At 41.9% G+C, this 71830-nt stretch overlaps 9 protein-coding genes across 9 annotated transcripts; 1 reads left to right on the top strand and 8 right to left on the bottom strand.

Moving 5' to 3' along the window:
- Positions 1 to 2932: 2932 nt before the first annotated feature.
- LOC310689331 (olfactory receptor 5AR1-like) lies at positions 2933 to 3883 on the bottom strand (the record flags this gene model as incomplete). The annotated part of the gene is made up of 1 exon (XM_083466901.1): positions 2933 to 3883. One exon carries the CDS (start codon positions 3881 to 3883, stop codon positions 2933 to 2935), a length of 951 nt encoding a protein of 316 aa, XP_083323027.1.
- A 4797-nt stretch (positions 3884 to 8680) lies between these two features.
- Positions 8681 to 9739, bottom strand: LOC310714722 (olfactory receptor 5AR1-like). Its single transcript, XM_083520306.1, has one exon. It carries the CDS (start codon positions 9709 to 9711, stop codon positions 8773 to 8775), a length of 939 nt encoding a protein of 312 aa, XP_083376432.1. The 5' UTR covers positions 9712 to 9739; the 3' UTR covers positions 8681 to 8772.
- A 3848-nt stretch (positions 9740 to 13587) lies between these two features.
- Positions 13588 to 14547, bottom strand: LOC310713472 (olfactory receptor 5T17-like; the record flags this gene model as incomplete). Its single annotated transcript, XM_083517615.1, has 1 exon — positions 13588 to 14547. The coding sequence occupies one exon, from the start codon at positions 14545 to 14547 to the stop codon at positions 13588 to 13590; it is 960 nt and encodes a 319-aa protein (XP_083373741.1).
- Positions 14548 to 20638: 6091 nt separating this feature from the next.
- Positions 20639 to 27887, bottom strand: LOC310689324 (uncharacterized protein; the record flags this gene model as incomplete). The annotated part of the gene is made up of 2 exons (XM_083466889.1): positions 20639 to 21625; positions 26949 to 27887. The coding sequence occupies 2 exons, from the start codon at positions 27885 to 27887 to the stop codon at positions 20639 to 20641; spliced, it is 1926 nt and encodes a 641-aa protein (XP_083323015.1).
- Positions 27888 to 30938: 3051 nt separating this feature from the next.
- On the bottom strand, positions 30939 to 31874 carry LOC310685972 (olfactory receptor 5AP2-like; the record flags this gene model as incomplete). Its single annotated transcript, XM_083459131.1, has 1 exon — positions 30939 to 31874. One exon carries the CDS (start codon positions 31872 to 31874, stop codon positions 30939 to 30941), a length of 936 nt encoding a protein of 311 aa, XP_083315257.1.
- Positions 31875 to 37662: 5788 nt separating this feature from the next.
- On the bottom strand, positions 37663 to 49610 carry LOC310689317 (olfactory receptor 5M5-like; the record flags this gene model as incomplete). The annotated part of the gene is made up of 2 exons (XM_083466876.1): positions 37663 to 38601; positions 48687 to 49610. 2 exons carry the CDS (start codon positions 49608 to 49610, stop codon positions 37663 to 37665), a joined length of 1863 nt encoding a protein of 620 aa, XP_083323002.1.
- Positions 49611 to 54434: 4824 nt separating this feature from the next.
- On the bottom strand, positions 54435 to 55373 carry LOC310714665 (olfactory receptor 5M5-like; the record flags this gene model as incomplete). Its single annotated transcript, XM_083520194.1, has 1 exon — positions 54435 to 55373. One exon carries the CDS (start codon positions 55371 to 55373, stop codon positions 54435 to 54437), a length of 939 nt encoding a protein of 312 aa, XP_083376320.1.
- Positions 55374 to 61712: 6339 nt separating this feature from the next.
- On the top strand, positions 61713 to 62663 carry LOC310689309 (olfactory receptor 5M5-like; the record flags this gene model as incomplete). Its single annotated transcript, XM_083466865.1, has 1 exon — positions 61713 to 62663. One exon carries the CDS (start codon positions 61713 to 61715, stop codon positions 62661 to 62663), a length of 951 nt encoding a protein of 316 aa, XP_083322991.1.
- A 4819-nt stretch (positions 62664 to 67482) lies between these two features.
- Positions 67483 to 68445, bottom strand: LOC310713413 (olfactory receptor 5AP2-like; the record flags this gene model as incomplete). Its single annotated transcript, XM_083517519.1, has 1 exon — positions 67483 to 68445. One exon carries the CDS (start codon positions 68443 to 68445, stop codon positions 67483 to 67485), a length of 963 nt encoding a protein of 320 aa, XP_083373645.1.
- Between the last annotated feature and the right edge of the window lie 3385 nt (positions 68446 to 71830).

The raw sequence follows: 71830 nt of genomic DNA, 5'->3' as shown, positions 1-71830 counted from the left end.
TTAATTGGATGGCTGTGTTGCTGGGGGAATTTACTTGTAGCAAATTTGGTGGGAGGGACCGAACTGTTTAAATTCCGAGCATGCAGCTTGGTGCTTTGCGTGGACAAGTGGAGTCCCCAGATCCCGAGCGGTCCCCCCCCCCGTCATGTGGAATAACGACTCAAGACAATGTGCTATGGGATTAAATTGGCCACAACTTTATTAAATTTCAAATGTGGGTAGACCTTGGCTCAGGCATTGGGCGTTCTCCCTCCCCAGTCCCCAGCCGGGGACCTAGGGAGCTTCAGGGTTATCCAGTGTGTGGGGGGGGGATGGGCCAGCTCTGGAGAACATATATTCAAGCAGAGATAGCCGCCCCCATAACGCCGCCGCAGGGGAGAGCAATGACGACCTTTTGGTGTATGGTCAAAGCCTCCCTTCAGAAACCCCTTTAACAGGGAACCCTGGTATCGCCGCCGCAAAGAGGAAGATGGACTAAAGGATTCCGCCCAAGGCCTGATACCGCCAAAGTTGTGACGTTTTGCTACAGGAAAAGCGAAACTTGCCAATGCAGGGAAATTCCTTTCCGGCCCTTTAACAGCGACCTTAATGTAGCAGCGCCCGCATACCTGTGAAGAAAAGTTAACCTGCAAAACCTATGAAGAAAAATTAACCTGCAAAAGAAGACATTAACTGAGGGTGGGTAGGGTGGGAGAAGCTCTGGAGCCAAGTGAGGATTCCCAGGTAAGATCCTCCCTCTATTGTGTGGGCAGGTAATCCCTCCCCTACCTGGCCTGGTCTCCTTGGCAACGCTTCCCCCAGGTGGGATTGGACAACTGACTGAGGTAGGCGGAGACCTCCAGGTATCCCACCTGAGGGAAGGCAAAGCCAAGCCTATGCTGATGGGGCCGCTCCAGATCCAGGGCTGCACGCGTCCACGCAAAGGGCGCCCCCCGTTTTAAGCGGGGAGTGGTCATTCTCTTTTGCTGTGTGAGCCGGATCACCCGCCCACCCGCCCTGAGTTTGGAGGGTTTGCTTGACCTTGCTATGCCTGTCATGGGGTCTTCTGCCATTGGGGCAGGGGCCTGGTAGGAATTTTGTCCATCTGGCTGATTGTCTGGGCCATTTGGTTTTTGCCTACTGCGTAGCAAATCATCACAACTTGTAAGGTTGGCGGTTAGGCATTGGTTATCAATTGGTTGGAGGAGGGGTAAGGATTGGCTGTGCCTGCCCCTCCAATGCTGCTGTGGAAGGGAATTCAATTAAAGGAATCCAGGGGCTTGCCACGATTTTGTCCAAATCCCTGGAGAGGGGCTGGGGCCGGCAAGCCCCGGGAAGCATGCGGGTGAGCGCTGAGGGCCTGTGACTCAGCTCCAGTGCTCCCCAATATTGTTTTCCTTTACTGGCATCGATGGAGTTCGGATGTCAGTTCTGTCCCCAGGTGGGGGGGCGGCGGCGCGGGGACCGATACTCTTAACCAATGCCTAAGCAACCACTCACAGATATGTATTTTAATAAAGTTGTGGCCAAAATTATGCCAAAAACCTTAAACAAAAATTTATGTGTGAGTTGTGAGTTATTTGAGGGGTGGCTTGGGGACCTCGACACGCAACTGAAGGCAGCCCTGTTTAGGGAAGCTTTTAATGTTTAATAGACTATTGTATTTTAATATTCTGTTGGAAGCCCCCAGATGGGCGGGGTATAAATAAGAAATAATAATAATAATAATAATAATAATAATAATAATAATAATAATAATAATTTGCATGCTAGCTCCACTCCTACAGTCAAATCCTCTGCTGGCCCCACCCTCTGCTATCCACATGTTGGGGGCATGTCTGCAGAGGGGAAGCCTGCTGAAAGCACATAGGCTATACCTTTGAGCTGGAACCCAGGAACATGGTTTCAGAAATATGTGGCCTTTGATACTGGAGGTGACTTCTAGCCACAATAACTAGTAGCCACTGAGCAACTTATCTTCCATGAATTTGCCTGATCCTCTTTTATGTAACTAATCCCCTTTGAAAACTGTCCTTGTTGGTGGCCACCAGTACATTTGTGTTAGTGAATTCTATGAAGTGTGTGAGAAAGTACATTTTTTTGTTTGCCAAGATGTAGCTATATTAGCTGACCACGAGTTCCACTGTTATGGACTTTGATCAGGTCCCCTCCTTAGTCACTTTTTTTTTTACTCAAAAGGGTTCTGTGTGTATGTTCCCCCTCACATCCTTCCATTGTGAAAAAACAACAGTGTTTCATAATATTTTTGAACAACAGCAACCATAATTTGTTGTATTTAATGACTATTTATTTATTTATTCAAAATTTATTCTTTAAAATGAGCATCACAGAAAAAACTACATTTGAAAAGGGAGTTTTGTATGTCAACAAAACACACATATTCTCCAGGGCTAAATGAAACATCGAGCTAAGTGAAAGACAAAAGATGACAAGTTCATAGAGTTGGTCTTTATTAATAAATTATTGGAATGACAGATTTGAAGCCAATGTGCAACCATTTTTTCTTTGTTTTGAATAACTGTATTCTCATGAGTGTATGTTTGTTCCTCATATCTGTGTCTTTGTCTGGGTTAGTCTGGTAACAATACAATCTCGATGTCCACTCTAATAACTAAGAACCTTCTAAATATGTACTGCTACTGTTGCTATGTTCTTATATTTCTCTCTACTGTATATATTGTATTTACAAATGTTCATTTTTTTGTTCATTTCTTCACATTCTGAAAGCTTGTATGATTCACTTTTTTTGAAATAATGAAATATGGATGATCTCTAGCTGTCATACTCAGAGAATAGAGCTATTGAAGTCACTGGATGTACATTATTTAAATCTCTTAAATTCATTGGGCTTGTTCAGAGTGTGATTATTTTTGACTCACAATTGTTCTTTCATTTTTAAAATATTCTCCCCTGCCTATTCTTTGGGTTCTACCTAGCAGATGATTGCTAAAGTAATCCTCAGCCTCCCCATTCCTTTCATAAAAGCTTCTTTCACATCCTTGTTCCTGAGACTATAGATCAGGGGATTCACCAGAGGGACCAACACTGTGTAGACCGCAGCAATTATTTTATCCTGTTCCATAGAATAGCTGGATCTGGGTCTCAAGTACATAAAGAGGAGGGTCCCATAGAACAGACTGACAGTGGTCAGATGGGAAGTACAGGTGGAGAAAGCTTTACGCTTGCTGTCATTGGAGCGTATTCTGAGGATGGTAGAGAAGATGCAGGCATAAGAGATGAGAACTACCACTGTGGTGGTAACCTCGTTAAATCCAGCAATAGCAAAAACAAGGATTTGGTTGAGACTGGTATCAGAGCAAGCCAACTGAATCAATGGTGGCCAATCACAGAAGAAATGGTTGATTACATTAGAGTCACCAAAGGACACTGTTAAGGTAAATCCTGTATTTACTAATGCATTTATAAACCCAGCTACATAAGAAGCAAAGACCAACAAAATACATAGCCTTCGAGACATAATGACGGTATAGAGCAGTGGGTTACAGATGGCCACATAGCGATCGTATGCCATGGCAGCCAAGAGGTAACATTCTGTTGTTGCACCAATAATATAAAAAAACAACTGGGTGAAACAGCTAGAGTAGGAGATTGTTTTCCTATGAGATAAAAGACTCACTAGCATCTTGGGTGTTACGACAGAGGAATAGCACAGGTCCAGGAAGGATAAGTTGCTAAGGAAGAAATACATTGGCGTCTGAAGCTGAGAGCAAGTCCTCACAATTACAATGATCCCAATATTTCCCATCACAGTGATAATGTAGATCAGCAAGAAGACAATGAAGAGGGTGATCTGCAGCTTGGATTGATTTGTGAATCCCGCAAGAATGAACTCATCCACCATAGTGCAATTGTCTCCATCCATGTGCAGTTGTAAGCACTTGATATATCTGTCTGTCTATATGTATATCTATGTGTACATATTCTGTTATTTGAGAGGGTGGAAATAATACTTCAGTGCCCGGTGCGCATCATTCACAATATTTTTTTTAAAAAATAATGTTATTATTTATACCCTGTCTACCTGGCTGGGTTTCCCCAGGGATTTGAATTTTAAAAGGTATGTGGTTATTGTTCATGAAAAAAATATGATTTAATTATAATTTTAAAGCAGAAATATTATCAGTTTTTGGGGGAAAGGTGGATCTTTCCCCAGCAATCTCCATTATTGTAGTTCAAATGAGAGCATGAAGGTCATGTTACGGTTGACTCATGTAATGCTTCCCCTCCTTTTCCTTCTTCTTCCTCCTCTCCTCTTCTCTTTCAGGACTTCTCTCCCAAGAATCTTAACTATTGTAAGAAAATTAAAATTACTGGGCATTGAAGGCACTAGAGACAGCAATTTCCAGATATTTTCTCAATGTTTGGTGCCAGTAACCAACAAAATCTGGGTTAATAAATGCATTTTCATGAGGCACCAAAAACTCAACAGAGCTGCTACCATGGGGCATGGGGTGAAATCCCAGAGACTAGATTCTGCAACTGAAAAAGGCCTGGCTTAGCCTAGGTTACCACTAGATGTAGTTTGGCAGGCCACAGCGCAACCAGAAGCTCTCCAATTATTACAGCTGTCAACTGAGTAAACAATTTGTGTTATCAGCAGTCTGAATTTCAAGTATTTGACTGACTTTTTAATAATAATAATAATAATAATAATAATAATAATAATAATAATAACAACCATCTTGACATCATTTTTTTGATTATATTGAAACAAATGTAACCTAACTGGGTTTTTTTTTCTTCAAATGAAATATGTGGCCAATTGTTAGGAGAAGTCGTCATTCATACTGATTCTTTCATACTGATTTTTTCACAGTAATGCACCACAAACAGGTTAAAACAAACAGGTTAAATTAATTGAGTGAGCTCTTTAGCTCCATGCCTCACTGAGAAAGCAATCCTGTACATGCATACTCAAAAGTAAATCTCACTGAATTTAATGGGGTCAGTGGGCACCAGATTACGGCTGAAAGCTTTAGGTGACAGCTAGACCAATTAAAGTTTGATTATTGCAACTGCAACTTTAGCAAATGCTGTAATGGCATTGGGAAACATCTTTGTTTCCTAGTCTTCTACTCAGTCACAACCCTTTTGTCAACCTTTCCAAGAGAGCGAAAATCAACTTTCTCATCCTGCTAGTTAATACTTACCTTAAATTTATGTCTCTAAATAATGCCATTTTCTCATTTCAGAAAGATACAAGGGTCTGAAAGTGTTGGTACATTTATACTAGGTTGCCTGATGTCAAGAGCTTTAGTCCCCTAAGCACAAAATCAGTTGGTTGTTAATGGCTTGAGTTGTTTTCCCTTGATGGTAGAGAAAACAATATTGGAGCTAGGGAATCATTTTCTGTTCAAAACAATTCCCTACTCCCAAAAGAAGAAAGTGTGCTTTTATGTTAGGAAACCAGAAATAATGAGGCAAAACACCAAGTATGGCGTAGAATGAGGACCACTTTATTAAATATAGAAGAACATACTCATCTTATAAATGACAATATGTACAGAAGCATCTTCAGACTCTGTCAGGCTCTTGTCTGTTAACTGGGTAAGCCTACACTGAAGGGAGTCAAGCTGGCCTTAATTTCCAACTCCTCTTGCCACAGTAGGGCATGCCATTTTAGGTGGTGAAACTTAATTTTTTGCAAATTTCAATGAAGGGTGGACACCACAGAAATAATCGTCAATTTCATTTCGCCCACAGGAGGAGAGATGTATAGTGAGGAGAGTCTGTACCATTGAATGTGAACTGCACTCAGCCATAATTCCCTCCTCATCCAACTGCATACACTTTTGCTCATGATAGCTGTGTAATGGGTTTGCAGATGGACATGTACCTGTCACACCACACCCTTAAAGGTGAGGAGGAACTCCTTCCTGATTCATGGCCCATCAAGACTGCAAAACCCAAAATGGGTGACACAGGTTAAGCTCAACAGTGAGCCATACCCTTCGGCATGACATCACAAAGCGTGAAATACTCTGGCATCACAGTTTACCTCAAACATGCCTCAAGGAACTCATCATCCGTTTCAATCTACTCCTTTCCCGTTCACACCTGCAACACGAAAAGGATAACTTAGTGCTTCTTCCCCCACTGCTCAACTATTACTGCTCTTAACCCCTTATGAAGGTCAGAAGGAATGTCTCCACCCCCATCGTTCAATCTGAACACTGAGGTCCAGCTCCGAGGGCCTTCTGGTGGTTTCTTCACTGCAAGAAATGAGGTTACAGAGAACCAGGCAGAGGGCCTTCTCGGTAGTGATGATGCCCACCCTGTGGAACACCCTCCCATCAGATGTCAAGGAAATAAACAACTATCTGACTTTTAGATGACATCTGAAGGCAACCCTGTTTAGGGAAGTTTTTAATTTTTGAAGTTTTATTGTGTTTTTAATATTCTGTTGGGAGCCGCCTAGAGTGGCTGGGGAAACCCAGCCAGATGGGCAGGGTATAAATAAGAAATAATAATAATAATAATAATAATAATAATAATAATTATTATTATTATTATTATTATCATCATCATCATGATCATCATCAGAGAGTATAATGTCATTCCCTAAGTCTGACAAGTGGACTCCATCAGCTCTGTAAAGTTCCTGTCTCATGTGTGTAATCCCATATAGTTTCAGATTTACAGTTATCTCTCTCTGCACCTTCTAGGAAAATATGGATGTCTTGATCTTAGATTGGGTGTTATTATTTAATTTGGTTTATCTGTCCTTGTGGTTCTATTTGAAAACTAATTAAAAAAAACTTAAACCCCTTTAACAAGTTGCCCCTTCAAAAAAGAAAAAGAAAAAAAGGAGCCACTTAAAAACTGCTTTTTTATACCATATATGATATAATTAAATTCCACCTTAACTATGAAAAGGCTATTGCAACCTTCCTAAAAATACTTATAAATAAACAGAGTAATACCAGAAAGGCTTATTCCCCTTAAGGAGAAAATGGAAGTGTCTTTTGTAACACATGTCACAGCTTTTAGTACTGACCATAGATATTACCGGTACTTCATGGATCACTGCCTTGTCGTGGCGAAGGGGCTTGAACAACTCAGAGAAGCTGTGAGCTATGCCGTGCAGGGCCACCCAAGATAGACAGGTCATAGTGGAGAGTTTTGACCAAACGTGATCCACCTGGAGCAGGAACTGGCAAGCCACTCCAGTATCCCTGCCAAGTAAACTCCATGGACAAAGATAACAGGCATATAAAAGTTATGAAGACAGGAGTGCCTGGCGTGCTCTGGTCCATGGGGTCACAAACAGTTGGACACGACTAAACGACTAAACAACAACATAGATATTAGAGGTGTGTACTGAACACAAGATTTGGGATGATGAAAACAAAAAAAGGATAGCAAAGAAAGTGATTCAGAAAGTGGTGTGTTTTGGCCTGCACCACTTCAGAGGCTACTTACTTTGCTCAGACCCAAAACAGAACCTTGTTCTGGAACAACGAAGCTTCAAGTTTCCCCATTCACTATAGTGGGGATATTTAAAATGTTTGTAATGCCTTAACTTTTTGAAAGAACTGCTTGAGTATAGGATTGTGCCTATAGAAACCACTCTCTCACTTACACAATCCAACATTTTTTCTTCACTCTAAGTAACAGAGCAATATACGCAGAAATATAGATATTTAACAGTCTTTATCATCAATCACCACCAGCTGAGTCTCTGTTAGCATATATATGAAATTAGGAATTTTTTTACCCCATATGAATCTCTTACATTGAATTACACTTGCCAGTTATATATCTTTGAAGATCTTTGCTATCCTTTTTTTGTTTTCATCATCCCAAATAACCTGGTTTGTTTAGCAAGCTTGGCCACCTCACAGTTCACCCCAACGCCAAATCATCTCTGAACCACCTAAGCACCAGCACCAAGTTGGATTGCGGGGGCAGGGGGGGCAGATTGTAAAGTTGCATAATAATTTTTGGATAATAACAAGCAGAATTTGTATTTTTATTTATTCATAAATAATTAATATGCAAATCATGAATCACCTTTCTCATTTTCAAGAAACCCTTTCTTATATTGACAAAGCTACTTTTGAAATGGTAGTTGCATATGTTAATAAGCTTTACATACTTCTAAGCCAAGCGAAACACAGGGCTAAGCAAAAGACAGAAGACAAGCTCACTGAGAGATGGTCCATATCAATAAATCACCGGAACAATCAATTTCAAGCCAATGTGCAACCAATGTGATTTGAAAATCTAAATTCCAACACGTCTATATTTGTGCCTTCTACTTGTTTATTTGTCTGGTTTTGCACGGTAATAGCAATCAACACAATCTCCATATCTATCCCTTCTAAGCATTAAGAACCTTCTAAAAATCTACCCGTAGTACTACAGCTACTACTACCACTATGTTCTCATTTTTATTTCTTGTAGATACTGTACGTACAAATATATTATTTTCCTTCCTTTTGGTTACTTTATGAAGGCTTGTGAAAATCTTTATTTGAAATAATAAGGTATGGATGATATCCAACATATTCAGAGCTCAGACCTATTAAAATCAATGAATGTACATTACTAAAGTTCAGCGGTCTCATTGTGCCAGCCTGGCACAATGGGTATAACTAACATTGAATATCATCCTGTATATATAGATAATGAGCATTAGTTTTTATTCCTATTTTTTTTTCATTTTAAAATTCTCTCCCCTCCCCAGCCTTCAAGTAAATCAAAGAGCTAACCCTTTGCCATATTCTTTCCAGTATACGACTGCTACATTTATCTTGAAATCCCGAGTCTCTCCATTCCTTTAATCAAGGCATCCTTCACATCTTTGTTCCTGAGGCTATAAATCAGGGGATTCACGAACGGGATCAACACTGTGTAGACCACTGCGATTATTTTATCCTGCTCCAAAGAGTAGCTGGAACTGGGTCTCAAGTACATAAAGAGGAGGGTCCCATAGAACAAACTGACGGCGGTTAGATGAGAAGTACAGGTGGAGAAAGCTTTGTGCTTGCTGTCATTGGAGCGTATTCTGAGGATGGTAGAGAAGATGCAGGTATAAGAAATGAGAACTATGGACGTGGTGGTAACTTCATTGAATCCAACAATAGTAAAAACTAGGATTTGGTTGAGAGTGGTATCAGAGCAGGCCAACTTCATCAATGGTGGCCCATCACAAAAGAAATGGTTAATGACCTTAGAATCACCAAAGGACACTGTTAAGGAAAAACCTATCTGTACTGTTGCATTTAGGAAGCCCACCACAAAAGAAGCAAACACCAACAAAACACATAGTCTTTCAGACATGATGACTGTGTACATCAGTGGGTTACAGATGGCCACATAGCGATCATATGCCATGGCTGCCAAGAGGTAACATTCTGCTGTTGCCAAAGCAATATAAAAATACAACTGAGTGAAACAGCTAGAGTAGGAGATGGTTTTTCTATGTGATATGAAGCTCACTAGCATCTTGGGTGTTACGACAGAGGAATAGCACAGGTCAAGGAAGGATAAGTTGCTAAGGAAGAAATACATTGGTGTCTGAAGCTGAGAGCAAGTCCTCACGATTACAATGATCCCAGCATTCCCCAATACTGTGATAATGTAGATCATCAAGAAGACTATGAAGAGGATGATTTGCAGTTCAGATCGATCTGTGAGTCCCACAAGAATGAACTCGTTCACTATAGTGCAGTTGTCCCCATCCATGTGCACTTGCAAACATACTGTTATTTGAAAGGAGGAAAAGAATAAATTTCAGTGTTATAGGTAGCAAATCAGATTTTGAAAAGCTGCTATGAAAAAAACCCAAGATTATTTGACATTCAAAATCTCTTCGAAAATATCATTTTTTTAGGGGGGAAAAGGAGGAACTTGTCTGAGCAATCTCCAGTTTGATCCTTTAACTGAAAATACACAGGTGTTGTTTCAGTTACTGTTCTTTCTCCTTTTTTAAAAAAAGACCCCCTCTAAATATATTTTTATATTGTGAGAAAATTAAGAATACTGAGCAGTGTAGAGGCACTAGAACAGCAGGATAGAATTTCCTATAAACAATATATAAAAACAAGAAGAAGAATAAAATGGGAGAAAGGGGAAAGGAAATTGTAGGCCACTTTTAACAACTCCAGCAATGATGAGTTATTTGGACTTAAGCTACACCCAGTTGACTTCATTTAAACTCAGTATCATTTCCTCAAGTGCTGGGAATAACAATTGATGGTAGCACTGTTTTGTTCATATCCTGTTTATGAGCTTCCCATAAGGATCTGGTTGCTTAGGTCAGGATGCTGAATAAGACAGGCCTTTGGTCAGAGCTCTTCTAATGTTGTCGTTAATGTAACATACTGATGTTACACGCCAAGCCAATAAAGGAGTTCCACATATGGAAGCAAAATTCCACAGATGGAATGTTCTCTATATATGGACATGGGCACCAGGTTAAGAAATATAAGATGACAAATCATATGGGAAAGAAGCAAATCATTTTCTTTACGTCAGCATGGATGTCTCTCACTGATAAATTTAGGTAGAATAGTTATCTCATTTTTAGCCATAAATGCTTTAAATTCATTTTGAATTCTCTGAGAATCTGAGGACAACATCAGCTTGTATACCACAGTGGAGAAAAGGAGAGATATGTACTCACCACAGTTTCAGGCAACAATTATAGCAGCAGGGAAGGGGGTATATTGAAGTTGGTTTCTTAATTATTATTCTAGGTTATTATTCTAGGTCTGAAGTGCATGCCTTCTTTTAGTCATCAGATTCCCAAATGAAGATGTAGTTATTTTATCTTGAAGATCTGGGTTTGAGTAAACCCATTGGGATCCTTCCACCTGATGGACCTCTGCAGTAATAAGTCAAGCTGCTCTGTTAATAATTCTTTGTTTACCTTGTGACTTTGCCAAGATGTTTTTGGTTTGATATGGAGGAATCCCTAAATAATACACAGTGGAAAGATATTATGGATGATACGATTTTGGGTGCTTCACACTGACAGACCTCATTGCAAGGGAATATAAACTTCCACAAACTGTTACAAAAAGTAGCTTTATTATACTGGCCTTTCTTTGTTGGTGAAGTGCCAGGATTTTACAAGACAAAAAAGTAATTTTCTCCATACTGTACTTTAACAACAAAACTCCTGTGGCGGTTCTAGCATACAGAGATTTGTTAGTACAATCTCCCATGGGGCACTGGCTAATGAAACAGTTGCTGGATTCTCTGTTAGTGCCATTTGTAACCATAAAGGAAACAGATTTTTGTGAATTCTAATATTTACTTATTTATTACATAGACCCTCTTCTTCACCCAATTGTCCCAGGATGAGTTACAAGAATACCAAAAATAAAACAGGTGCAAGTTATCTTGAATATATTAAAATAAATATGCAAAATATGATCAGATCCTAAAGGACTACAGTTGGTGGGAAGCAATCTGCCCCATGGGATATGGCTTGGCAGCAGCTGAAAGCGTCTAGCCACTTGAAAAACTAGCAAGGCATTTTTTAATATTAAAAGAAAAACTAGAGAAAAGAAATGAACATAAGAGCCCCACTGCATCAGACCAAAGGCCCCTCTAGTCCAGCTTCCTGTTCTCACTCTCTCCACTTTTGCTTCCTGGCAGCTGTCCAGTATGACAAGATCAATTGCCATTTCCCCATGATTTGGAGAATGATTTTGGACCTGCACCTTAGAGAGGTTTACCTATAACAACAATGAGACCTCACATAACTTAAACAGTTTGGCATTGAGGTCTATTGATGATGCCAAAATTCATTTTGAAAAGTGTCTTAATTGTATATTTCCCTATTTGTATTGAAAATAAAACTCACAAGGAAATCAACAAGCAGTACTTCCAGTACTAACAGTATTCATGGTCTTGAAATACTTATTTTGCCAGCTATATTCCAAGGAGGCCTCTCTTTTCTTCAAGTTCTTCCTCAGGATCAAAACGTAAATTGAAAGTATGTTGAGATTTTTAGGCTAGCATCGTTTGCATTAACCAGACTGTCTTCTTGCTCAAAGTCACCTTCCAGGGTAGGTATTTGACATATACCCAGAAGCTGATTAGTTTAACTCAGGAATGGCTAACCTACAGCCCTCCAGATGCTCCTGGACTAACATCACCCCTGATCATTGGCCATATTGGCTGGAACTGATGGGAGCTGGGAGCCCAGCAGCATCTGAAGGGACACAGGTTCTCCACCTCTAGTTTAACCCTTTATTCATGATGAAACTATGAATTATTGCTGAAATGGACCTGAACCTTTTATGAAATGGTATTACAGAGCAACACATTTCCTCCGAGCAATCAGCTTTATGGGAATATTCACATTTGAAAAAGTCAAGTGTACCCCAAGGGCATGTAGTTTGGTTTGTGTATGAAGGACTCATTGTCAAGTGCAGACTGGGATGGCAGACTCTAGACTCTAGAGCAGCGGTTCTCAACCTGTGGGCCCCCAGATGTTGTTGGACTACAACTCCCATCATCCCTGAGCTCTGGCCTTGCTAGCTAGGGGTGATGGGAGTTGTAGTTCAACAGCATCTGGGGACCCACAGGTTGAGAAAGGATGCTCTAGAGGGAAACAAGGCAGGTGAAAAGAAATGAAGAAGCTGAGAGAGCAGTGTGAATGCTGGACCAGAAGTCCAAGTAGATTCTTCCCTTCATGTGGGTGTACTGTTGACGGTATATTTCCTATTTTTCACACCTTGCGCTTATTATGAGGAATCTCTGAACATCTATCATGGAACTTTTGCACACTGCTTTATTATATGTTTAGTTGTTGTTGCTTTAAAAAAAAAACCCGGACCCTTTCTCCAAGCAGAAGGTAAATTATTAATTTATTTGCAGTGTTTATGTACTGCCCAATAATTAAGATTCTCTGGGTGTGTAGAGTAAACATGGCCTCCTTGTTACCTTTTTATCCTCACAGTGATTCTATGAGGTATATAGTAGTATATATTCTATATTCTAAGTAGTAGAATATAGTAGAATATTTTATATTCTACTATAGAATATTCTATATTCTACTATATTCTATATTCTATATTCTAAGTAGAATATTCTATATACTAAATAGTAGTGATCACCCCAAGATCTCCCCATGAGACCACTCTGGCTTTTGTGTTTCCTCACAATCTTAAGATCTCATGTTCAGCTCCACAGCCCTCTCTCATTGCAACCACACATGATTTGTGGTATCTTCTACATATTTACTGTATGAGGTAATCACAGATAAGCAATTTAAGAATAGGGCATTACTTTCCTAGAGTTGACTTAACTCTCTTTTATTTAAAAAAACAACAACTCAACAATTTTGGGGGTTTCCTAAAAAAATCTCAACAACTTTTGGGATGTCCTGGTTTTTGCTTTTTGAAATATGGCAACCCTAAGCTACAATGAGCACTTCCAGCTTATATTATTTGCTGAACTTATATTGATCCTTAAGATCATCATATAGGTAAATGACAAGAGAAGCTACATTTTTATAATTTTAATATTGGACATGCAACACCATACATAGATGCTAATAATGGACTAGCAATATATAGCTGTTGTGGAAATGTTTAGAAATTGTTGCTAGCTACTCATTTTGTTACATACCTTCCTCTGAATGCCTCCTAAGGCATCCTTAACCTCCTTGTTTCTCAGGCTGTATATCAAGGGATTCAGTAAGGGGATGACAATTGTGTAGAATACAGCAAGGGTTTTGTCCGTGACATCTTGAAGAAACGATCCACTGCCAGAGTTTGGTCGGAAATGCAAGATAAGAATTGCCCCATGGAAGATGGTAACTGCAGTGAGGTGTGAGGTGCAAGTGGAGAACGCCTTAAGTCTACCTGCCCTTGAGCTGATCCTCACAATGTTGATGAGAATGTACATATAAGAGATGATGACACTCAGGATGGTGGTTCCTTCTACAAGCCCAGCCTCAAAAAAAATCAGGTGTTCATTGATGTAAGTATCCGAACAGGAAAGTGATAAAAGTGCAGTGATGTCACAATATACATGATTGATTTCGTTCGAGTGACAGAATGACAGCCTGAAGGTGAAGACTGTATGGAGAAGAGAGTGCAGAAGCCCAAGAGCATAGGACCCCACCACCAGAAGTGTACAGATTTTAGGAGACATGAGGACTGGATACAGCAGTGGTTTACAGATAGCCACATAGCGATCATATGCCATTGCAGCTAGGAGAAAGCACTCTGTGCTCCCCAGGCCTATCACAAAGTACATTTGCAATGCACATCCAGTGAGTGAAATGGTCTTTTTATCTGCTAAGAGATTCACAAAAGTCTTAGGGGCAACCACAGAGGAAAAGCATGCATCGAGGAGAGAGAGGTTGCTGAGAAAGAAGTACATTGGAGTGTGGAGCTTGGGACAGGCTCTTATTAACACAAACAGTCCTAGATTTCCCACCAAAGTAGCAATATAAATAGCAAGGAAGACTAGAAAGAGGACAATCTGTAGTATGAGATTGTTTGTTAACCCTACAAATACAAACTCATTGATTATTACGGTGAAGTTTTTCTCTTTCATTGCATTCAGATTGTTTTATTCCAGAGCTGTAAAATAAAGAAACACGACAACTGAGAAGAAACGACCATTTATTCATCATGCACATGAGAAATCTATGCAACTCATTTGCCACCAGTGACTCCCTTGTTTTATTTAGACAAATATTGGAAGGATTTCTATCAAAGGTACCAGGCGCTTGGGGATAAAGGGAGCGTCTTACCTTCTACTTCAGCTCTACAAAGGTATCTGCTTATACAACATGGGGGCCTAGTTATAGGTGGGAAAGGATGTGATGAAGACACCCACACAAACTAAGAATGTACCCCGCACAGCTAGCACATCCTTTGTTAATGTAGGAAAGTGGCTATACCAGGAAGCAATGTAGAACCTCTTTCAAAAATTACGGCACTGTTTGGCATTGAAAGTGAATACCCTCCAGCCCAGCCCAGAGGAAAACCAGGACATGCATCTTTCGGGGCTGCAATCTCAAAGGAGCCAGGGGACTTGTGCACAAACACAGCACCCCAAAACGGGATGTCCCACTTAAATTGGGACAGTTGAGGGGTATGAAAGTGTGCCTTTGGTTCTGCTACTACAAGAATGCCACTGTTAAGAGTCTCTATTACTGGGGATGTTGAGAAAGAATATGTAGTCAAAGTTATGCAAGTAAATTCAAGAGTTCAACTGAAAACTTCCTCTCACTTCTGTTTTAAGTGTATAATCGAGACACTCAGAGTACATTTACGATAATCATTATGCATACTTGCAATTTTTCCAGAAGCTCTTTTGACTGTTAAGAGGGTCCCTTAGTAAAATTCTGCACATTTTCCTTCCCCTTCTAAACTAAAATGACACTGCAGGATCTGGTATCTGTTACAGCTAAGTAACAACTCTGATTCTTGGACTGCTGAGCATAATCTTCTCTTGACAACAATACTTGGAAGGTACATGCACTACAATATTGAAGAAAAATAATTATTTACTGATTATAATCAGCGCAGAATGCTGATCAGTTGGCTTGCAGTGGAATCATGAAGCACTCTCTCCTTTCTCTGGAGAGCATAAAAAAACCAGAATTCTTTAAATGTATACAAGCCTACATAACAGAGCTCATATAAATAATGCAAACAGCAAACAAAATAACAAACAAATAGGCAAAAAGCCTGCCACAAGGATCAATCAAAAATGCTTCAAAATCATCATTAGCAGAAGAAGTGCATATATGTGCCAAATTAAGAGCAAAGCTGGGGAAAAGTTATGCAGAAAAACAAGGTGTGTGGTTGCGGGAAAACAACATACTGACTCCTGCTTTCTTATATGTCTCTACTTACTCTTAAAGGAAACTGGGGTGGTAGAAGATCTGAAGAAATAAATGGAGAATGAAACTGCATGAATGGAACTTAATTCCAGAGAGATAACGATGTTGGTCGCTTGGAGTAAAACCCAAATAGAGAAATGTGATAATGAGCACAGTTATTGTACCCAGAAGCATTCTTAGACAGAGTCCACTTTGTCAGCTGCACGGAATGGCATGTATATATAACTGTAGAGCTTTTATTTTATCCCTACCACCCTCAGTGCTCCATGTCCTTGGAGAACTGCACAGAATTCATCATTTTAGGAATTCATCTATTGGGAAAATGTGCCATACTCTCCCCAAGACTCAAGTGCATTGAGGCACAGAAATTGTTCATTGTTTGTTTCTGATAAAAAATAATAATAATTCCAGATGAAGAGGCAGGGCCAACCCAATACATTTTGGCACCTCAAGTGAGCCACAGAAAGTGCCTCCTCCTTGCTAGGGAAGATGGAGTGAATAAAGATTAACAAAGGGGAAATAAAGATCTACACTGGGATATGCTAGCCCTGTGGATCTTGCCACCTGAGGCAGTTGCTTCATGGGTGGGCCGCCCTTGTGAAGAGGCAATAATAGAGAAGGGGAGGAGTATTGTTAGCCTTGAAAAACAAACTTATATGAAGCTACAACCATAGCTGTCAACTTTTCCCTTTTCTTGGAGGAATCCTATTCGGAATAAGGGAATTTCCCTTAAGAAAGGGAAATGTTGACAGCTATGGCTACAACTGGAAGAATGTTGGGGGCATCATAGACTGGAAATGGATAATATTGTTTCATGAAGGAAACCCAATAACATAGGGAGCCAAAGCCAGATCATTGGTTTATCTGAATGAATATTTGCATTGGAGGGCAGCAGCCATGTGCAGGACTTAGCACTGACTGGAAGTGGCTCTCCAGGGTTTCAGGGAAAGATTCTTCCCAGCACTATCCAGAGATGCTGCACATTGAACCTAGGATATTTTGCAGGGAAAGCATGTGATCTTCCATCAAATTCGCATTGACACTTTGTCACAATTTGTTTTTCTGGGAAAGGGTTGTAACTCCATGGTAGTGCATCTGCCTGCAGAAGGTCCCAGGTTTTACACACACACACACACACACACACACACACACACACACAACAATAATAATACAAAACAGTGAGATGGAAGGAATCAGGGTTGCCATACATCCAGAATTTAACAGACATATCCAGAATATTGCAGTCGGAATCAGTGTCTGGGCGGAAATTGGCTAAATGTCTGGGAAAATCCAGATGTACGGCAACCGTGTCAACAGTGTTTTTGCCAATTTCCCTCAAAAATAGCTCATTTTTTAAAAGCATTTTTGCCAAAAATAGCTCAAAAGCTTTTTAGTTCAGATTGTCACTTTTTGAAATATGGCAACCCTAGCAGAAATACAAAGTACTGGTAGGTACCATTGCCGAAGCATGGGGAAACACGTGGGACTGAATTTTCTAATAATAAATATTGATATCCATTTTGAATTTTATCTCTTTTTTTCAAGGAAGGACCCGGGGGAGCAGGAGATTTAGGCAGCTGTGGGAAAGTGGGGACTTGCAGTCTCCACAACTGCCTCAAAGGGGCTAGGCCTCTGAAAAGTGTTGCTATGCTGACACTCCTGAGCAGACCTTGTTTCTTCTAATAAAGAGTTAATGTCACTTACTCTGTGTGATTTATTGCTGGCTAGATTCTGGCATAATGTCAAGCCAAACACTTGAAGAGAGCCTAATTGAGTCTCACAATTAAGTCTATAGAGGAGATAGGCTGACTGCCTTTTTTAAATTTTTCAATTCTAAAAAACACTTCATAGCCTAAAGTCATACAAGCATTGTACAGTAAGAGAAAATAGAAGAAAATATAAAAGAAACAAACTCAATGAACTAAAACCAATAAAACCATATATACAGTTATAGACCCTGTATAGAATGACTGAGGCACACATCAGGGAAAGCCTTCTTAAACTTTCTGCAGGCAGTGCAATGTCATCTCAGATACTTTTTGAGGTGGCTGGCAGACAGCAGCTCCCTCTTCCTCTCCGTCTCTCTGTGTGAGAGTTCCTTGTCACGTCCACAGGCCAGCTGTACATCACAGGTAGGACAGGAGTTGGGAGCAAGAAGACTGTTGCACCTGCTTGGAACTGAATCAGGCGCAATGTTTTCATACAATGGTAGTAGCACTGGGAAGGGATCCCTTTCAAGACTTTCCACTGGCCACCACTAGCAGCAATCCCATTGGTGATACTTCTATCTGGCCATACATTGGGTGGATAGAAAAGGGTGCTCTGTGCCAATGGAATGATGTTGGCATCACTTGGCAGGCAGCAGATGGGCAAGATGGATAGACGGACAACTCTGTCAAATGCAATTCCTCCCTCCACCTTTGCAGAAAGGGGGCTTTGACTGCTTTATAAATTGCAATTTCAAAAAAAGCATTATAAGCAGCATCCCAAAAGCTTCTTGCATATTTCTCCCCTGCACCCCCAATTCCACCCCCCACCCCCGTTAGCTGCCATGTCCCTCACTATAAAAATATAACATGCTCAAGTTTAGGACTGACAGGTACCTACTGCCATATAATGTAACACAACAGGGGAAAGGTTGGTAGTGGAAATAAAAACACCCACTCCTTTCTTCTGAAACTCCCCACTCCCAACAAAGTCTAAAGAGCACTACTGTCTGGAGCCCTGGGCAGAAGCAAACCTCTTGGGGTGTGGATAGGATAGCAAGGATGCAAAATGCAGCCACCTAAAACTAAGGTAGTGGTTTCAACACAAACGGGAGTTTCTCTAGATACACAGAAGAAATTTTGTAAATTAAAATCACACACTCAAATAATCTGTCAAGAGTTCAAGAATGTGAAGGAGGCGGGGGAGAAAATGGAGGTGGGGAGAAAAGAAGAAAATAGATTGCGTGTCAAGACCCCGCAGCCACCCCCTCATTGGAAATAACTCACACAAGGACACGGATATTAGGTTTATGTTATTGGGCAAATTTTGGCCACAACTTTATTGAAATTACAGAATGTGAGCGGTATTGGCTTAGGCATTGATTGGACCTGACTATATCTGACTCCTGCCCATTGTGCAGGAATTCCCCAGTAAGGGTAAGCCACCGGTAGGGGGAGCCCTGTCAATGCGGACCGACTCAAGCTCCCCCGGTGTTCCCGTCGGGGTCGTGTCAAGGTCTTAGCTCGCCAGCCAGGCTTCACCCCCGGATTCCTTTAACGGAATACCCTTAAGCATGGAGGGGCAGGTGATGGCCACACCTCCCCTCCCCCACACAAGGTCAAACAATGCTTAACTGCAACCCTAACAAAGTTGTGACGATTGCTACGAGGTAGGCGAAAGCCAAGTGGCCACTGCCAATTTGCCAAGTGGAAAAATTCCTACCAGGCCCCTCAGACAACCAAGGCGACCAACCGAAGTCCATAGCAAGGCCGTTGTCTAACCTGCAAAATAGGGAGGGAGGGTGATTGAGGAAGCGAGCCAAAGAGGAAGTCCTCTGGTTCGCTCCTCCATTTAAACGGCCCCGGCCATGCCCCCCCCCCAGCCAGCGGGTTGGCTGGCCGGGCTCTGATGTGGCCAGGATCCCCCAGGCAACGGGGGACAAGGTCCCCCCGCCCCCGGCGGGGAGTGGGTGGCCACGCAGTCCACCACAACTCCTCCCCACTGGGAAGTGGAGTGGATTTGTTCAATCCTCAACAAATTATAGAAATGAATATGGAATGTGAAGTAAAAATAAAATACCTTACAAGATGTAGTTTAACCTTTCCAACGCCTGTACCACTCTCCTTCCCCAATTATCTAGATGTAAAATGCTTAAGCCAGGCCCACACAAGTTTTTTCTGACAGCTAATTCATACCCTCCACCAACATTACTCCAATTAAAATAAGGACGTCCTATTCTATAATGATGATGACAATTTTATTATTTATACCCTGTCCATCTGACTGGGTTGCCCCAGCCATTCTGGATGCCGTCCAACATATATAAAAATATAATAAAACATTAAACATTTTAAGAAAACTTCCCTATACAGGGAATGTCTTCAGATGTCTTCTAATGGTTGTAGAGTCACTGATCTCCTTGGCTCAGGGGTTGGATGCCCTCTAACATTTCTCTGATGAAAATAGGGACATCCTAAGGAAAAGAGGGGTGTTCCAGGATCAAATCAGAAACCGGATCGGCTTTTGTAAATTGAGAACTGTCCCTGGAAAATAGGAGCACTTGTAGGGTTTGCTAATTTTCATGTCCTGAAACTAATCTCTTCAAGAGTTCTGAACAGCTCTGAAAGATTACTGTTCCAAGTTGACTGAACAGGAGCACTTCTCATACTCCCTATGGCTTAAGGCAGAAGTGGTTCTTCAAACACTGCTGGACTATAACTCCCATCTTGCCTGATCATGAGTCTGATGGGAATTGGAACCCAACAACACCAAGAGGGCTACAGCAACTCTCCATCTCTGACTTAAGGAGGTGGGGATACAATGCACTATTAAGCACTATGTTAACCATACAAAAGAGAATAGTTAAAACGATGATCAAACTCCATGTTAGGGGATACACCATATATCATTCATAGCATAGAATGTTCCTTTCATTCACCTTGGAATAATATGGACATAGTTTAAGGGAAACATTACATTCCTCACCAAATCAGCACATAGAGGCCAGAGGGAATTTGGTGCATCCTTCTTTCTTTCCAGACTTTACAGATTTAATAATGCCATGCCCATTTGATTTTATAAGGTTCATTAACAAAATATTTTGCCACACACCTTCCGCTGAAAGCCTCCCAGAGCATCCTTTACCTCCTTGTTTCGGAGGCTATAAATCAAAGGGTTGAGCAAAGGGATGACAACTGTATAGAACACAGTTAGTGTTTTGTCAAAGACGCCTTGAACCAAAGATTCATCGCTAGAGGTTGGTCGGAAATGCAGAATGAGAATTGCCCCGTGGAAAATGGTAACCACGATGAGGTGCGAGGTGCAGGTGGAGAAGGCCTTCAGCCTGCCTGCAACCGAACTGATCCTCACCACAATGTTGGTGAGAATATATGTATAAGAAACTACAACACTCAAGATGGTGGTTATTTCTACAAGACCAGCCACATAGAAAATCAGGAGTTCATTGAGGTGGATATCTGAACAGGAAATGGCCAAAAGTGCTGTGATGTCACAGAAAAAGTTATTGATCACGTTAGACCTGCAAAATGACAGCCTGAAGGTTAGGACTGTGTGAAGGAGAGAGTGCAAAAGGCCAAGAGCATAAGACCCCAACACCAGAAGAATGCAGACTCTAGGAGACATGAGGACTGGGTACAGCAAGGGTTTGCAGATAGCCACGTAGCGATCATATGCCATTGCAGCCAAGAGAAAGAGCTCTGCGCTCCCCAGACCTATAAAAAAGTACATTTGCATTGCACACCCAATAAAGGAAATGGACCTTTTCTTTGCTAGGAAGTTCACTAATGCCTCTGGAGCAAACACAGAAGAGAAGCATACATCCAGGAAAGACAGGCTGCTGAGAAAGAAGTACATTGGAGTGTGGAGCCGGGGACTGGCCCTTATTAAGGCAATCATTCCTAGATTTTCAACCAAGGTGATCATATAAATAACCAGGAACACCAAAAAGAGACTAGTTCGTAGTGTAGGGTTGTTTGTTAATCCCACAAAGGCAAACTCACTGAACACTGTTGTGGAGTTTTCTTCAGACATTGCACCCAGGTGAAATGTCCAGATCTGAAAAAACACCAAAGCATAGCACAGGTAAAACAATACTTTACAACCAATGTATGGAATTCATTGTCAGCAGTGGCAGGGATGACTATGAGCTTGCATTACTTTAACAGAAAAACTTATGCATGCTTGAAGGACAAGACCTTCAGGCATAGTTTGCTGCCAGCTTGCATTCAAACCAACAAACAGTTTAATGCCGCATCTTAGAGACTAACAGATTTGCTATGCTTTTAGTCTGCAATCTTATGTACACTTACATGGGAGTAAATCTCACTGAATGCACTGAGACCTTCTTCCGGATTACTAAACATTCATAGGATTGTACTCTCTGTGGCTAATCTGAAATGTCAATTACAGAAGCAGCATTATATATCTGGTTATCAGATGCTTGTGAAAAAGACCAGGGAATGGCCACCCGCCCCATGCCTTCTTTCTGGGCTCCCCAGCCCAAACAGTGGGCCAAAGTTCGAGGTAAGTTACTGAATGAACTTTATTATGGTCACAGACCAGGATAAAAAAAACCATAAATAAATAAAATAGCAGTTAGGATTTTTTTAAGCTGATAAATATTAGAGCAAATAAGGACAAAGAAACAAACATAGAATAAAACATCTGAATAAAATACAAGATTAAACACGGATAATGGATGGATAAAAACTGATAATTAAAACAGATAAGAACTAAAAACAAATAAAAACACGCAGTTAAAACAACTGTAAGAGCATAAGAACTAAAAGACTCACAATTAAAACAACTATAAGAGGCTGCAGAGTAGAAGCCTCTGAAATAGAGGACACTCACAACATTAGAAACTGATGTGCAAATATGGTTAAAACAGACAATTAAAACAATGTACAACAATAAATTTAGAAACAATGTTACTGAATTGGATGGAGGTTTTGTGCTCAGCATTGGTGGGATAGGGAGCAGTCCCCTCAGGGCAGGAGTCTGGGGCAAAAGTCCAAGGCACCACACAGTAGAATGAGCAAGAGGAATCCTAAATGCACCAGGTTGGGCTTGTCATAATTTAAAGAAATGAAATCACCATCTAAAGAGGAGGTATCTGTAAGACTACCAAGTCGATGTTTAAAGTTACCTATATGCACAACTAGAGATGTGGGCTGGGGTCAATGAACAAGGATGATGAAAGCTGTAGTCCAACGACATCTAGGAGGCATAGATGATTTGGGGAAGCATTGTCAATTTGTGCAGGGAACTGTCTATATTAGATACAGTGTGAGAGCTCAGAATCATGAATTGCTTCTAGTACAGGGTGTGCCTCTTACATTGAACCTGCTGTAGGCATACTTCTACTTTAAAAAGCCAGCAAATCCAACACATTTGTTGGGGGGGGGGAATCCAGTTAGAATCTTTGCAAACCAATTTGTACTAAAAGAGCTTAGTTGAGATTCCTGCATTGCAGGGAGTTGGACTACTCAGGGTTCCTTCCAGCTACAGCTCTATGATCACATAGTAGTAAACCCCAATGAACACAGTAGGACTTATTTCTGAGTATGGATGGTCTCTAAGACTGTTAAATTGGATTATCACTGCATCTACTCAGGAGATATTTACTCCTGTGCTATGAACGGTCAAAGAATTCATGCAAGTCATTTCTTTCATTTCACATACTTCTATCTACACCAACACAAGAAAGCACAGCATAAAGTGCACTTTTGCATACTTTTACATACCTTTGGAAATAAGCTCTGTGCAGCTTCTGCATAAACAGCTGTGGTACTCTGTTGCAGTCAGAGAGAGAGAGAGAGAGAGAGAGAGAGAGAGAGATGTCTTGAGGCAGATACATCAGCAAGTTCATGTAAGATGTAAAATAATATTAAAATGAACTAGATGTGTTGAATCACAGCGATCTGATAATTTGCAATAATGATTTCTCTCCTCAGCTCTAAAACAAGCTACAAATGTTCCCTTAATCTGATTGCCAACCCCCTGATTGTTGGTACTATATGGGTACCATAAGAAGCTCTGTTCCATTTTCTTTCTTCACCAATCTTTCCAGTGACACTTGGTTCCTAACATTACTTTTCCTCCAGATGTTGTTCTCTCAGCAGTCCGGTTCTTTCAGAATTCTTAGCATAAATAGAATGTCTATTCTGATCTGAATTTGCAAGAGACTACCTTGCAATTTATTATGGAGCACTTTTGTTTGGCTGCTGTAAGATAAACAGCTGACAGGATATTGAGCTTCCTCACACATGACTTTTTCAGACTTTAATCCCTCCTGAAGTCTCATAGAAACTAAAATGACCAACAGGCAGCTAATTATTATTTTTGCCTCTTAATGGAAAATGAGGTGAAATGGCGCTGTCGAGCAGAATTCCAGAGAGAGAAAGAGTGAAATATCACCATCATCATCATCATCACCACCATCATCATCTCAGGGCAGTTCACAGCAAAACACACAGAATAAAACCACAAAGTATATAATAAAAACAATAACAAAACAATAACCACCAACACACTCCCTACCACAAGACATGCTTAAAGGTCCATAGAAATTAATCAGCCAAAAGTCTGGTTGAAGAGAAACGTTTTTGCCTGGCACTTAAAGATGTATAATGAAGGCGCCAGCTGAATCTCCCTGGGGAGAGCATTTCACAAACAGGGAGCCACCACAGAGAAGGCCTCTTCTCGTGTTACCACCCTCCAGACCTCTGGTGGAGGAGGCACACTTAGGAGGGCCTCAGAAAGTGATCTCAGGGACTGGGTAGGTTGTTCCCCCACCCTCCAGCTTAGATTTTCAAGGGACATTTGGGGCAGCAGTGGGTGGGGGAATTGTCAAAATGGCCCCCTTCTCCTCCATTAGCAGATACCTCCCACTGGGGCAAAGCACTAGGAGGGTGTTCTGGTGGGGCAGAGATTTGTATAGATTCAGAGAAAGCAAGGAGCTTTGAAATTGAGGTGTCAATATAACAAGTACTGTGGCTAGTGCAGTTTCCGGATGTTTTTACTACAATTTAAAGAAATATGTTTTTAGTAAGATTCCAGTTAATTTTGTCAGAAGCCATAGGATGATGCATGGAGAAAGTGGACAAAGAAAAGTTTTTCTCCCACTCAAATAACATTAGAGCAGGTGGCCATCCCATGAAACTGAATATTGGAAAATTCATGACAGATAAAAGATCATACTTCTTCACACAGCCCATAGTTATAATCTGGAATTTGTTCCCACAATAAGTAGTGATGGCTACTAACTTGGATAGCTTTAAAAGGGAAAATTAATGGAGGGCAGATCTATCAATGACTGCAGCTCATTTTGTCTGTATTCTATATCAATTGCCATTGTTTATATGGATTTGAATTCTGGTTGCTGGGATTCACTTGTGGGTAGAGTCCCTGTGCTCTGCTTTTGGACTTTGCTTGGACATCTAGTTGGGCACTGTGAGAACAAAATGCTGGACTGGTGTGCTTTTGAACTGCTAGGTTGGCAGAAGCTGGGACAGAGCAATGGGAGCTCAGCCCATCGCGGGGATTCAAACTGCCGACCTTCTGATCTGCAAACCCCAGAGGCTCAGTGGTTTAGACCACAGCACTACCTATGTCCCTTATTGTACATAGGACCATATATGTCACCAGGTGTCATACGTTCAAATTCATATTCAGGTTTGAATTTGGGTTTCTCACCTTCTCACTGCCCTCTGTTGGACAAACTGAGATAAAGCTGTGAAAGCCATATTAGCTACATTGCAGGGAGGAAGGGATAAAAATATATAAATAAATTGTGGCAGGTGCCAATTCAGTAATATCCTCACGTTGTGCAACATTCTGGCCCATGACACCTACACAATACTGAACTTTCTAACATTGTGCTAGAATAGCAATAGGTTTTTCAATTGTCCTTCACGTGTACAAAAAGCATGAAGCCATGGTTTATTGTCGCTCCAAATTCATTCCCTGCTAGGACTCGCAACAAACAACCATGGAGAACAGATCAATGATAACAGTGATCAAGTTGTATTGCAAGGTTCTTTTCTTGTACTTTGTTCCAGCTGTTCTGCTATTTCATTTCACAGTGAAAACATCCTCTCAATCGCTCGTTGGAGGGCACATTTAACCTCCTTGTTCCTCAGGGCATAGATCAAGGGGTTCAACATAGGGATCATCGCTGTGTAGAACACGGAGGCGACCTTGTCTTGATCCAGGCTGTATGCAGAGCTGGGTCGGAGATACATGAAGAAAATTGTCCCATAGAACAGTGTAACAACCATCAAGTGGGAAGTGCAGGTGGAAAAGGTTTTGTGTCTGCCCTCTGGGGAGCGTATCTTCAAAACCGTAACCAGTATGCAAGTATAGGAAATGCCAATGGTCATTGTGGTGGTCACACAATTTACACTAACCAAAGCAAAGATCACCATCTCATATATGTGGGTATCAGAGCAAGAAAGCTGGAGAAGTGGAGGAATATCACAGAAGAAATGATTTATTTTATTTGCTCTGCAGAAGGACAAAGTAAAAGTGAATGTGGTGTGGGTAACTGAATGGAACAGTCCAACTCCATATGAACAAGCAACGAGCCAGGCACACCTTTCCTCAGACATAATAACTGAATAGAGCAAGGGGTTGCAGATTGCCGCATAACGGTCATAGGCCATTCCAGCTAGCAGGAGGCACTCAGTAATCCCAAATACAACAAAGAGAAACATCTGGGTTGCACAGCCTGAAACCCCAATGCTCTTTCTCTCTGACAAGAGAAACTGGATCGGCTTTTGTAAATTGAGAACTGTCCCTGGAAAATAGGAGCACTTGTAGAGTTTGCTAATTTTCATGTCCTGAAACTAATCTCTTCAAGAGTTCTGAACAGCACTGAAAGGTTCCTGTTCCAAGTTGACTGAACAGGAGCACTTCTCATACTCCCTATGGCTTAGGGCAGGAGTGATGAAGCTGTGATTCTTCAGACATTGCTGGCCTATAACTCCCATATTGCCTGATCATGAGTCTGATGGGAATTGGAACCCAATGACACCAAGAGGGCTGCAGCAACTCCCCATCTCTGACTTAAGGAGGTGGGGATACAATGCACTATTAAGCACTATGTTAATCATACAAAAGAGAATAGTTAAAACAGTGGTCAAACTCCGTATTAGGGGATACACCATATATCATTCATAGCATAGAATGTTCCTTTCATTCACCTTGGAATAATATGGACATAGTTTAAAGGAAACATTACATTCCTCACCAAATCAGCACATAGAGGCCAGAGGGAATTTGGTGCATCCTTCTTTCTTTCCAGACTTTACAGATTTAATAATGCCATGCCCATTTGATTTTATAAGGTTCATTAACAAAATATTTTGCCACACACCTTCCGCTGAAAGCCTCCCAGAGCATCCTTTACCTCCTTGTTTCTGAGGCTATAAATCAAAGGGTTGAGCAAAGGGATGACAACTGTATAGAACACAGTCAGTGTTTTGTCAAAGACGCCTTGAACCAAAGATTCATCGCTAGAGGCTGGTCGGAAATGCAGAATGAGAATTGCCCCATGGAAAATGGTAACCACGATGAGGTGCGAGGTGCAGGTGGAGAAGGCTTTCAGCCTGCCTGTGCCCGAACTGATCCTCACCACAATGTTGGTGAGAATATATGTATAAGAAACTACAACACTCAGGATGGTGGTTATTTCTACAAGACCAGCTTCATAGAAAATCAGGAGTTCATTGAGGTGGATATCTGAACAGGAAATGGCCAAAAGTGCTGTGATGTCACAGAAAAAGTTATTGATCACGTTACACCTGCAGAACGACAGCCTGAAGGTGAAGACTGTATGAAGGAGAGAGTGCAAAAAGCCAAGAGCATAAGACCCCAACACCAGAAGAATGCAGACTCTAGGAGACATGAGGACTGGGTACAGCAAGGGTTTGCAGATAGCCACATAGCGATCATATGCCATTGCAGCCAAGAGAAAGCACTCCGTACTCCCCAGACCTATAAAAAAGTACATTTGCATTGCGCACCCAATAAAGGAAATGGACCTTTTCTCTGCTAGGAAGTTCACTAATGCCTCTGGAGCAAACACAGAAGAGAAGCATACATCCAGGAAAGACAGGCTGCTGAGAAAGAAGTACATTGGAGTGTGGAGCCGGGGACTGGCCCTTATTAAGGCAATCATTCCTAGATTTTCAACCAAGGTAATCATATAAATAACCAGGAACACCAAAAAGAGACTAGTTCGTAGTGTAGGGTTGTTTGTTAATCCTACAAAGACAAACTCACTGAACACTGTTGTGGAGTTTTCTTCAGACATTGCACACAGGTGAAATGTCCAGATCTGAAAAAACACCAAAGCATAGCACAGGTAAAACAATATTTTACAACCAATGTATGGAATTCATTGTCAGCAGTGGCAGGGATGACTATGAGCTTGCATTACTTTAACAGAAATTGGATTATCACTGCATCTACTCCGGAGATATTTACTCCTGTGCTATGAATAGTCAAAGAATTCATGCAAATCATTTCCTTCATTTCACATACTTCTATCTACACCAACACAAGAAAGCATAGCATAAAGTGAACTTTTGCGTACTTTTACATACCTTTGGAAATAAGCTCTGCGCAGCTTCTGCATAAACAGCTGTGGTACTCTGTTGCAGTCAGAGAGAGAGAGAGAGAGAGAGAGAGAGAGAGAGAGAGAGAGAGAGAGAGAGATGTCTTGAGGCAGATAGATCAGCAAGTTCATGTAAGATGTAAAATAATATTAAAATGAACTAGATGTGTTGAATCACAGCGATCTGATAATTTGCAGTAATGATTTCTCTCCTCAGCTCTAAAATAAGCTACAAATGTTCCCTTTATCTGATTGCCAACCCCCTGATTGTTGGTACTATATGGGCACCATAAGAAGCTCTGTTCCATTTTCTTTCTTCAATCTTTCCAGTGACACTTGGTTCCTAACATTACTTTTCCTCCAGATGTTATTCTCTCAGCAGTCCTGTTCTTTCAGAATTCTTAGCATAAATAGAATGTCTATTCTGATCTGAATTTGCAAGAGACTACCTTGCAATTTATTATGGAGCACTTTTGTTTGGCTGCTGTAAGATAAACAGCTGACAGGATATTGAGGTTCCTCACACATGACATTTTCAGACTTTAATCCCTCTTGAAGTCCCATAGAAACTAAAATGACCAACAGGGAGCTAATTATTTTTTTTTACCTCTTAATGGAAAATGAGGTGAAATGGTGCTGTCGAGCAGAATTCCAGAGAGAGAAAGAGTGAAATATCACCACCACCACCACCACCACCACCACCATCATCATCTCAGGGCAGTTCATAGCATAACAACCACAGAATAAAACAACAAAGTATATAATAAAAATAATAACAATAACAAAACAATAACCACCAACACACTCCCTACCACAAGACATGCTTAAAGGTCCATAGAAATTAATCAGCCAAAAGTCTGGTTGAAGAGAAACGTTTTTGCCTGGCACTTAAAGATGTATAATGAAGGCACCAGCTGAATCTCCCTGGGGAGAGCATTTCACAAACAGGGAGCCACCGCAGAGAAGGCCTCTTCTTATATTACCACCCTCCAGACCTCTGGTGGAGGAGGCACACTTAGGAGGGCCTCAGAAAGTGATTTCAGGGGCTGGGTAGGTTGTTCCCCCACCCTCCATCTTAGATTTTCAAGGGACATTTGGGGCAGCAGTGGGTGGGGGAATTGTCAAAATGGCCCCCTTCTGCTCCATTAGCAGATACCTCCCACTGGGGCAAAGCACTAGGAGGGTGTTCTGGTGGGGCAGAGATTTGTATAGATTCAGACAAAGCAAGGAGCTTTGAAATTGAGGTGTCAATATAACAAGTACTGTGGCTAGTGCAGTTTCCGGATGTTCTTACTAAAATCTTTACAATTTAAAGAAATATGTTTTTAATAAGATTCCAGTTAATTTTGTCAGAAGCCATGGGATGATGCATGGAATAGAGAAAGTAGACAAAGAAAAGTTTTTCTCCCACTCGAATAACATTAGAGCAGTTGGCCATCCCATGAAGCTGAATATTGGAAAATTCATGACAGATAAAAGATCATACTTCTTCACACAGCCCATAGTTATAATCTGGAATTTGTTCCCAAAATAAGTAGTGATGGCTACTACCTTGGATGGCTTTAAAAGGCAAAATCAATGGAGGGCAGATCTATCAATGACTGCAGCTCATTTTGTCTGTATTCTATCTCAATTGTCATTGTTTATATGGATTTGAATTCTGGTTGCTGGGATTCACTTGTGGGTAGAGTGCCTGTGCTCTGCTTTTGGGCTTTGCTTGGACATCTAGTTGGGCACTGTGAGAACAAAATGCTGGACTGGTGTGCTTTTGAACTGCTAGGTTGGCAGAAGCTGGGACAGAGCAATGGGAGCTCAGCCCATCGTGGGGATTCAAAGTGCCGACCTTCTGATCTTCAAACCCCAGAGGTTCAGTGGTTTAGACCACAGCACTACCCATGTCCCTTATTGTACATAGGACCATATATGTCACTAGGTGTCATACGTTCAAATTCATATTCAGGCTTAAATTTGTGTTTCTCACCCTCTCTCTGCCTAACGCACCTTGTTGGAAAAACTGAGATAAAGCTGAGAAAACCATATTAGCTACATTGCAGGGAGGAAGGGATAAAAATATATAAATAAATTGTGGCAGGTGCCAATTCAGTAATATCCTCACATTGTGCAACATTCTGGCCCATGACACCTACACAATACTGAACCTTCTAACATTGTGCTAGAATAGCAGTTATTGTTCCCTGTTCAGCGAAGTTTTTAATGTGTGACATTTTAATTTATTTTTAATCTTTGTAGGAAGCCGCCCAGAGTGGCTGGGGAAACCCAGCCAGATGGGAGGGGTACAAATAAATTATTATTATTATTATTATTATTATTATTATTATTATTATTATTATTATTATTATTATTTGCTTCATCCCGAGAAAGGCATTCTTGGCACAGAAACTGATTGGGTTGCACCTTTGATCTATATAGAGCTCTTATCACTATGAATGTCACTGTATGTTTCTAAATTTCCTAGCACTGCAATAGCCTTCTCTCAATTTCATCATAAAGTTTTCATTCCAGTAACCCCTGAGGAATGAGAATTCTTTTTATATAAAGGCAATAGGCTTTTCAATTGTCCTTCACGTGTACAAAAAGCATGAAGCCATGGTTATTGTCGCTACAAATTCATTCCCTGCTAGGACTCGCAACAAACAACCATGGAGAACAGATCAATGATAACAGTGATCAAGTTGTATTGCAAGGTTCTTTTCTTGTACTTTGTTCCAGCTGTTCTGCTATTTCATTTCACAGTGAAAACATCCTCTCAATCGCTCGTTGGAGGGCACATTTAACCTCCTTGTTCCTCAGGGCATAGATCAAGGGGTTCAACATAGGGATCATCACTGTGTAGAACACGGAGGCGACCTTGTCTTGATCCAGGCTGTATGCAGAGCTGGGTCGGAGATACATGAAGAAAATTGTCCCATAGAACAGTGTAACAACCATCAAGTGGGAGGTGCAGGTGGAAAAGGTTTTGTGTCTGCCCTCTGGGGAGCGTATCTTCAAAACCGTAACCAGTATGCAAGTATAGGAAATGCCAATGGTCATTGTGGTGGTCACACAATTTACACTAACCAAAGCAAAGATCACCATCTCATATATGTGGGTATCAGAGCAAGAAAGCTGGAGAAGTGGAGGAATATCACAGAAGAAATGATTTATTTTATTTGCTCTGCAGAAGGACAAAGTAAAAGTGAATGTGGTGTGGGTAACTGAATGGAACAGTCCAACTCCATATGAACAAGTAACGAGCCAGGCACACCTTTCCTCAGACATAATAACTGAATAGAGCAAGGGGTTGCAGATTGCCGCATAACGGTCATAGGCCATTCCAGCTAGCAGGAGGCACTCAGTAATCCCAAATACAACAAACAGAAACATCTGGGTTGCACAGCCTGAAACCCCAATGCTCTTTCTCTCTGACAAGAGATCCACCAACATTTTGGGGGTGATGGTGGAAGAATAACAGAGATCCACAAAAGCCAAGTGGCTGAGGAAGAAATACATGGGAGTGTGAAGCTGTGAGTCACTCCTTATCAGAAAGATCATGCCCAGATTTTCTACTACGGTGGCAATATAGACAATAAGGAACAGGATAAAGAGGGGCAATTGCAGGTCTGTTCGGTTTGTGACTCCTAGAAAAATGAATTCAGTGATTGTGGTGTGATTCTCCAGAGACATTTCCTCATATACAAGTTACCTGTGTGGGACGAGAAACAATGGTTAGCAAAGTAATCTTTTATTTTCTCAGATCAGTTCCCTTTGTGTGGCAAACAAAACAAAATACCATTTCAACTGGTGACTTTGGACAAAGATTCCATGTGCTTCCAGAGTTCTAAAACAAAGGGTTTCAAAATACAAAGCATGGAAGAGTGAATGGAATGCTGCTCTTCTGCCCTTGTTTCAGGTGAAGGGTGATTCCCTCACCCAACTCCGTTTTGGTGACCCATAGCTGGTGGGACGCATCTGCCAGTCAAAGGAGGAATGTGGACAGGCTTAAAAGCCTAACCCTCCTCAGTGCATTTCCAGAGTGGCAGCTCTCCTAATGCGCCACTTGTTATATTTATTATTATATACTGTATATATGGGACCTGGGTGGTGCTGTGGTCTAAACCACAGAGCCTAGGGCTTGCCGATCAGAAGGTCGGCGGTTCGAATCCCCATGACGAGGTGAGCTGCCATTGCTCGGTCCCTGCTCCTGCCAATCTAGCAGTTCAAAAGCACAAAGTGCAAGTAGATAAATAGGTACCAGTCCAGCGGGAAGATAAATGGTGTTTTCGTGCACTGCTCTGGTTCGCCAGAAAGCAGCTTAGTCATGCTGGTCACATGACCTGGAAGCTGTACGCCGGCTCCCTATGCCAGTAAAGCGAGATGAGTGCCGCAACCCCAGAGTCATCCGCGACTGGACCTAATGGTCAGGGGTCCCTTTACCTTTACCTTTACTGTATATATATTTATGTATTTAGAGCATGGGAGTAGCCAGTCCCTATTTAAGGGGTTAAGTAGAATTTGTATTGGGGTGGGTACCCTCAGAATTGACAAACTGAGAGCACTGGCCCCCCCCCACATCTATTTCATGCTGTAGTAGTAGAGGGATATGTTGAGGGAGGGATATGGTAATTGGGCCAACTTGGTGAAACACCAGTTTGACACAGATGCAGGGGTAAGATGGGTCAGGAGGGAGTTAAACTGAGGCACCCTTATGGTGAAGAGATGCTTATCCAATCGACTTCTCACAACTGTCTTGCATAAGTGCTACAGAATTGAAGCTACTCTAGGATTCTGTCTGTCTCATTACATCTGTGGTTGATTACCTTTAAGGTGAACAGGCAAGGGGAGACTGTTCTAGTGCTCAGAGCAGGGATAGAATTTTGGTAGGCTTATTCTCCCAGCTCTCAGGAACCCACAATGAGGGGTGTTAGGGTGTTTCTTTTAACTGCATGTTTTATTCACCCCAATTCATACCTCATTTCTTCATTCCTGGCAAAGGAGGCAAAGATGTAACCTGAAAATCTGAAAATTCTACTAAGAGTAGATAGTAATAAAATTATAGTTAACCTCAGGGGGGGAACTTCAATGGTAAAATGTTGATTTCTTATGGAATCATGGTCAAGCTATTAAACGTTTTCCATAAGACGACTATGGGCCGTGGTGTGGGCTGTTCAGTAGGAAGGTAATTAATGACTTAGGCTAGGGTGCAATTTTCAAGTGCTGTGTCTTTCTCGTACTCCATTCATTGTATCTTTCAGTGGTATTGTTAGAAGATCTCGAGATGTTCTATAGCAAGAGGCGGTGAGCCCATCAGGACCCGATGATTTACCTGTTTTTGCTTGATTAATAGCCAGCTCTATTTCCACAATTGAAATGGGTGCATTTAGAGATGGATCCTCCTCCTCCTCCCAGGTTGTCCCTCAAGATGCTCCTTTTCCATAAATCATCTTTACTTGTTTCCTCTACCATCAATTTACTTTCTGCTGCTGCTCCCTGCAGTGCATTGTCAATTCCTGATGTCTCCCATCCAATATAGACTATCCAGCCCTCCAGGCATATATTACATCTATTTTCCCAACAGCAGCTACTATGTTGTTTGTCTCTATATTGGTGATTAACACTAGTGAGAAAAATGCTTGTGATTGCTAAGCATTGGCCCCTAAATACCATACTCAGAAGTGATTAATTGCCAGCTTACCCTGTGAGATGAAGCACCTGCTTGTTGAACATGATTGTCTGCTGTCTTGAGGAGCCTCTCATAGTATTTATTATTTGCTGTTACCTCTGGGACTTAACTCCCCTAAGTTTCACATATACTTTTTAGTGTGATGCTGAAGATAAGTTGCCCAATTAGTCTGGGCTGTTGTAAATAGTCATTTGTTCTAGAATGAGTTATTCATTCCTATAGCACTTCCTCATCTTCTTCCTTCCTTGTTCTTCTATGGGCTTTAGAGAAATCTACATAACGCTTGCGGGGCCAGCCCAATATATTTTGCTGCCTAGACACCCCCATGTACAGAAGCCAATCAGACTAGCAACTGAATCTTACTTCAAAACCAGCACTGGGTCAGCATTGTCTACTGGTTAGCTTAGGAAGTGCAGGACAAGATACATGGAACACACGCCTCTGCCTTTCAACACTTTGCTGCCACTCTCTTACTTCTATACCTGGTGCATGCTCACTGTCCACTCAAACAAATGCAGCAGTAATGGCATCAGTACGCATCACATATTAAGAGCAGTGCTTTCCTGCTGAACTATGTGGACTACGTTGGCTGCCTTTTCCTGAAGGTCCTATCTTTGACACAGTCAGAGAGATTAACTGACTGGAAAAGCCAGTCAACTCAGACCAGCATTGACCACCACTAGGGCACTGACTTAGGGAATTGGGAACATCCCAGGTGAGTCTCAGGAAGAATGAGCGCTGCCTTCTCTCATCATCTTCCCTCTGAGGTGGTTGTCTCACTCTGTCTAATTGTAGGGCCACAACCTTCATCTCCCAGGTTTCCAAAACACCCTTTCAAGCAGACATAAGCCCCGTTCCATGCCCAATAAGCATGGGACCCTTTGGCCGGTGGGGCTGTGGCCAGGTTTTGCCCAGCATCTTCTCTGTGTGATGGGCTTGTGTGAAAAAGCTTCCTCATGGGTCCTTGCTGAAGAGGGGAGGGGAAAGCCTATATAAGGCTGCTTCCCCTGAAGCTCACAGCCATTTTGCTTCGAGAGCTTCCTACCTGCCTGCTCTTGGGTTAGAGCCTTCACATAGCAATTCTGGGTCATTGGTTGAAAGGACCAGAATGGAATTTCTTTCCTTTTGATTGGCATTTGGTTGGGGCTTTTCTCACCTTTCCCTCAGTGAAATTATGGCTTTCCTTTGTTAGCCGGAAGAATGTTGTTTGTATGAGGGTGGAAATCGCATTAGTCAGGATCAACATAGTATAGGGGAGGCCATAAGGGGCCTGAGAGGAGGATTGACCATGGCAATCCCAAGTGCAGGTTCAGTATCTGCTTGGTTGGAATCTGCACCCTGGTCTCCCAGTTTCAACATCAGCTGACTCCCATCGAACAGGTTTGGAGCCATCCAAATCCAGCAGATCCATTCCATCAATACGGGGCTTGTGGAATGATGAACTGATCTTGGGACCCAGTGCCATGGCAACCCTTGAACTGCCTGCTGCTTTCAATAAAGATTTGGCCTGATTTTATCCCATCACCATTGTACAGTCTGGTTATTTTGCTGTTCTCACGGGTCACATAATGCACCTGCCTGGGCAAGCGCAGGCCATTGTGGACCTCCAATCTCATCATTTGTTAAGACCATAATCATTGTTACCATTTGGAAGCATTGTTCCTAATACTAAATAAAGATTTGCCTTGAGTAATTATTGCTTCCATAAACTTAATGAGTCTCTAAGAGGAATTATATCTTTGTAAACATTCTACCTATAATAACCACTAGTGTATTAATAGATCATCATCACTAACTTACATATCCATCTGGAGCCTGTATCCGTAATAGGTGGATCACAGGGAATTCACCAGTGGAAAACCATGATAAATATAGTTCCCACACATAAGGCTTAATGGAGCTTTTGCTTCAATTGGGTTTGTAATGCATATTGTTAAAATTACATGGGCCAGAATGTTCAAGTACATTGCAGTCTTTATCCTTTCTAAATCTGGAGATCCATGTTTCACTTGTGAAAACCACATCAAATTGCATGTTTCTAGTTGGGTGTGTAGCTACTTGAACAAGCAATATTTTTTATAGTGGTTTATAGTGTTTATAGTGGTATCCACCACAGCTCTTTCAGATAGGAGTAAATGTTGGATAAGAGAGGCATAGGCAAACTCGGCCCTCCAGATGTTTTGGGACTACAACTCCCATCATCCCTGACAACTAGTCCTGTTAGCTAGGGATGATGGGAGTCGTAGTCCCAAAACATCTGGAGGGCTGAGTTTGTATATGCCTGGCGTGAGAACATAAGAGGAATCTGCTGGATCAGCCAAATGACCCATCTAGTCTAGCATCCTATTCTCACAGTGGCCAACTACATGCCTGTGGCAGCATACAAGCAGGCACTTTCCTAGACTTGTCATATCTCCAAGTGAAAATCAGAACAGAGTTTTTTGGGTGTTTCTTTTTTAGGGGAACAAAAGTTGTGCTTTTTTTTTATTCCAAGGCATGTCCTGGAAAGTCAGGATGTATGGCAGCCCTAACTTTCCTCTCCTGCATTCAGTTTTCCCATCTAGGTTCAGAGGCTTCTAGCATTAGCATATAAACACTTATGTGCAGATGCATTTCTGCTATATCTCTTTATATAAACAAATGCACATTCAGCTGTATTTGCTGCTAGCTGTCTCTCCTTGAGGAGGTAAACCTATTCTTAGGCTGTACAACTCCAGATTCCATGACTTAAAGCCAGGGTGGTGACTTACCCATTGTTAATCTGACAAAAATAAAGAGGATGAAGTAGGACACAGGTTCACATAACATTTGCAGGTGCTAATGTGTATAGATGCAAATCTGGAAATAATTACTACAATTGAAATGCAATACATCTCCCCATAGTAGCAAAGACTGTGACCAGGTGGCATCTGTGTCTACTTAGACTGCAGTGCAAGAGCTAACCATTGATAGGCAACCTCAAGGCCTCTGCTGCTTTTTCTTCTTGATTGTTCTTTATATACTAAGCATGTAATTGGTAGCCCTTCAGATTAGAGGGCTGTCCTGGGATAACTCTTCAAATGGAGAACTGTTCTCTGCAAAGTAGAGAATGGCTATCCTACTGACTGCTTTGGCATTTTAAAAAATGTAAAAAATTTAAGATGCCTCGGAGATGAATTTTGTCTGAATTTGTAAGTGAACAAACCTAATCCACATCTCCCAGTATAATACATAGATCAGGGTGTAATTTTCTTTCTGCTTCTCTGAATTTCACAATACATTTCTTCATGGAAACAAAAACAGGAAAGAAATGTGTGTTTTAGGATAAAATATGCTTTAAAATGCACGTAAGATGAAAAAGGTATTTAAAATGCTCATTTTGGGATCAAATAATATTTATATACTGTATGTATTTTGTAATAAAAGTATGTGTATGTATTATATGCAAAAATTCCTTTGTACTTTTAAAAGTAAATATTGCAAATTAATCTGGAAATGGGATGGGATGGACATGTAGATATGACTGATGCATCTGTCCTTGGTAGAGGGGGCTGCAACAGGGAGGTGAACATTTTGTGAACTGCCCTGAGATCTTTTAATGAAGAGCAGTATATAAATCTAATAAATAAATAAATACATGATAAACATTGGTTTGGGAAGGTTCCTTCTACTTGCACCACCATTAGAACAAGCCCTTAAAATAGAAATACAGCAACAATAATAAACTGAAAGGCATAATGAATATTAGTAAACAGAATGAAAGTTGTATATCCTGTTCATTATTATATTGGTTTGTTATTCCATAATTGTCTTTTACAATGGCAGTGTCTTCCCAAGCAGTCTCCAAAATGCATCCTTAACCTCCTTGTTTCTCAGGCTGTAGATGAGGGGATTCAGCATGGGCATCACCACCGTGTAGAATAGCGAGGCCACTTTGTCTTGCTCTAGTGCATACGTGGAGCTGGGTCTCAGATACATGAAGAAAATTGCCCCGTAGAATAAGCTGACAACCGTCAGATGGGATGTGCAGGTGGAAAAGGCCTTGCGCCTGCTCTCAGATGAATGGATCTTCAAAATGGTGGCCAAGATACAGGCATAGGAGAGCAAGATGATTGCTGTCGTGCCGACGCAATTTATGCTAACCTGTGCAAATATTACTGTTTCGTTGGTGCGTGTATCCGAACAAGAAAGCTGTAGCAGTGGGGGAATGTCGCAGTAATAATGGTTGATCACATTTGGCCCACAAAAGGACAGAGTGAAGGTAAACACTGTATGTAGAACTGCATAAGAATTGCCAAGGAAATAGGAACCAGCTACTAGCCACATGCACCTTTTCCCTGACATTATGATGGGGTAACGCAGTGGCTTGCAGATAGCCACATACCGGTCGTACGCCATCACTGCCAACAAGAGGCATTCAGAACTCCCACATATAACAAACATAAACATCTGAGTTGCACATCCAATGACCCCAATGCGTTTGTTCTCTGTCAAGAGAGTGACTAACATGTTGGGTGTGATGGCTGAGGAATAGTTGACATCCACAAAAGCCAAGTTACTGAGAAAGAAGTACATGGGGGTGTGGAGGCGAGGGTCTTTCCTGATGAGCAAGATCATCCCTATGTTCCCCACCAGGGTGACAATGTAGATCAGAAGGAACAGAAAGAAGAGGGGCAGTTTCAGCTCCATTCGGCTTGTGATTCCCAGGAGAATAAACTCAGTGGTGCTTGAATGATTCCACACAGACATGTTTTTTATTATAGATTAGCTGCTGGGACAGAAAGAAAGAAAAAGGCTGAGTATCTACTATCTATTTTGAGAGAGTGAAGAAGATGGGAGGAAGGGTCAGACAATTTCCATCTCCTTAATCCTGCCAGTTGCATATGGTCATTAGGAGCAAATGATGTGCAAGAGGGAGATTTGTGGAACTACATCCTTTTTAAATTCAGGAGGAGATATTTCAGAATTCCCTTCAAATTACAGAATGTTCTATTTTCAGGAGATGCCCATTTATTCAGGGGTAAGCCACACTAGACTCAATGTTATTTACTTCTGAGGCCTGTAAATATTTCATGTTTTATTTTACTTGGAGATAAAGTGCTACTATCACAGAGCCTAGGACTTGCCAATCAGAAGGTTGTTGGTTCGAATCCCCGCGATGGGGTGAGCTCCCGTTGCTTGGTCCCTGCTCCTGCCCACCTAGCAGTTCGAAAGCACGTCAAAGTGCAAGTAGATAAATAGGTACCGCTCCGGCGGGAAGGTAAACGGTGTTTCCGTGGGCTGCTCTGGTTCACCAGAAGCAGCTTAGTCATGCTGGCCACATGACCCAGAAACTGTACGCCGGCTCCCTCGGCCAATAAAGCGAGATGAGCTCCGCAACCCCAGAGTCAGTCATGACTGGACCTAATGGTCAGGGGTCCCTTTACCTTTTTTAAGTGCTACTAATTTTTAAAATCCTACACATTTTGCATGAAAACACCTTTTGAAGGTAGATTTTAACTTAGTGCCCTCCTGTAATCTTTTCCAAATGTGGAAACTCTGGTGCCTGTATAATGCTATCTTCCCTACCAAATTACTTCTCTCTTTGTTTTCAGTGAAAAAAACCTGATCCACTCACATATTCCTCAGAACACACAAATTGGCTCCCTTCCACCCACACGGAAGTTAATAGGAATTCCAATCTATGCAAGATATCTATTTGAGCATCCAAAAGCACAATCAGCTATGGATTGCAGCATTTTCAATTGTAGCAAATGAGCCAAATCCTAAACTCTCAGCACCATTCTGTCTACCACTAATATCTATTTTAAAGTACTCAATGAATTGCAGATGACAACAACAACAACAACAACCAGAGATTCCTAGGACTTGTCTCCTGAACACCATTTTCATACTTTAGTAGCTCACCTATGGAATGGAGCCTCAGCAGCATTCAGAGGGTTGAGCATGGACAGAGTTGAGCGCACAGAGTATTTATTCATTCTCTTGTGAGGATTCCCTATAGGCTCTCAATCACCTTTATGTCTCTTGCTGCAGAGCAGAGAAAGTCACACTAGGTGTGGATGGCTCAGGATTAGTCTATCTGCCTCCGAACTTGGGTGTCTGCAGCTGACTAAACTCATCAATTTCACCTGAGCCTTGGGAAAATTCCCCATAACATCAAGAGAGAGAGAGAGAGAGAGAGAGAGATTATAATGGTGCCATCTCATCAGGGTCCAGACTTGCAAGGGGCCTAGAGTCTAAGCTTCTTCTTCTTTTTTTAAATAAAAAGTACAGTGGTACCTCGGTTTTTTAATGTCTCTGTTGACAAACATTTCAGTTTACGAATGCCATAAACCCAGAAGTAAATGCTTCAGTTTTCGAACACACCTCAGAAGTTGAACATGCCTCCGCTGACTACAAGATCCAGAGGCCTAGCTGTCGGCTGTTGAGTCCTCGGTTTTTGAACGTTTCAGAACTCCAACGGTCTTCTAGAATGGATTATGTTCAAAAACAGAGGTACCACTGTAAATACCAAGACCTTCTAGAATGTACATGCAACTTTCTAAGCAATTTCTATGAAATAAGTCACCAGGCTGCTCCTGCCTTTCAATGTTTTTAATCCATGTGTGCAGTCAGAGCTGTGATTGATGAATGAGTTATTTGGACACCAAGCTCTACAGCAGTGTTTCCCAAACTTGGCTCTCCAGCTGTTTTTCGACTACAATTCCCATCATCCCTGACCACTGGTCCTGCTAGCTAGGGATGATGGGAGATGTAGCCCAACAACAGCTGGAGACCCAAGTTTGGGAAACACTGCTCTATAGGAATTCTGGTCGTCCAAAATGGCTGCTGTTTTCTACTCCCCATTGGTGCACTTTGCTTTCCTGGTTCTGTCTCATTGTTTAAACCACAGAATCTCCAAAGTTTTCTCGGAATCTTAAAAGGGGGCTGCTGGATTGCTGCTCTGAATCATTATAAAGCAGCATCTCTTTTTAATTTAAATGTTATAATACTCAGCAATATAAAAAAAATATGTTCAACCCATTCATTGTATGTACAAAAAAGTCACAGATAGCACTTAGGACCAAACATTCCTACCTAGCCTTGTCTTGTTTCAAAATAGAACGACAAGTCACATTTTATAATTTATTTATTGCAGCCATTTATTAGGACTGTGCACAGACTCACACAAACTCTGAAACTGTACCAGGGCCTTAATCTAGATTCCCTGGATTTGGCAGACCTGCCAAAGGGTCATCCACCCAAAATCTGGTCCCTGATCAATTAAAGGCAGTGGTGCCAGCTCCTGGGGGCTGAGCCCTTTTGCCCTCCCTATATTTTGGGAGTGGGGGCTTCCTCCAATGTCCAAAAAGTGCAGAGGTGGAGCATGGAGATGAGTGTTGCACAACTCCAGCGGTTGACTCATTCTCCTCCTGCTGCTGTTGCAGAGGGGAAGAAGGGTTGAAGCAGCCTCCCATCAGGGGTGGTACCAAGAGGAAGTGGATAAGAAGGCACCAGCCACTGAAGCTGCATGGTCACCATGTTTGGTTCCACCCTGACCTCTTGACATCACACGTATGTCACACATGCAACACTGGCCTTGCAAGCTGGTGCCTCTGATTCAGGGGCAGGGCTACTTAGGGAGGGCTGTCTTTAAGGGGGTGCAAGGGGTATGGGGCACCCAGGCATCTAATTCTGGGGGGCACCAAATGTATGCCTACTGAATACTGGTCTCTCTTGATTGGCAGCAGTGAAAAGGTTGTTATAGGTGAGCGTTTCCCCCCTCCCAAAAAAAGTTCAATAACTTTGAGCTCACCCTCCCCCACAAGGTCAACAACTTTAGCTCCCACCCTCCCAAAAAAAGCTCAATAAAAGTTACTTCGGGGGAGACTAAACTAAATTTGAGGGTGCTGGGTGGATATTTGCACCCTGGCGGCGCATATGCTAAAGATGGCCCTGTACTTAGGGTTTTTAAAAACCTAAGTAAACATATGGTTGGGGGGGGGGGATAAGCTGCATCTCTTTCCCCCCTCTCCTGACTGAATGAAAGGTCCTGCATGTTTGTGAGTGCAAAATGCAGGGTTGAATCCTGTACTTACCATCTGATAAGCAAAACATTCCATTGAGCTCAGTGTTGCTCGTTCACAAGCACCTGCCCTTAAGGGAAACTCCTTGGGAAGGAGCAATACCATGCAGGGTTGAATTCTGCACTTACCAGTTGGTAAGAAGAGGATTCCATCATGCAAAGAAGCATGATTACATGGCGCATGTTTATCTCAGCAGCTCATTTGGAGATATCCCTAAGGATCAAAACTCCTACAGGCGGAATATGAGGCAGAATGCTAGAGGGACAGATACACACATAAAGAGCTTGGAAGCAGTCAGGGGGACCCATTCAGAGTGCATAAAAGAACAAGGAAATGAACACTCTGGTAGGTTGGGCAGCTGGCTACTTTAACCAAGAACTAAATCAGCATTGTTCTACAAGGGGATAATTTCCATGTTTAAAAAAATGTGTATCCTGTTGTGAACTAGGAACACTGGAGGAGAGTATATTTTTATCCATGAGATGGGGAAGCAATCAGTGCAGAAGTGCCTCAGCATGGTTAGTGGTGGCAAAAAATGGGCACTGTCACATTCTTCAGCCACAACTTTGCTCACCTTTCTTCCAGGAAGGGTGAATTTTACCTCTCTGCAGGAAGAGTGGCAAGTGCAAAGTATCGCTTAGTTCATAACTATATTTCTTCTGGCACTTTGGGAGTGAATGTGCATTTCTTTATATGAGATCTTAGTATTTAACATCTTCGTATATGTAGATAGATACATTTTTTATTTATAGATACAGAGAGATACATCCTTCAGACATTGAGCAGCGCACGGTGGAATAGCAACCCTTATGGTGAGAAATGGGATTTGTCCAGGAAATAAGAATAGAAGTATGATATATATGGAGATGGAAGAACCAATCTGTTTCTCATTTGTGTCATCCATAAATCTGTTTCATAGGTCCTCATTAATCAGCCATTTCTTTTTAAAAGAAACTCCACACAAAAATGCATTTATATATGTGTTGGTGTGTATTTTTATATGTATTCTCTCTCTCTCTCTCTCTCTCTCTCTCTCTCTGTGTGTGTGTGTGTGTGTGTGTTTCTAAATGTACTTTGATACATTCGACACATTGCAGAGAGCAGTGTTGCAAAATTCAGAGAAGTGCAAAAATTATCCAGTCTAAGAAATTCAGAGCAAGTCACAAAAGACGAAATTCCCCAAGCATCCCCTAACAATATGGCCGAGGATCTACTTGCCTAGAGATTCTTCATAAAAGTGTCAGGTGTGTTATGATTCAAGCAAAAACCTGATTGGGAGGTGGCGTTCATGTGGTATCAGCTTTGTTAGAAAGGCAGTTTGAAAAAGCTGCCCTGCTGGCAAGAATAAGGTGCTGCTACGGACCATCTCACACTTTATGTAGCAGCACGTCCAGTTTTGTCACCTGTGCACTCAAAAGGTTGCTGCAACCAATTTAGTCTCTTCAGTGTACCTGTATGACCATGATGGTTGGTGGGGAGGAGGGGTGGCGCTTACACGACCTCTCATCACTGACATCAGTGCAGCTTACTGGGAAGAGAGGTTACCAAGATATAAATCCTCCAACAGGAGTATCAGATTGGCTTCATAGCTGTGTTTGTACCACACCAACCTCCCCACCACCTCACCTCTCCCAGTAACCCACAGCAACACAAGTCACAGAAGGTTAGGCAAGTGCTACCACTCCTCCACCCTGATCACTTTTGCTGTATGGTGTATTTACATTTGAATATTTCCCTGCTGTGTACAATGGATATATCACACACCTTATTCTAAGGAGAAAATGCAGAAATGTATGAAAATGGGCAGCATTTCTATTGCCTTCCTGACCCCAAATGACAAAAAAACCTATAAGGAGACAGAGTTTAAGCTACCCGTGTTCAGTCATAGGCTTTATCTGGTAAGAAGGTCAAGAAATGCTTTCTGAACCCAGGCAAACTCTTAGGATTGGTGTGGTGGTGGTTATGCAGATCAGAAACACATAACATATCTCAAACAATAATTTCAGGTGGTGGTGACATTGTGATTGCATGACAATGTTTATCACATCAGAACTGAAAACGGAACACCTACAGGAACAAGGCAGTATTTTTTTAAAATACCCACCAGAAAAAATTATCATCCACATATGCTGAGATAACACTACTGTATGGACTTGCAATGCAGCAGATGTCCGCCTGCAGTCTCCCTTCAAAGCTCCTTCTCTCAGGTCTGGCCACGGCCTTGTCCATTGCTCACTGCCAGTATTTCAAGTTCATTTCTCTGATGTAAATAGGGACGTCCTGCATGACTTTGAAAGCTGGACTTGGGGAAAACCTCACCGGCTCCGGACATCCCTGTAAGGCAAAGGCAAAGGTGAGTGGAATGGCCCCTATCCGACGTCCTCCCAGACACTACTGTATGTTTTCTGCCTGCCAGAGATAAGTGAAATTCTCCCCTGATTTAATCATGCCCTGTTTAACCAGATGATCTGATGCGGAATAAATGGCAGATGCCAATCACACCGTGACCACAGTGAAGGAGTTCATTCTGTTTGGACTCACCGACCGCTCGGACCTACAAGTCCCCCTCTTTGTCATCTTCCTCCTGATCTACGTTATCACTGTGATGGGGAATCTTGGGATTATCCTTCTAATCCGGACTGATAGCCACCTCCATAACCCCATGTACTTCTTCCTCAGCCACTTGGCTTTTGTTGACCTCTGCTATTCCACTGTCATTGCCCCTAAGATGCTGGCAAACTTCTTAGCAGCTAAGAAAACCATCTCGTACTATTCATGCGCAGCACAGTTGGGCTGCTTCCTTACTTTCATGATCACAGAGTGCTTTCTCCTGGCGGTGATGGCATATGACCGTTACGTGGCCATCTGCAATCCACTGCTTTATCGGATCATCATGTCCCAGAGAGTCTGCATCCAGCTGGCAGCTGGCCCTTATGCATACAGCTTCTGTGTTGCCTTGTTCCACACCATAGTTACATTTCGTTTGTCCTTCTGCTCTGCTAATGTGATCAACCATTTCTACTGTGATGACCTTCCACTGTTAGCCCTTTCTTGCTCTGACACCAGCACCAAGCAGATACTGATCTACGCTTTTGCTGGTTTTGATATGCTGTGCTCCCTTCTCATTGTTCTCATCTCTTATACGTTTATCCTCTCAGCCATTCTGAGAATCAGCTCTGCTCAGGGACGACTCAAAGCCTTCTCCACGTGTGCTTCTCACTTGACTGCTGTCACCATCTTCTATGGCACTCTGATCTTTATGTATTTGCAACCTAGTACAAACCACTCTCTAGCAACGGATAAAATAGCTTCTGTTTTCTACACACTGGTGATTCCTATGCTCAATCCTCTGATCTATAGCCTGAGAAACAAGGAGGTGAAAGATGCTCTGAAGAGAACAACAGAGAGAATTGTTGTTGTCCGCTGATGGATATTTAGGACATTCTTCCTAATGTATTTTATTCAAGCCAAGAATGGAATGTATTGTGTGTATGCTTGGAGTGGCCAAAAGGAGGTGATGCTAGAAAGCAACACAGGAGATAAGACGGAAAAGCCTCAATGTAGGGATGGATAGATAAATCAATCTCTTTCTGGTCCATGTCACTTCCACATGTGCTCACTCAAAATGTCATTTAATTCCCTTTCCCCATTAATTTGCTAATATATTTCTTCTTGAAAATCTGCGAGAAAATGTTCAGTCAAATGTGTGCCTCTAAATATATTTTATCTTAAAGTGTACATTTTAATACATTTCGATCATTTCTTTTGAAATGAAATCCATTTCAATAAGGGTTTAGGCCCAGTTCTGACACAGAAACTGCTTTGTACCATCAGTGTATCTCTCATGGCAATGGCATAGCTGGTACTCTGTCAAATCCTACAGTTATTTAGTTGGTGGGTCTCTTTTGGCAATGTATTTATTTTTGAAAAGTATATTATTTTAAAAAGATTAATCAATTCTAAATCACCACATTTTTGGTTGAATCTGCCCCTGCTCGATTAAATGCCTTAGACCAAGGACTCAAGCCATATAAATCATTCAGTTATTGCCAACTTGAGCCCAGTCTTAGGCTGGTAAACTATCATCTGGAGCTGAAGGTCTTAGTAACATAGAGGCAAAAGCCACACGTCTCCAATAATAGTATTCATTCAGAAACGTAATTCAGTTTCCACAATTTCCCTCCCTTTTCTTAGGCATTCCTTGATATCCTTCTTTCATTCTGGAAGCTCTTCCTTAATAACTTATAGGAGTTCACGATGAGCAGCTGACCCCAGTAAAATCGGAAACAACAATAGGTTTACTGGTTGCAAAAATAAATCATGTGACCAGACATAACATATGTAGCATTTCCATTTAAAAATCCATTTATTTGTTTATAGAATTATTTCTATACCATCCTATCATGGACTACAGTGGTACCTCGGGTTGCATACACTTCATGTTACATACGCTTCAGGTTACAGACTCCGCTAACCCAGAAATAGTACCTTGGGTTAAGAACTTTGCTTCAGGATGAGAACAGAAATCATGCAGAGGCGGCACAGTGGCAGCAGGAGGCCCCATTAGCTAAAGTGGTGCTTCAGGTTAAGAACAGTTTCAGGTTAAGAACAGACCGCCAGAACAAATTAAGTTCTTAAGCCGAGGTACCACTGTATATCAAAATGGAAATCTTCAGAAAGCTTGGAGAGGTTGTCCTTAGTATTGTGTTTGGGAAAGCTTTGTGCCTGACTTGTTTTATCTTTGCAAAAGTCCACCTTAAGGGTTTCTGTAATCTCTTTCTGGTTAGTCCACTGCCAGCAAGAGATAATCCAAGGAAGTGTACACTATGAAAATGCATTTCCCATTTCCTGGAGATTTTTCTGGAGATTTCCATCTTCAAGTGATGCTTTTATCTTTGAATGTAGGATGTGGGATTTTATTAGCCACTTAGTGCCCTTTGCATACGCAGGATCCAATTCTAAAAGGCAATCTGTGTGAAGATTCTGTTTTCATGTACAGATCATCCTTATTGTAATGAGGCATTTCTGTCCATCAGGAATTTGACATCTAAAGTAACCAGCTGCTTTTCAGTTATGTCAAATGGATTAAAATTTGGAAAATAAAAAGGGGAGTCATGAAAATGTAAAATAATAACTTTAAGAGACTAGAGGAGATATTAAATACAGTTGCAGTAGAGAGCTCAATTTCCCTGGAAAGAAAGTTAGTAGAGACTGTAGCATATTTAGGATATATGGTTTTATTTACACATGTATATAACCTGTGCATAGGATGGAAAGGTTCAAAGCTAAGAATAAGAATAAGAATAATAAATTTATTTATACCCTGCCCATCTGGCTGGGTTTCCCCAGCCACTCTGGGTGGCTCCCAACAGAATATTAAAAACAGAATAAAACATCAAACATTAAAAACTTCCCTAAACAGGGCTGCCTTCAGATGTCTTCTGAAAGTCAGATAGTTGTTTATTTCCCTGACATCTGATGGTAGGGCATTCCAAAGGGTGGGTGCTACTACCAAGAAGGCCCTCTATCTGGTTCCCTGTAACTTGGCTTCTTGCAGTGAGGGAACCACCAGAAGGCCCTCGACGCTGGACCTCAGTGTCCGGGCTGAACGATAGAGGTGGAGACGCTCCTTCAGGTATACTGGGCCGAAGCCATTTAGGGCTTTAAAGGTCACCACCAACACTTTGAATTGTGCTCAGAAACATACTGGGAGCCAATGTAGGTCTTTCAGGACCAGTGTTATATGGTCTCGGTGGCCACTCCCAGTCACCAGTCTAGCTGCTGCATTCTGGATTAGTTGTAGTTTCCGGGTCACCTTCAAAGATAGCCCCACATGGAGCGCATTGCAGTAGTCCAAGCAAGAGATAACTAGAGCATGCACCACTCTGGTGAGACAATCTGTGGGCAGGTAGGATCTCAGCCTACGTACCAGATGGAGCTGGTAGAAAGATTTTGCCTCCCCATGGGTTCCCAGGAAGCCATAACTTTGGGTCCAGCGCAGAGCAAGGCAAGCCTCAGTGTCTCCAGCTTCACCAACCAACATTAATTCCCCTAGCCTATTGTGCTCCTTCCTTGGATTGGATGGCATCCAGCCAGGTGAGAAGGGGAAAGTCTATCTGCTCCTGGACACATCTTCATTTGTCACTATGGCAACATATCTTTTCTTAGCAAAAATTTTGCAATGCTAATAAGGCCAGCCAAGGCCATTACCTTAAAAAAGTAACTAGTTTGACTGGTTCACCAGGTTTCCTCTTGTAGATTCTAACCTCACAAAGAATGGCAGGTCTGAGAAGGACCAACTAATATCACCAAAACTGACCCCCAAAACAATAACAATACATTTATCTCAAAGTTGTAATAAATGTTGAGTACAGTGCTGCATCCTGATGGCTCCACAACTGATAAAGAAAACCTGAGAAGAAAACTGAAAATTCCCAAGAAGGATAAATCAAAGAACGGGTGAATTTGAGAATTAAATGCTGGTGATTCCTTAGGATTTTGAGGTACTAAGCTAAACTTTGGTCATTTTGTCAGTATCTTCTGGAGATAAAAACCAATAACTAAATGGGAATCAGAAATTTTGTAAAGGACCGAAGAAACCAAACAGCAATATGCAATAATACATCTAGCATATAAAAAACTTCACACATTCATAAGCTTTAAAATTTAATTTCCCTTCTACTTGGACATACTGTGGAGACAACCTCCTTATTTCTTCATTTTTTTGTTCATAGCAAGTGAATGAATAGACATCTAATGCAATAATACTTTCCTCTGCATTAATCTCTTCAGGGCACCTTTGACCTCCTTGTTCCTTAGGCTGTAGATCAACGGATTCAGCATGGGAATCATCACAACATAGAACACAGAAACTATTTTCCCCTGTTCTAGGGACACGCTAGAAGGACGCCTGATGTACATGACAAAGAGTGTCCCATAATAGATAGTGACAGCTGTCAGGTGGAAGCCACATGTGGAGAAAGCTTTGTATCTCGCCCCAGCATTTTTAATTTTCAGGATAGTGAAGAGAATGAAAACGTAGGAGATTAGAATAACAATGAGGGAGCTGATGAGGTTAAAACTGGCAGAGAGTAACATCAAGGTCAGTTTGACGTGGGTGTCAGAGCAGGACAGTTTCATGAGAGGTGGGTCAGCACAGTAAAAGTGGTTGATGACATGGGAGCCACAGAAGGTCAGGCGGAAGGTGAATATGGTCTGTATCGTGGCATCTAGGAAAGCATATGCAGAGGGAACTGCCACCAGCCACATGCAAACCTTCCGGGACATTTTTGTGGTATAGAGCAGTGGGTTGCAGATGGCAACATACCTATCATATGCCATGACAGCCAGGATGAAGGATTCAGTGAGACTCAGTGCAATGAACAGGTCACACTGTATCACACATCCAGTGAGGGAAATGACTTGGTAGTCTGCTACTAAATTTGCCAACATCCGAGGTGTGACATTGGAGGAATAACAAATGTCCACAAAGGATAAGCTGCTGAGAAAGAAGTACATGGGAGTGTGGAGTTGCGAATCCATCCTGATTAATGTGATCATTCCCAGATTCAACAGCAGGGTCATAATATAAACAAATAAAAACAGCATGAAGAATGGAAACTTCAGTTCTCTACGATCGGTGAACCCCAAAAGAATGAAGTCATACATCATTGTCTGATTACTATCAGCCATCTACACATGTATGATGTCTTCTGAGAAGAAAAAAGAACATACACACAAAGTGAATGCAGACTCATTATTGGATGTACTGGTGAAACAATACTCTTCTCTGGTTTTATTCTGTTGTCTCAAACCTCTTTTATGATTGCGTGTAAATTGGGGAAGGAACTTGGGGTCCTATTTTTTAACGCCCCCACCTTTTAACACACAATAAAACTAGCTTGAAGACAACACATTTTGTTTTCTAATAGAACTGGTAGTATCAAAATCTCAGGGAATGCAAGATAGAAAGACAAAATGTATTTTCACACATGCACATAAACAAGCTGATACACTTTGGAAAGGAGAGAATAAGAACATAAGAGGTACTTTGTTGGTCACCTTGATGGATGACCTGTGCGGAGAGGAGCACAGGGAGACTGCGACCTTGCTCCTACTTCTCGATCTCTTGTTGACTTTTGATACTATTGACCATGGCATCCTCCTGGACCAACTCTGGGGAATGGGAATTGGGGACACTCTATTACTGTACACTGGTTCCAATCCTACTTTCAGGACTGAGTCCAGAGAGGAGCATTAGGAGAGTGCTTTTCAGTCCCCTTGCAGCTATGTCATGGGGTTCTGCTCTGTTATCCCCAGTACTATTAATATCTACACGTAGCCATTGGGAGCAGTCATTCAATGTTTCAGGATGAGGGCCATCAGTATGCTGCTGACACTCAACTCTGTTTCTCCATAACATTGGAATCAGGAGAAGCTGTGCAGTCTCTGGGCCATTGCCTGGGATGCAGTGGTGAAATGGATAAGGAAAAACAAACTGATCTTGAATCCTGGCAAGACAGAGGCACTGTGAATGAGCCAGAGTGGTGTAGTGGTTAAGAGCAGTGGGCTCGTAATCTGGTGAACCGGGTTCGCGTCCCCGCTCCTCCACATGCAGCTGCTGGGTGACCTTGGGCCAGTCACACTTCTTTGAAGTCTCTCAGCCCCACTCACCTCATAGAGTGTTTGTTGTGGGGGAGGAAGGGAAAGGAGAATGTTAGCCGCTTTGAGACTACTTTGGGTAGTGATAAAGCGGGATATCAAATCCAAACTTTTCTTCTTCTTCTTCTTCTTCTTCTTCTTCTTCTTCTTCTTCTTCTTCTGCTTCTGCTTCTGCTTCTGCTTCTGCTTCTGCTTCTGCTTCTGCTTCTGCTTCTTCTGTCTGACAAATTGTTCAGTTGCCTACCCTGGATGGGTTCGCACTCCCCCTGAAGGAGCAGGTTTGTCATTTGGGGTGCTCAGTTCCTTTTACCAGCTGCAACTGTTTCAACAGCTATGACCATCCCTGGACCAGGAAAGCCTTGCCACAGTAGTTCATGCATTGGGTTACTGGACTCTGTGTGGGGCTTCTCTTGTGCCTGATCCAGAAGTTGCAGTTGGTGCAGAATGCTGTAGCACAAGTGCTGACAGGAGTGCAACCTTGTCAGCAGATAAAGCTGCAGGAAAACCATGGCAGCCATTTTGAAATTTGCCAGTTTCCATGTCCTCATAAGGAGTAACTTTGCCAGCAGATTGCATCCATTTCTAGCCCAATTAAAAAGGCATAAATGCTTCTGAATGAATTGGCAAGCCTGCAAAGCACTTCACACTGAGGCAATCTGTTTCCTCAAAGTGTTGAATGGGGGAGGAATGAATCTTATCATTGGTGAATACACATCTAGTTGCAACTGATTTGGAAATGAATGTGACCAATGCACAACTGGAGTCTTAGTCAACATACTATGCTATAGAAATAAAATTCTCAGAGCCAAAGGGACATTTGGCTAAATTCCTGGATAGATATTAGATGTTTCACACCTGAATATAGTTAATGGATGCTGGTAAAACCTACCTCGATGAGAGAAGAGGCAGTCCCACAGATTCCTGATAGCAGTGGCAGCTGCATGAAACAGAAAACTTTATAGTCACCTGTGAGTCAAGGGACAGAATCTCTTCTGTTTCTCTTGTTGTTTTCTAGAGCCTTGAGAGTAAAAATTACTGCACTCCATAGGATACTTAGTGGCTGCTGTTGACAATGAACATGTGTTCCTGTTTAATTGACTATTGCATCTATTGAACTAGTATAATTTAGTAGTTAATTTGTTGGCTGAAGATATTAGACTTCCTGTTCTCTTTTACCATTGACTATGTCATTATTTCAGTTCATCACTCATGGAAAATAAATAAAATGTGAAATAAAATAAAATGTGAAAGTTTGGTAATAATACCAGGAATAATTGCAGAAGAGATATCCAGTATTTAAAATAAGGGCTAGTGTAATCATTTATATTAATTGTGAACTCATTCTGAGATTATCAACCCTTATGTAGCTAAAGGAAATCATCCATGCCCAAGAGAGAATTATTGGCAGCCTTGGGGTAACTCCATGATTTGCAGAAGTACAAAAAATGAAAACCAAAACAAAAATCAGGGGAAGAAGGGACACAAATGTAGCCCAGGAAAGAACATGTTCAATGGACACAGGATGCAGAATCCTTTTAGTGATTAGGTTGACATAAATTCAGTTGGAGCCTGTCCTTTAATGTTTTAATTCATGGTCTTGTGTATCTGACTGGATTGGCATTTTTGTTAGAGGAATTCCTTTTGTTGATGTTGTTCCAGTCATTTCTTCAACGCATATGCCAAGTACTGCAGCCTTCATTGCACCCCAGAGAATATGAGGTTCGACACTGGGAGAGGCATTGTCAGCAAAGTAATTTCTTATAGCCATTTGGATTGCCTCTGGAATATCTTGTGGTACATCAGGAATGTATGCAACCACCATATCGAGTCAGAGATAATGGGGTCCTGTATTTGTAAAGAGGCCTTAAAGTGATCAGATAGAGTCATGGGTTCTATGTTCAATAAAATCAAAATTAGGGAGACAGAGATTAAGAAGAAAAATCATTCCTGAATAAGAATGAAATTTCAGAGATAAATATGTGTGATAGCTCGCTCCCTGATTTATATGACACCATCCTTTTTAAAGATTGTAGCTGTTTAAGAGTGGGAATATACATTTATTTCCAGAATAGCTGCCAAGCGACACATTGGGAAGTCTATCCAAATGCTTTCTACAGATAGCATTCAAATTGCCTGCAAAAATAGTTTTGAAGGTAACACTCAGGTCCCATTTACAAATGCTTGCTATGCGAAAATTCACTTTTCTGAACAAAATGAATCAGTATCCATTCCTCACTATATGCACTACAGATTGCATACTCAAGAGTGCATTAGAATTTTCCCAGCAGGAATCAGTGAAAATCATTGACTTGTTATGCAAACAATTGCCTAACAAATGATTTCCATTGTGTTCATAAAACAGGACCAGTGTTTAAACCGATGCAAATAAGAGTGAGGGTACCTAGTATTCCAGCCAGATACAGAACCCTTCCCCGTAGGTCCTGAAAATTAAAAGATTTGGACAGTGGTTCCCAACTGGTAGTCCGCAGGCCCAGGGGGTCCATGTAACCCACCCAGGGGGTCCGTGGCACCATTCACATAACAGAAACTACCATAAAGATATAACGATTTTCAAAAGTAGGGATCTGTGGCTTGGCTTTTGAAAAATACGGGGTCCATAGTACTTAGCTAACTGGGAAACATGAGATTAGGACCTGGTTTTAGCAACATCTCTGGACTGCTTATTACCTGGAGCCATATAATGTTTGCTAAAGTATGAGTAGGATAAGAGGCTACTGCTTGTAGCTGCATCATGTGTCTCCTGAATAAAGAAACAATAAAGGACTTCTGCCTTCTAATGTACTCAGAGTTCCTCCATTGCTTGATCACATCATCTAAGCCTTGTGCCTTCAGTGAAACACTATAGACATCAGCCATGACAAAAGAGGAATCCCATAATGATATACAGGCCCAGGGCAATCACTAAAATCTAATGTGTGTATTCTATAACAAATTCCACATCCCCCAAACTCCCCACCCCAACTATTCCCTCCTGCTCCAGCCCCTATCATGCCTAAACAAGCACCCTCAGAAAGACTAAGGAACTTGTGGTGCAAACAAATGGTTTTCTGGCTTTCAAATGCTTTGTGGATGGGGCGGAGGGAAACACTACATCCACATGAATATAAGGAGCATTCTTTTCATTGTAAAATCCAATCAACCAATAATAACATTAATGCCACCTCACATTAACACCACAAGATTAATTACTTGGAGAGCCAAATAAAGAATAGTATATATACAACCAAAATGAGAGGTAACACCGATAGGATAAAGATACTCGTTTCTTCATTGTAGTTGATGGTCTCATGAAGTTGGGGGCTCATGGAGAAAAAGACACGAGGCTAGGCTTTGGGCTTCTGTGTTTCTTTGCAGATGTAAGAAGGATACCATACCTGATGCTGACTCCAAGTTTCTCCTTTTCCCCAGGAAATTCACAATTTGAGGATGAAAATGTAAGTCAGAAGTTTCAGAAGAGGCTGCAAGGAGCATTTCCCCTACCCATTAGGTACCATTGCAGTGTGTAAGCAATACGTCCACCCAAACACCCTGTTTCAATTTTGAAGAACTGGTGGATCTGAAAATTAGATGCTGGTGATGAGGGAGAGATACTATTTTGTATTTGGGCCGTACTGTCAATATTTTATGGAGATCGAAACCAACAACCAAAATTGAATCGGAAAAGTGGGGAGGGAAGGAAGAAACCAGACAGCAAGGTGCAAGAACTCATCTACCACATATTAAATACCATATATTCATAAGCTGTAAAAATTCATATTCCCTCTTCTTCACCATATGGTGGACACATCTTCCTCATGGATCATTTCATTTTATAACTAGTGAATGAATAGACATTTAATGCAATAACACTTTCCTTTGCAATAATCTCTTCAGGGCACCCTTCACCTCCTTGTTCCTTAGGCTGTAGATCAACGGATTCAGCATAGGGATCACCACGGCATAAAACACAGAGACTATTTTGCCCTGTTCTAGGGACACGCTGGAAGGACGTCTGATGTACATGACAAAGAGTGTCCCATAGAAAAGGGTGACAGCCGTCAGGTGGGAGCCACATGTGGAGAAAGCTTTGTACCTCGCTCCGGTATTGCGAATTTTCAGAATAGTGAAGAGGATGAAGGTGTAGGAAGTCAGAATAACAGCTAGGGAGCTGATGAGGTTGAAACTGGCAGAAAGTAACATCAGGGTCAATTTGACATGGGTGTCAGAGCAGGACAGTTCCATGAGAGGTGGGTCAGCACAGTAAAAGTGGTTGATGACATGGGAGCCACAGAAGGTCAAGCGGAAGGTGAATATGGTCTGTATCATGGCATCTAGGAAAGCATATGCAGAGGGAACTGCCACCAGCCACATGCAGACCTTCCATGACATCTTTGTGGTATAGAGTAGTGGGTTGCAGATGGCTACATACCTATCATATGCCATGATGGCCAGGATGAAGGACTCCGTAAGCACCAGTGCAATGAAGAGATAACACTGTATCAGACATCCAGTAAAGGAAATGACTTTATAGTCTGCTACAAAATTGGCCAGCATCCGAGGTGTGACATTGGAGGAATAGCAGAGGTCTACAAAGGACAGGCTGCTGAGGAAGAAGTACATGGGAGTGTGGAGTTGGGAGTCCATCCTGATTAATGTGATCATCCCCACATTCCCCAGAAGGGTGATAATGTAAACGACTGAAAACAGCATGAAGAGAGGAAGCTGCAGCTCTCTACGATTTGTGACACCCAAAAGAATGAAGTCAAATACAATTGTGTTATTTTGTTCAGCCATCTACACATTTATAATGTCTTCTGAAAACGAAAGGAACATACATGCAAAGAATGTGAAATCAGACTTATTATTTGATGTGCTGGTGAAGCAATATTCTTCCCTAGTTTTATTCTGTGGTCTCAAACCTCTACTGTTTTTGTGTGTGATTCAAGGGGGGGGGGTCCTTTTTATCTCCATTGTTTTAACACACAACTAGCTTGAAGACAACATACAATTGTTTCATAATAGACTTTGTGCTACCTGAATGAAAGGGGAATGAATAATAGAAACATAGTTAAAATGCACACATGCACAAACTTATAAATTTGGAAAAGGTTAGTATTATATGAGGGAGGAGACAGAGAATAAAAACACAAAAAGCACCATCTAGTTCAGTATTTTCTTTCTCACACCTGCCAAACAGATGCATTTAGAATGTGACAAAAAAAAAGTGTGTGAATGCTATTCTGCCTTTTTTAGCTTCAACATCTGATCATCAGAGGTATCCATATTCTCATGGGTAAAGTAGGGACCTTGAAGTGCTTTTTGGTGTACTGGTGATCCAGATATTATCAGACCTTATATGTATGGAAAAGATAGAGCTATAGATCTCTTTTCTATATACAGTGGACCCCCTGGATATGAATTTAATTTGTTCTGGGGGTCCGTGTGCACCCCCAAAAAATCCGTAACCAGAGTTGCTGCTTCTGCACATGCGCGCAGCGTGATAGAGCGCTTCTGTGCATGTGTGCACAGGGAAACCCAGAAGAATACTTCCAAGTTTGCCACATTCATAACCTGAAAGTTACATATCCAGAGAGGTACATAACCCGAGGTTCCACCGTACAGAAGAAAGAGGTGGTTACATTGACTCACCATATTTTTTGGGGGGTATAGCTAAAGAAAATATAAAAAAAGAACCTGAAAACATACACAACCATAGCACTCCACTCAATATTCCAGAGTCAGAAAAACTACTTTCAAGCTAAAATCAAACAGCTTGTCAATAGCTCCAAAATAGATGAAGGGGGAGAAATGAAAACAAGATCGAGTGAAAGCAAATGTAAAGTGATTCACATAATGGGGCAAAATATCAACAACTGACATATACAGGAAAGGGATCTGCTGATTATGATGATGGCATAGTGTCTTGTGATCATGGTAGAAAGAATTTAGAATGGTAGCTGCATTTGGAATACTATCTACTGCTCTGGCCACACAGTATTGTTGATCTGGAAAAGGTGCAGAAAATGCCAGTAAAATGATCACGGGATTGGCAAACCTTTCCTTTAAAAAGTAAGGTGTTCGGACCTCATAGAAAACAGAGAAGAGTGGTGGTGGTTAAAGTTAATAAAAATATGCATACTGTGGAGATGGTGAACAGAGACAAGTTCCTAATGTTGTTGTTTAAATAATAATGCTAGTACCCAGGGTCATCCAATGAATGTGATTGGCAAGAGATTCAGGACAGTGACTGCCTTTGAGGAATTCAAAGGCAGTTTCAGTGGGAGATTCATTCATTTGTTCGTTCATTCATTGAATTTATATACTGCCCTATACACAGAGGTCTCAGGACGGTTGACAAAAAAAGAAGATTAGACATGTTTGTAATTTTCAGACCAACTACTCATAAAACCCCAGGTGAGGTTGATTATTTTTTACCCACCTCCAAACTGTAAAGCTGCAGGGAAAACCACAACAGCTGTTCTAAAATTTGACAGGTTCTGTGCCCTCTTTAGCAGATGACTTTTCCTGCAAATCTCATCCATTCCTACCCTAAAATAATCATTAAAAGGTATATTTTTTCTGACTGATTCACCAACTCTACAAACTACTTCAGACTGAGGTCTGTTGTTTTCCCACAGTTCTGAACTGGGATCCAAACTAAATCTTGCTGTTCGTGGACACATCTAGCTGTAGCTACTTCAGAAACAGATAGGACCACTGCACAGTGGCAGTCTTTCTCAACACACCATGCTATAAATAGAGCCCAATGGATGTTAGGTTGAATGTCTCAATTGGTATAAGATGTCCCACACCCAAATATGGGCAATGGATGCTGGTAAAACCTACCTCAATGAGGAAAGAGCCAATCCCACAGACTCCCAAGAGCACCGGCAGCTGAATGAAGCAGAAGGCTTTATATTCATCTATGAGCCCAGGGAGATTGTCTCTGAAATGGCTCTTCTGCTCCACTTGTTGTCCTCTAGAGCCCTGAGAGTAAAATTACTGCTCTCCATCGGATTCCTGGGAGCTGTTGTTGACAATGAAAATGTGCCCCCTTTCCTGTTTAATTAGACTATAGTGGTATGACCTTTTGAACTAATATGAATCAGAAGATCAGAGATTCCATCCTGGAACGTGCAGGAGCCATGATGCTTTTGAAGGGTTTCACTGCTGTCTCTGAGCTTTCATACTTTATTTCTTGAAAAAGCAACTCTGTAGCCCTCAATAAATGAAAGTTATACGACAAAATGTACAGTGAGTGTGGTGTAGCTACATTGTATATATATTTTTTCCTACTGAAGAATGTCCCCTGTTGCCATTAGACAGCAATGGGATCTCTCTCTCTCTCTCTCTCTCTCTCTCTCTCTCTCTCTGTGTGTGTGTGTGTGTGTGTGTGTGTGTGTGTGTGTGTGTGTGTGTGTAAAACCAATATTGTGTGATTTCCAGAATCAAAACCAACACAACATGCAGTAGCTGATTTTCCATAATAAGCATAACTTTGTTGGGGGTAGCCATATCTCTTTTGCTGTTTCTGGCTACGCTCCCCATGGCAGCCATTTTGTCTTATGCCATAACAGTTGTTTATTGACCAGTGCCTCCAGCACTCTCAACATTTGAAATGTACCCATTGGTTCAAAAAGGCTGGCAACTCCTGTACCACATAATGTGTAGATTTGTTTTGAATTGGGGATGAGGAGCCAGAAGTGGAGTCTTGTGCCATATCCCTAGGACCTACATCAAATAACCAGATGGTACAAATGATATCTGAGTGGCTATGGACCATAATGTTAACCATAACCGCAGTACTGCACAACTAGGAGATAGAAAGCTAAGGTGAACATGAGCCTACATTCTTCCCAAGCTTGCTAATAAAAAACAAATAAAATAGAGATGGTTTATATTGTTATATGCTCCCTACTTCCTCACATGGTTAGAGATTCCAAGTGGAAGCACTTACCTGAGTTTGGGAGATGAGACCACTGAAAACTTACGGCTTTTTGTAAAAAATTAAAAACTTTTAAAAAATGTATGTGTGGAAATAAGCAAATAGAACATAGCTGGAGGCAGACAGCTTTCATCCTTCTAGCAGGGCAGCATTTCATTTCAGATCACCAGAGACACTTGCAACGCAAATGAGCTTCTAGAGCTCAAAGGTGAGTTTCTGCTTCTCTGTCCTGTGTTTCCCATTCCCCATCTTCCGTTCCAAAAATGCTCCTATTGCCATCATACCCCAAAAGAAGACTCAGGGTACAATACTAAAGTGGGGGAATGTTATATTTATTAAAATATGAAAATAACAATAAGAGGATCTGCAATAACCAAATAGAAAATTGAACTGATCAACCAAATCAAATAATCCAAGCAGGAAAGTTCCTCATTGATGGAGAGATCATATCCCTTCTTGCTCCTGGGCATATCATCAGGTACAAGCTATGACCCCACAGCAAATAGTGAAGTAACACTTCCTCCTTGCTACCAGGGCCTTGGGTTTTTGAGCCAAACAATGTATCACAGCCCACTGGTTTGACGTTCTCCCTAGTACACATGCTACATGACACCCACAATAACCCACAAAGCAATTGCAATGGAGGTTGACCAAGGAGTGCATTTAACCATAATGCCTTGCATAGTACCTCAGGAATTTACTCAGCAGATCTTAATTCCACTTTGCTGCCTAGACTACAGGCCAGATTAAACCAAATAAGGAACTCCACTCCAAACAAGGAATTCCCAGGAGAGTAAAGTAGGTGAAAAAGAGGCCAAATCCCAGGCCAATTAGGTGCTCTACCAAGAACTCCTACTCAGTCCCTTCAACAAGCATCTAGCAAAGTTCACACTTTACAAAGGCAGGAAGGGTGTGTACCACACAGTTTGGGGCAGTTTAGGGAGGAATTTCTGGTATGTGACTGTAATAAATTGATTGATTGATTGATTGATTGATTGATTGATTGATTGATTGAGTCATTCATTCATTCAGTTTGGGGAGGAGCTGGTTTATAAGCTGGGCCATCCCCACAGTTCACCACAGCTGGGGAAGAAGAAAACCCAACCTGAGTCTTCTTTTGTGTGGGAGCTAGGGTATGGCAAACTTGCCCCCACCCTAGAGTGGGAGTATGATTGTTCCATCAAACACAAACACCTGCCCCCAAGTGATAATTCTCTCCATTCAAAACATCCCTAGGTAATGAGGAACTATTTCCCAGCCATGCCAAGCCATTAGCTCAAATGCTGTTTAATGAAGGTGTGGCCATGCCTGGATTCCTAACAATTATGCTTCTATCTCCACACCGTGAAGAAACTGTGTTTGCTCCTTGTTTAAGGAGAGATGCCACAGACCCTCCTCCCAAGACCCTGGAAAAACCTGAATGCTGTCTGTGTCAGCAAGTAAGGAGAAGAGAGATGGCGGGGCAGCAAATCCATCTCCACATCACTATCTGGCAGCCCTGCCAACCTGGAGGCTTGTGTTTTGTTAAATTGGAAATATTAATTTCCATTGTATTTTTCTTGCTTAACTTACAATAGAATTGTATTGTTGTGTATTGGTCCTGTTTATATGATCCTTGTATTTTTTGCTTTTCTCTGCTTATTTTTATTACTTTGTTTCCCCCTCTGGGATTGAAAGCATTCAACAAAGAGCACCCTATAGATAAATGTAAATAAATAAAGAAAACAAATAATTAAATGCCTCTTTTCAACCAGACTATGACAGTTGTAGAAAGAGTATGGATTTCACTCGCTCAAAACCCCACAGGAATCACAAACATAAATATGCTTTTCTATTCTCAGCAACTCTGGGGGAAAGAAATTCTCAGAGTATCCTTAATTGACTTCCAAGGCTGTGCTAAAGTAATGATTGTGTCATATCTTTGGGGATCCATGCTAGTCGGGAAGTTCAGGAAAATGTTAGTGGTCACATGTTGTAGAGCTAAGGATGACAGTATAAAACTGTTCTTCTGCCTAGCTCCAGTGCCAGTGCTCTGGACAGGGCCAGATTTAGGACAGTTTCCTTGCACAGGGTGCTGAGCCCAGGGGGCACAAAATTGAGAAGATCCATCATTGAGAAGATTCATTGGGGGCCCCAAATTCTGGCTTCACTCAGGGTGCCATACTACCAAAGATTACCAAAATCTGCCCCTGCTCTGGACTCTGGGTGGAAATGTCTCCAACATTTCCTGAACTGGTAGGCTGAACATAGCTGTAAAAAGTATCCATTATTTGTCCCAGAAACAGTGAATATTTGTAATTCTATACAGCACTGTACCTATGGGGGTGGGGTTGTTCCAATCTACAAAATGGCAAGACCGTGCTGGCAAAATAATCCTGTGATTAGGGTAGCTACTCATTTGTCATCAAGAAAGAGGACATGGGTTGGCATGTAATTAGCACATCCTAATTTATATGTATAGGTGCAAATGTTGAAAGAATTACCGTATGATAATTTAAGGAGAAATGCAATATTTCTCACCCTAATGAGGAGGTATGTGACTGGATGACCTTTGTTTATGTTCATTCTACAGTCCAGGGGCTAAATGCTGATGAGCAAGTTCAAGGCTTCTGCTATCTCTTCTTATGGCTCTTTATCTTAAAACTGGACTTGGACCAGACAGCCCTTCAAACAGAAGGTGTCTTCAGATTGAGGACTGTCATCCGGCAGCACTTCAAAGAGTGAACCGTCCTGTGAAAAGTCAGGCACATGGCGCCTGACCCAGTGATTATGGCATAAACTTACACGCGGAATTCCTACTTTCCTCTATTCTTTCAATGGGAATTATCTGGGGCTTGTTTGTGCCTAGATGGGCTTGAAGGGTAGACTGGGAAAAGACTGGGAAAGATCCTGCTTGGGATCTTTCCTGCAGAATCCAATTGCACAGTATGCTCTAGGCCAGCCTTCAGCAGCATGTCTTCATGTTTATTCTTCCATAGATATTCTACTCAATTGTCATGGCCTTCAGCTAGAACAATAAACATATTGATGATGATGATGTTCTTATCTCCTGCAAGGGAAGTATATTGTGCCAGCGTCTGCCCGAAGGAAGGAAGAAACATAAACTGGGTTGTTTTGTCTTTCAGGAAAAGCACTTAGACTGCGTGCATTTCAATTCTTGTATCTCAAAAGGCAAAATGCATAGCAGAATGGTGAAAGGAAATAATACATCAGGATCTGAATTTATTCTATTGGGATTTGCAGAGTATCCTGAACTGCAGCTCCCGCTCTCTGTTTTGTTCCTGCTGGTCTATATTATTACTGTTGTGGGAAATCTGGGGACAATCACAGTAATCAAGATGGATTCCCAACTCCACACTCCCATGTACTTCTTCCTCAGCAGCTTGTCCTTTATAGACTTTTGCTATTCCTCCAATGTCACACCTCGGATGTTGGCAAATTTAGTTACAGGCCACAAATACATTTCTTTTACTAGATGCTTGATACAGTGTTATCTCTTCATTACTCTGGGTCTCACAGAATGCTTCATCCTAGCCGTCATGGCATATGATCGGTATGCAGCTATCTGCAACCCACTGCTCTATACCACAAAGATGACACCAAAGGTCTGCATGTGGCTGGTGGCTGTTCCCTCTGCATATGCTTTCCTAGATGCCATGATACAGACCATATTCACCTTCCGCCTGACCTTCTGTGGCTCCCATGTCATCAACCACTTTTACTCTGCTGATCCACCTCTCATGAAACTGTCCTGCTCTGACACCCATGTCAAACAGACCCTGATGTTACTTTCTGCCAGTTTCAACCTCATCAGCTCCCTCGTTGTTATTCTAATCTCCTACATGTTCATTCTCTCTACGATCCTGAGGATACCCTCTGTTGAGGGTAGGTACAAAGCTTTCTCCACATGTGGCTTCCACCTGATGGCGGTCACCGTCTTTTATGGGACAGTTTTCGTCATGTATATCAGGCGTCCTTCTAGCCTGTCCCCAGAACGGGGCAAAATAGTATCTTTGTTTTATGCAGTGGTGATTCCCATGCTGAATCCACTGATCTATAGCCTAAGGAACAAGGAGGTCAAGGGTGCCATGAAGAGACTGGTAGGGAAGTATTTTACTAATATACACCGTAAACGATAATGTCCATTAATTCCTTATTTAAAGCTTAATATCCACTATTATTTATTTCCATAAATAGTGTGAAGTCTGTGCTTATATAAAGAACTGTTGTGAGTGTTGTGTATTTCTGTTCTGCCCAAAGGCATTGGGCAACAAGTAACCATGTTGGTCAACTACTGCAGCAGAATGGGTTTAGCTCTTGATCATTTTTGATCAGAGCTAGTTTCAGATTAAATTAATATTGCAGTTTACGGCACCTGCACTTGCTGATACTTCTAAAATGGGAAGCTGGCTTGCTCTTACATTGTACATTTATATAGTCTAAAGACAGAAGTGGACATTGCAAATGAAATGGGACTGCTACTGAAAAATAGCAGCCTAGTGCACTGTTGTTCAAATTAGAGCTGCCCATCCCATTATTATCTCTGATTTTAAGGACATGTGTTGTATAGACTGGTCATTATGATTTTGGAGCTGTGTGTAGCTATTCAGACATGACATCCAATGTATGCATGTCTGGCAGACTTGGGGATGGGAAGCCATGGGCAAAGGAAGGTGCCATCCAGAGCCTTCACTGCTCATAGACTTTTCACACATCTATGTAGGTTTGAGACCATAGCAAACTCTAATAACATGGTAGGCCCAGCATTGCCATTTCTTCCACTCCTCCTCACTTTCATCAATTTCTGAGTGGCTCTCAGAGCTTTCATCAAACCAAAAAATAAACACAATTATCTCTGTTAAGAGTGGTGATGCAGTAAGGCTTTAAAGCAGCTACCACATTGTTAGTGGTTGTTTCTAACCCTAAGAAACACTGGGGAGGCTGACAAGGGAGAAAACAGAGATTAGTGAAACCTCAATGCCCTTAGATAAGTCACTAATTTGGGGCTGAAACTTGTAAGTCTTCCAAAGATAAAGAAGTAAAACATTGCCTTTATAATAGACCCAGAGGAACCCGTTGGTTTCACCCCACACCTACCCTTTGTGCAGTGTTAGGCCTGATTATTTTTATCTTAGAACAGCAAAGCTTGGGCACAAGGGCTGTGCACTGAATTCAGCCAACTCCCAGGCCAAAATGGGATGATAGGGGGGAAATTGGCTTCAACGAAGTTGGGGTGAGAGTTAGACAGTCCTGGATCACCCCAGTTTGCCTTGGACTATGCAGAGTGACCTGGGCTGTCAAGGGGCAGGGCGTTTGGCAAGGCAGGCCGATGCACCTTTGTAAGCCATTCCCAAGCAGGGAGAAGACCCCACCAGCAGCAGCAGCAGCAGCAGCAGCACTTGGCCTCATTGATGTGCTCCAAAGGAAGGCAGAGCAATACTTTTGGCACCAGCTTTGCTTCAGGAGTTGCTGAAAGGAGGCATACAAGGCACTTTCCAACCACCTTAGGAACTCCACTCCAGATTTATGTAGGGTTTACTTTAGCCGGAAAATATTCCACAAGGCAGCAGAGGTTTAGGATCAGAGTTTTCCTTCCCCTAGATGGGCAACCTTCCCAGGTTGATGAGCCCCATATGCTTCTATACCGTGTGCAGAAACCACCTTCTTGACTGTTGGACCCACTATTGGTCTCGTCCACTCAATCCGCTGGAGCCTACAGGGCTTCACTCTTCACCTACAGGAGACAGACTAGTCCCTAACACACTGAGGGTTTAAGACCCATTGGCTACCCTCACCTGGTTTAGCCAGCCAATTGAAGCTAGTTCCCAGGGTGTGTTGCATGCTGTTGCATGCTGACAGCTTCTGGAAGCTACAGGTGAGAGCCGAGCGCAGGGTGGGGAGAAAGGTGGATAAACTACCTCAGAAGGAGCATGATGTGTCCCCCACCAGAGGTACTACTCCCCCCCCCTAAGACCCCAATATCTGTCTTAATTTACTAGAATATGTGCAGGAGTTTCACAACAGCAATTGACTGGTTGTTAAACTAAAAGTGATTACAGTCATACCTCAGGTTGAATGTGCTTCAGGTTGAGCGCTTTCGGGTTGCGTTCCGCGGCAACCCAGAAGTAACGGAGCATGTTACTTCTGGGTTTTGCCGCTCACACATACGCAGATGCTCAAAATGACGTCACACGCATGCGCGGAAGTGGCAAAACGTGACCCACACATGCACATACGTGCCGTTGCATCTTACATTCTGTTCAGGATGCGAACGGGGCTCCAGAACAGATCCTGTTTGCATCCCAAGGTACCACTGTACAGTAGAAATAGAACTGAGCCAATACCCAAGAATGACATTGATACTGTCCAGTAAAGTTTTTAATCCTACAGTGCTTCACCTTTTGTTCACCTTTTATTACATATGTTACAGTGGCTTTGTAAAGTAAAGGTAAAGGACCCCTGGACAGTTAAGTCCAGTCAAAGGTGACTATGGGGTTGCGGCGCTCATCTTGCTTTCAGACCGAGGGAGCTGGTGTTTGTCCACAGGCAGCTTTCCGGGTCATGTGGCCAGCATGATTAAACCACTGCTAGGAAGCCGTTTACCTTTCCACTGCAGTGGTACCTATTTATCTACTTGCACTGGTGAGCTTTCAAACTGCTAGGTTGGCAGGAGCTGGGGAGCTCACCCTGTTGCGGGGATTCGAATCACCGACCTTCCGATCGACAAGTCCAAGAGGCTTGGTGGTTTAGACCACAGCATCACCCACGCCCCAGTGGCTTTGTAAGTCTATATCTTAAAGAGGGGAAGAAGATCCTGTTAGCTCAGTTTTCTCCATACTGAAGTTCTGTTCAAAAGTATCCCTCACACATTGGGCCAGTGCATAAGAAGAGAGTGGGCCTGCTTTGACAGGCCTTGCACCTGCCATGTGCCTACACTCTAACATTGGCCTGTGCAGTGCAAACGTCTGCAAGGGGAGAACCTTTATATATGTATGATTCCATACAGTGGTATGTGTGACTGCTTTCTCCTGCAAATGCTCAGTTGGGGAGGAGGTAGTTGGTTCATGCAATCTCCAGGTGGGCTAGTCAGCATGGCCCCACTCCTCACACGAGGGATATTTCTGAATTGGATTTGAGTTGCCAAGTATTCAACTGTTGAGCATCATGGTTTCCTTAAAGGACATTTATTGCTCAGAAGGAGCTCTGAATCACCCTGAATAGGCTTACATTCACAATGGAAAACAACATCTTCTTTTCCTTCCTTTTCTCAGAGCTCCATCTTCCGTCTGATGTCTGCAACAGCAACCTAAATGGGCAGGATTCCCTGTGTGCTTTCATAATACATTATGTATTCCAGGCCTACCAGCAGAATGGTAAAATGGTATAGCATTGTACAAAATGATACTTTTTTCTGTGCAGTATGTATATTTGTCATATATTCAGTGTAAGGTATTTTATTGAATAAACCAGGTGTTTTATGCAAATGAATTACATTTCCCCCTCTTGTCCCACATTCTCAAGACTAACTCACCAAAACCTCACAAGGCCCTACAGTGCGGAATACCATTTTACACCAGAAAACTTCCAGTGAGCATCCCTAACGTGGCATCACATGTGAATACAGTCTGTGTTGCATCTTTAATTCATCTTGCTCTGCTAAATTTATCTTTTTGTAAACCACTTTGAGGCTTTTTCTACAATCAAGCAGCATATAAATTTTATGAAATAATTATAATTATAAAATGAATTCTGCTACTATTTAGTTTCCACTGAAGGTCATGTTAGATCTGGAAATCGATAATGTGGAGGAAAAATTGATACAATGGTGCTTTATCCAAAAATATTTTAATTATATTTCTAGAATTGAGAAAATAGATCATATTTATGAAACCTTTAAATAGTTTGTATCTCAATTTGATATTTCTTTGGGGATGACAAGACTTTTGCCAATATACTTCAGGGCTAATCAACATGGTGCCCTCTAAATGTTGTTAGACTGCAGCTCCTATTATTCCTGATTATTGATCATGCTGGCTGTGGCAAATTGGAAATATTGTTCAACAACACCCAGAGGATACTACATTGGCTACTCCTGTACTAAATTATACAGCATATTTTAATTCAGCAAATGAATTAAATTCAGACAGAAAGGTTCCTTTCATTCATGTAGGGCTTTTGACTGGCTGAAGGATCAAAAGAAAGAGGTGCAGGGTTGGGGGGGGTTGGCCAATTACTCCCTCCCATTGAAGCCTCTCACACTGTTCTGGAAGGATCCAGAACCCTCCTGAGCAGGTTTCCAGGGGTGGAAGTGACTGCATGGGGGGAAATCACCTTCTCTGTTGCTGCTGATGGAACTTCACTCAGAGAAAGCTCCTGTTGAAAGAAAGGAAATTAGGATCCAAGCCTATGGATGGCATTCAATGCTAGTCCTTCTCAGAGTAGTCCTGAGTTAATACACATTACTAACTTAGGTTCATAAATTTCAATGAGTCTACACTGAGTAGAACTTAGTTGACTCTAGGTCTCCATAAATTATTTCTGCGCAATCTGGATACCTGGCTGAATTACAAGTCATTAGGTTCCATTATAATGAAGTTAGGGATATAAGGAGCTGCCTTATACTGAATCAGATCATTGATCAATCTAGATCAATATTGTTTACATTGACTGGCAGGGACTCTCCTGGGTTTCAGACTGGGGTCTCTCCCAGCCTAGAGATGCTCATGATTGAACCAGAGGACCTTTCTGCAGGCAATGCAAATGTTCTTCCACTGAGCTGCAGCTCTACCCCAAACAGTCTGTTCTTCCCAACATAATGAAAATATGAGCTAAACAGTACTGGGTAAAAATCAACTGATAACATTTACATTTAACAATACATTTATAAAATTGTGCTAAAGCCAGTCGACTACCAACATGCCCAAAGCACACATTGATAGTCTTCCAGTAGGCAACATGTTAAAACACGGCTTTCCTACGCACAGCTTTTCTCAGAGCATCTTTTACCTCCCTGTTCCTCAGGCTGTAGATCAGTGGATTCAGCATGGGAATCACCACAGTGTAGAAGACAGAGACTATTTTGTCCTGGTCCATAGAGTGGCTGGAGCTGGGTCTCAAATACATGAACAGGATCGTTCCAAAGAATATGGTGACTGCCAGTAAGTGGGAAGCACACGTAGAGAAAGCTCTGCGCCTCCCTTCTGAGGAGCTGATCCGTAAGATGGCAGAGAGGATATAGATGTAGGAAATAAGAATTGTGATGAGGCAGCTTAATTCATTAAAACTGGCAAAGACAAAAATGATGATCAGGTTGATGTGTATGTCAGTGCAAGAGAGTGCAAGAAGAGGGGGCGTATCACAGAAGAAGTGGTTGATGATGTTAGAATCACAGAAGTGCAGGTGGAATGTGAAATAAGTGTGAATTGCTGCATTTATAAATCCAGCTAGAAACGAGGCAATTACTAAGTAGCTGCAGACTTTCCATGACATAATCACCTTGTAGAGGAGTGGGTTGCAAATGGCATTGTACCTGTCATATGCCATTACTGCCAAAAGGAAACCTTCGATGCCCGCAAATGAGCCAAAGAAGTAGAACTGCGCTGCACATCCATGGAATGAAATGATGTTAGCATCAGCTACAAAGTTCACTAGCATCTTGGGAGTGATGACAGTGGAGTAACAGAAGTCAACAAAGGACAGGTAGCAAAGGAAAAAATACATGGGCGTGTGAAGTCGAGAGTCAATTCCTATTAAAACAATCATTCCTAGATTACCCACGATGCTGACAGCATAGATCCCTAGAAAGATCACAAAGAGGGGAATCTTCAGTTCTGGCTGATCTGTCAGTCCACGAAGGATGAACTCAGCCGTTGTGGTGTAATTCTCCATGACCATTTCCTCTCCATGTGTAATTTTTCTCATCCTAGAATATTCGGGGGAAATTGTGAACCTGAACTTGTTTATAAAAGTGAATACCAAACAGATTTTCAATTCCTCCATTTCTTTCCTTTCCAGTCATGATATCAAGTCTATAAAACAGGCCTGGGGAACACATGATCCTCTAGTGTTCTTGGGACTCTCTGGCTACTTCCCAATAGGCTTCTACCAATGGAAACGGTGTCTGCTGCTCTTGAAAAGCTATCTGAAAACCAACAGAGCTCAACAAAGGTCTATGATCTGCACCTTACCTTTTCTTACATGCCAATCCAAGGGATTAATCATGCAAAGCAGCCCAAAAGGCTTCTGGCTTTTTAGGTACAGTATGTCCATGATGTAAAAAACTCCCGCAGTTCCTGTGGTGATTCTCTTCTGATATGATCCTTCTTAATCTTTCAGTTTTAGATGGTTGGGACTAAAAATTAAAAGGAAACAAGAAGTTTAATTTCCAGTGGAGAAACAAGGATCACTTTGCTGCCCTGCTGTGTACTGTTGAAGGCAGTGGTGGGCTTGCAATGCCCTAAAGAGATTCTTCTTCTAGTTTTAGAGAAGCGATTGCGATGGTTTCCCTGATTGCTTCTCTGCCTGTCTGCTACCCTGGGAAGGCTTTTGTAAGGAGGAGAGAGGTGTGTTCAGTTCTATGAGAGACAGAGAAATACCCTTGGGCCAACTGAGAGGTGTAAGGGGGTATGCATAGGCATGTGTGTCTGTATGTGCATGGCTGGATCTAGACACATCAAAGAAGCAATTCAGTTAAACGCGTTGTAAACTCATACAGGGAAATCTGGTAGGGAAAGACGGGACTCCACAGCACCATCTGGAGTCACAGTGCTATATCACATATACAACACATGTAAAACGCTTTTTCTTTACCTATCTAGCTGAGCCGCATGTGTGAGCAACAGAAGGTGAGTCATGGATAGGCATTGTCAGCCTTGCTTGTGAGACATTGAATTCCCTCTCCATCCCTTCCTGCCATTTGTTTAGCCAAAGGTGATTTGCTACTTTGTTCTCTCCCTGTCCTCCTTCAGTGAGATTCCCCTCCCACATTCAATCTTGTTAACAGCAATCAGAATGCAATGCATCTGCTAGCCTGAGCCCAGTGCATGATCCTGTGAGCTTTGTTCCTCAGCTAGGTCTTTCGGTAGATCAGGTTCCTTCCTCAAGGCTTTTTTGCTGGCTGCAACATGATATGTATCAGGAAGTCACACGCACATGGGCTAGGGAAGAAAAGCAAATTCTCTGCCTCTCCCATGGAAAATGCCTGTGTGTACTATCACTGCTCTCTCCTTTTACTGCAGTAGGTTCAGTTAGCAAGATCCAAATAACACAGCATGTTGTAATCCTCCTCTTCTTCTTTGCAGTTCTGGCATCAAAGGTGCAAAGGAGAGAAGAGACTCCTCCCCATGCTCCAGCATGTGTCCAATGAAAATAGGGATGTCCCATTCCATAATGATAATTTTACTATTTATATCCCACACATCTTACTGAGTTGCTCTAGCCTCTCTGGGCTTCTTCCAACATATATAAAAACATAATAAAACATTAAACATTTTTTAAAAAAACAACCCCTTCCCTATACAGTATTGCCTTCAGACAGCTCAGGGGTTGGATAACTCCATACCATCCAATATTTCTACAATGAAAATAGGGACATCCTAAGGAAAAGTGGGACACTGCAGGATCAAATCAGAAACTGGGACGACTTCTCTAATCCAGGACGTATTTGGAAAATAGGGACATTGGAGGGTCTGTCACTCTCCTTTGCACCTCTGAGAGCAGTGCAATGCTGTAGGGGGTTTGTAGAAGATAGTCCATTCCATTCCCAGAATCTCTCTTCCCTGCTCCACTCAGAGCACACAATGTTCTCTGGCCATGGACCACATGCTTCAGTGAGCTGTTTCTGGGTTTCCCCCAAGTCACCTAGGTTTTTAAATTTATTTGTATTTCTACAAACCTTGGGGTTGTTGCATTGGAACGGCAGTTTTCTTCAATGGGCTTTTGGCCATTTAAACAGGTGCTTGTCTGACAGCAAGACAGGAATTTGTCCCCTGGTTCGCCTCTTGGAGTTTATCCATATACACTTCCTCTTCTCCCACTGCATTTCCCCTGGGGAAAACCACTTTAGTGCTCAGCTGGAGGAAACGGCAATCAGGTTTTCTGCTGATTACTGTTTGTTCTGATTTAGAGCTAAAGAGCAGCTTTTCCCTGGGAAAGGAGTGAGGCAAGGGGGAAATCACTTGGATCCATGCCTAGAAAGCATTGGTCAAATGGAAAACCACTCTGATATGTGCTTTCTAGTTATGGGACAAGCAGAAATGGTTAAAAAAACACACACACCCTAACAATCATTTGGCTATTTCCCAACAGGTTTCTATCCACTGAATCAGGGGGTGCTACTCAAGTAAAGCTCTCAGAAAAAATCAAGAGAGATCTACAAAGGTCTAGGATCAGCACCTTACCTCTTGTTATCTGCCAAGCCAAGGGGTTAATCATGCAAAGCAGCCTCACAGAAATCTGGCTTTTGCAGTTATGTGCATGATGTTAAAAAGAATAAATAAATCTGCAGGTCCTGCAGTGGTTCTCCTCTGATATGATCCATGTCCCTGGCTTAGTCTTTCAGTTTGAGATGGTTGAGGCTAAATGTAAAGAGGAAACAAGGAGAACTCTGACTTCCAATGGAGAAACAAGGATTTTATAGTTAGTTTTGGAAGTCCTTTGAGATGCCAAAACAATATACAAGCTCGGTGGACCTAATTAAAATCTGAGTTGTCAAATACTGAGAAAATTCAAAACAGTAAATAGAATACAATTCGTAAATAGAGCATGACACTGAGAACCACCTTCTGTCCTCTATCCAAGGAGCTAAAGTTTGCTTTTAATCTAAAGCTTTTTAGATAGGCTGTGTTTTTTTACAGTTCTGTGTTCCACTTCAGCTTGTGATGTTTGTGCATGTGTGTATGTGTGAATCTTTGCAGTAGTACCCTACTTAGTTTTCGTTAACATTAGTGGTTAATTCATTAGTAGTTATTTATATTAATTATTTTGTCTTGTTTTCCCATCCAGTACCTACTGGTATCCAGCCTATTATCTGTTCGTTTCTCTGTCCTTTGCCAATTAATCATTCCCTTCCTTAAAGTCAGTAAATTGGTAAATAAATAAGTAAACATTGTTTGTTGCCCGTGTTTTATCTTAGTTGGCTAGTGCACCCTCCACCCTCCATTTTGGCCGCAGTCTTAGTTGTTTGTTTCTTGTGTTTGTTCCATGTAAGTATCGCAAGGCCTCAGATGTGACCTCGGAGACCCTGCGAGGTCTCAGAACCAATGTCCAAGGCCCTGCCAGCATCTGAACACGACCTCCAGTAGAAACT

The sequence above is a fragment of the Podarcis liolepis genome (assembly GCF_965112155.1).
Source record: "Podarcis liolepis genome assembly, chromosome: 1".
Classification (NCBI taxonomy): Eukaryota; Metazoa; Chordata; class Lepidosauria; order Squamata; family Lacertidae; genus Podarcis; species Podarcis liolepis.
This window is presented reverse-complemented; position numbering and strand designations above follow the sequence as displayed.

Excerpts from the sequence above, each read along its gene's own strand:
- LOC310714722 (XM_083520306.1), bottom strand. The coding sequence starts at position 9,711 with ATGGATGGGGACAACTGCACTATAGTGAACGAGTTCATTCTTGTGGGA.